The sequence below is a fragment of the Prionailurus bengalensis genome, chromosome X (assembly GCF_016509475.1).
Source record: "Prionailurus bengalensis isolate Pbe53 chromosome X, Fcat_Pben_1.1_paternal_pri, whole genome shotgun sequence".
Taxonomy (NCBI): domain Eukaryota; kingdom Metazoa; phylum Chordata; class Mammalia; order Carnivora; family Felidae; genus Prionailurus; species Prionailurus bengalensis.
Window position 1 is genome coordinate 14,464,323 of NC_057361.1, and position 72,089 is coordinate 14,536,411.

Sequence of the window (72,089 nt, forward strand, 5' to 3'; positions counted from 1 at the left end):
ACTAACTTTCTTCAGAGTACGCTGTACCATAATGTATATTTTTATAGGAGTTCTCAGATACCTGAAAAGGGTATTTGGAAAGTAACCTATGAACCTTGACCTGTGGTCCATACAAGAAACCTGCTGCCATAATCACTGCCACTTCTGAGGAACCAATGACCATATGTATTAGGCACAGGTGTACATTCCACGGCTGTATATCTCCTTGGACTTCACTCCAATAATAAGCACATTTGGAAAGAGGGTGGACAGACAGAAGCTTTTTTCACAACTGCTTGGATGTCTCTTCCACCTCTGACGTTAGACTTCCAGCTCCACAAAGCTGGAGACTGAAAGCAAGTCACTTGCTATCACCTCAGCAGTCTCCAAGGCCTACCTTCTGAGTTGCCAGGACAGCCAAAGGACCAGACCCTGCTGGCTGTGTGGAAGGGACTAGTAAAGAAAGGTTTTAGTATTTGAGAGCTAATGAAATATGCTTCTATTCATTAAAATATAGAAATGAACTAATACCATATAGTGCAAAATGATCATGAAATAGTTGCCTAATTATATTTAAAAGATACCCACTTGGGGCTCCTGGGTGGCTCAGTTGGTTAAGTGTCTCACTTTGGCTCAGGTCATGATCTTCTGATTCATGAGTTCAAGGCCCACATCGGGCTCTCTGCTGTCATCACAGAGCCTTTCAGATCTTCTGTCTCCCTCTCCCTCTCCCTCAAAAATAAATAAACATTTAAAAAAAAGATACCCACCTAAGAGCCTCTCTTCTGCTCCTGCATATGGATTCCTTCCCTAGGAACCCAAAGCCTTGGGAAGAAAGCACGGTAATATAGCTTGCCTCTGTCTTCAGGACAGCTGAAAGGGGCTTTAAAGTATCTTGTTCAGTGCCTTCATTGTACAGAGAAGTAAACTGAGTTCCAGAAAGAGGTGATTTGTTGAAGGTACTAATGGTTGACACATCAGTCAGCTATTACCAAAATAATGCATGTAACAAACTACCCCAAACCCCAGTGTCTTAAAACATTCACTCTTCTCTGGCTAGGGATTGACTGACTGAGGCTGCACTGGGCTCCAAGCTGTGAGTTGAATTCAGGTCTCCACCTGTGTGGTGATGATGATGATGACGACGACGACGATGATGATGGTGGTGATGATGATGGTGGTGGTGATGGTGGTTCTTCTTCTTCTCCTTCTTCTCCTTCTTCTCCTTCTTCTTCTTCTTCATTTACTTTGAGAAAGGGAGGGCAAGTGAGCAAGAATGGGGAAGGGGAAGAGAGAGAGGAGACTGAGAGTCCTAAGCAGGTTCCATGCTGTCAGCACAGAGCCCAACGTGGGGCTCGAACCCACAAACCATGAGATCGTAACCTGAGCTGAAATCAAGAGTCAGATGCTTAATCGACTTAGCCATGCAGGCGCTCCCAGGGTTTGTTCTTCTAATGGACAATGTAAGGCACACAGGAGAACAAATGTAATGATGTAAGCACACTTCAAGTCTCTGCTTGCAATATATCTGCTAACAGCTCACTAGCCAAGGCCAGTCACGTGGCCAAGTTCAACACTGACAGGACAGGCAGGGATATATTCTCTGCTTCCAGTGAAGAACTATAAAGACCCATGGCAAAGGGCATGGATACATGGAGGGGTGAAGAATTGGAACTATGAAGAAATCTACTACAGTTGGCAAGTGACTGAGAATTAGAACCAAGGTCCTTGACTCCCAGCTCATTTCCACTTTTGTGTTTGTAAACAGTTTATCTGTCTTAGAAGCTGTTTTTTTCAAGTTCATGAAGGGTTTGTTAAATTCTGAAAGGAAGTGAAGGCAGGCAGTGAAGAAAGGAGGCTATAGTGATGATGGCAGTGTGGTGATGCCCGGGAGGGCCAGCAACGCTGTCCAACATCTACTCCCTTGTGTGGCGTACATTCTCCAGTTCACCCTGTCGGGTGAAGCCAGCATAGCTGCTGGTCAGATCCTTCTCTATCTTCTCATAGAGTCCAAGGCAGGTGGCCAACTGTGTATCCATTTCTGGAGGTAGTTCAGTACTGTGCACAATGAACTGAGGTCCCTAACACTGAGCTTATAATATGCACAGACAATATGGGCTCCAGAACCAGACAGGGCTGAGTGTGAACCTTGGAGCCTAGCTCCATGACCAAAGGCAAGTCACTTTGCCTCTCTGAGCCTCAGGTTCCTTCCATACATCATCTTCTATGCTCTTTTCTCTTCCAGCTTGATGTAGACAACCTCAGTGACTTTGAAAGTCATTGTAAGGAGACATAAAGAAGCTTGCATTCCTGAATCCCCGCTTGGAATAGCTAATTTTTGCTTTACATATGTAAGTACCCCATTATATGTGAGCCATAATGCCCACGACTCTGCTTATTATAACAGCTAGCATTACCTTAACTAATGCACTCTTATGATTTTCCCCATCATATCGATGAGGAACCTACAGCTTAAAGAGGTTAAGCTGCTTGCACAACCTGACACAGCTATGTATCCAAAGAGTCTGGCTCCAGAGCCTCTGATCTTAAACATCACACTGCTCTGGTGCTCATTAGCAGTAGTGTCAATCTTATAGGGTGGTTGGTTGTGTGGATTAAATGAACTAATGTTTATTGTCCTTGGCACAATGCCTGCCATAGAGGACACAGTAAACACAAGCTGCAGATGTACGATGCTGTTCCCATGTAATATGTAATAGAATATGATGTCCTCTGAGGTCTGGAATAGTGGGGAAAAAGACACGCAGCCTCAGAAAGACTTCCAATGACAATTTTGTGTTGAGATCATTTTAGATCATACCAACAGCCCTAAGAAGTGTGCCAAGTGCTTCTTTCTCATACATGATTTCACTTTATCTTCACAGCCAACCTGTGGGGTGTAGAGAGTAGGTCATGTCATCCCGAACTATTAATGTGGATTCTGAGGGAAGATTCTGAGGGGAGACTGATGTGCTTAGGTTCAGAGCCTGGATTTAGACCAGTGTTTCCCATTTCTCACTTGCAGCTTCTTAGTCCTAAAAGGACTTGAAACAGGGAACCAGACCAGTGTGAGCCAACCTTCTTATGTCCTAGATCCATCTGTCTGATAGAAATATTATGCAGGCAACAAGTGTAATTGTAAATTTCTAGGCGCCTCATTTAAAAGGTGGGAAGTAACTAGGTGAAGTTAATTAAAACAATATACTTTATTTGGGGCACCTGGCTGGCTCAGTTGGTGCAGCAAGCGACCCTTGAGCCCCACGCTGGGCATAGAGATTACTTAAAAGCAAACAAACAAAAAATAATATACATTATTTGGCCAAAAATATTTTAATTTCCACATGTAATTAATATTCAAATATTAATAAGATCTTTTACCTTTTTATGAAGTCTTCAAAGTTTGGATATATATTTTACGGTTACAGTACATCTCAATCTAGACTGGCCACATTTCAAGGGCTCAGTAAGCTACTGTGGCTAGTGTCACAGGTCTAGAACTAATGCCTTCCCTGCAGCTGTCTTAGGATAAAGCCTTGGACAGCCTCCCAAGGAAAATGGCAAAACTTACTCTTTACTCATTGAAAGTCTAATTATATGCCTTTAAATAGGAAATACTGTGTGAAACAGAGCAGTATATTTTAGAAGATTACAGACATGCTTAAGTTCCAAAGCTAAGAAATATATTCAGCATTAGGGAACCTTGTGCATGGGGTGCTCTTCCCAACTAACAAGACTATTTGCAGAACTCACAATGGAGAATGACCCAAGTATCAGCTTAGGTGATTTTAATGAATAACACAGATGATAGAAGCAGAGAAATGTGCTAAAGCTGAACCATATAGGGCTTTCACTTTTTAATTAGAATTTCTTCATATTCTATCCACCCACTTTTTCTTGGCTGCTTTTGGGAATGCACAATTACACACAAGTTTCCTACATGCCAATAATGGCAGGCAGGAATCACTGTTTTTTGGATTTAGTAAGTCACCTTAGGAGGAGTGCCCATTATGGAACTCTGCTTCTCACATTTTCATTTTAAGTATTTGCAAGAACTGGTAGCTAAAACAGTCCTGGTTTACTGTGTTTATATGCATATCAAGAAAACAGAAGACCTAATTTCAAAGTCCTTTTTGGACTACATGACTTACAACTTACAGTGGTTTGTATCTGAGTCATAGCAGTAAATTCCCCCAAAGCCTGACCTTGTGATCTTAGAATATGTTTTTACCACCATGCTTCATTTATCCAGCATTGTTGAAGATGAAGTTTTCCTTATATGTGAATTATCCAGGTAACTGAAATGTGTTGATAAATTCCAATATATACAAGTATTTTTGAGGGAAGTCTTTCTAAAATGTGGCCTACAGCACCCCCTCCATACTTGCTTTTAAATTTGAGATAGAGCAAGCACATGAACGAGGGAGAGAGGGGGAGGGGGAAGGGGAGAGGGAGGGGGGAGGAGAGGGGGGAGGAGAGGGGGGAAAGAAAGAGAGAGAGAGAGAGGAAGAGAGAGAATCTTAAGCAGGCTCCACGCTCAGCATGGAGCCTGATGCAGGGCTCTATCCCACAACCCTGGAATCATGACCTGAGCCTAAATCAAGAGTCGGACACTCAACTGACTGAGCCACCTAGGCGTTCCTCCCACCCGTAAACAGACTATTCAAAGCATATTTAATTCTTATTTCATGACTTAGGGTCATTGTTTATATCTGCTGGGGCATGCACATTTAGAGATTACTGAGTCATACGGTGTTCTTAGAATGTATAATTATTTCAATATGGTAAGATTTTAGCATACGTATTTTGAAAGCATTTTAATGACTCCAGTCACCTCATGATGTAAGTGTATCCCATTTTACAGACAATTGAGCCTTAGAGAAGTGAAAACACTCACCCATCAAGTCTCTAGCTACCAGATTTCTACATAGCTCTAGATAAAGTTGTATTAACTTTGGTAGCTCTTTCTTTTTTCCTTTCCATAGCTCAGACTCCTGCTTTTTGCTAACTCATGTATATTATTGCTACAAAGCTCCTGATTTATTTTGTACCTAATTATCTGAGAGAAGGCTTGAGGATCTGTCCTCCTTTTCTAAAACCCTACGACAGCTTTTTACCACTTGAGGGACATTTTTGCACACTCCAAGGTTTGGAGTTCTCTTCTAGATAACTGAGGCTGTGAAAAGCTGAACACTAGAAGATGACCCTGAACATTCTCTCCTCCCAGAAGACTCTTTTGGCATGAATGGCATATTCCAAGTAAAAAAGCTTGACCAGAGAGAGAGGGAAATACCTGACAAAAGTGTCAAATAAATGTGTGTAGAGCTGGTGGGGTCTGCACCACACATTCAATGGCTCAGGAACCCACAGTGCAATGACAAACCCACAGAAGGCAAGTCCTGTTGGCGACTGAGTCACAGAATGAACTATGCCAGGAGTAACCACAGGCTGGATTCAGCATCAAACTCACATCTGTAAGTGCCAGATTTCCCTGGCTGGGCACTCCTCATCAGGGGAACATTGCATCGCAGCAAATCTAAGATGCCAATGATTATAAGATACACTATTATTTCATGACCATCAAGAAATAAAAACACTCCCAACTACACTAGGCCACAATACTTCTTGAGCACTTACAATTTGTAGTTTATGTTTATTGAATGACCCATTTTGACTTAATTGATATGGAATTTTTTAATGTGCTACTCTAGAACATACATTAAAAAGTCAGAGCCTGAGGATTCTGAACCAATTGTCAACTCAAAATCAAAGATACCCATGCCTTTCCACAGAGGAGGACAAAGGAGGGCAGATCCTCTGTGTCATGAAAAGAGTTGTTGACACAGTTGGTCATAACAGTGTGCTCCACTGTCATCTCTGGGGTTTTCTTCCAAGCTGCTGATGCCCATTCTACAAGTTCAGATGTTTGTGTGCTTTCTAGATTTTTACTTGGGGGAAGCACAGAAGGTTTTCAGTCCAAGTTTGCATATGGGCAGACAGTGCCCATGGCTTGGCTGACAAGAAAGATAGGCCTCATCGACTAGATGTGTCTGGATTTCAGAGATGCTAAAATGTGAAGAAAGTATCTGCTAGAATTGATGAATTCAGTAGGTCTGGAATATGTAGATCTCTATATGCTTGTTATTAAAATCTCATTAGAAGAATCAGAGGTCTTTTTTTTTGCCTTTTATAAATAGTAAATAGGTATAATTGGACATGTCCTCATAAGGTCTAAGTTGTTTTTTATTTTGTTTTGATCTCGTTGAAAACATGTGGATGCAAGCTTGAGAAACATGCTTTCTCTTGAGTGGAATGAGAAAGATGGTTAAAAGTTAGCAGTTTTCCCCTAAATCGCTAAGTAATTTCCCCAGCCTGTGACATACAATTGAGCCTTGAACAACACAGGTTTCAAATGCTCGGGTCCATGTACTATGCAGATTTTTTTTTCAATAAATACGGGCCAGTACTGTAAATGTATTTTCTTCCTTTTTTTTTAAGTTTATTTATTTTGAGAGACAGAAAGAGCATGAGTGGGGGAGGGGCAGAGAGAATCCCAAGCAGGCTCCGTGCTGCCAACTGTGGAGCCCAATATGGGGCTCAAACTCATGTACTGTGAGATCATGACCTGAGTTGAACCAAGAGTCAGTTGCTTAACCAACTGAGCGCCCAGGCACCTTGATTCCTTATGATTTTTTAAATAACGTTTTCTTTTCTTTTGCTTACTTTCTTGTGAGAATACAGTCCATAACACATATCATATACAAAATATGTGTTGATCGACTTCATGTCATTGGCAATGTTTCTGGTCAATAGTAGGTTATTAGTACTTAAGTTTTAGGGTACTCAAAAGTTTTGCGTGGATTTTCAACCCTGCAGAGGGCTCCTGTGCCCTTACCCCTGTGTTGTTCAAGCTTTACTGTATGTGACACAGTATTTCAGTCTAATTTTACCCTGCTCAATAACTATTGGTCTCTCATTTTGCCAGGATTCAGTAACACTCTCCACATTTCTGAGATACAGTGAAAGAAGAAATTGATATTTTTAAATAGCCTATTTAAAAAAATAGTCTGTGCATTTTTACAAAATGTTTTCTAAGAACTCAAACTCGGAGATCTCAATATAAGGTTACAGTAACAATGAAAGGTTCAGAGGGGAAGGCTCTGTACACAAAGATAAATTTTTTTCCGTTGAAATTTCACAAAAATGTATGTCACTTACCCTGTCACTGTGTGTCTGACCCCCAGCCTTAGGCTAAGAACCAACTATTTTTAAGTATTGGGAGCCAGGCACCCAATAAATCTCAACTTTAATTTTTATTTGCCATTAAACTTTAAAATGATCAGGTTTCTCTCATGGACATACATGCTTCATCTTCTGGAAAGAAATCAGAAGCCTGAGATGCGTAAGAGAAGGCACAAGGAAATGAAAGGATCAAATGGAAACCAAGAATGTGCTCTCTTCCTACTAAAAAAGAAGCCCATGTTAGTGGGCTGTCAAATTGAACAGCTGATTTAAAGGGATACGAAACACTCTAAGGCAAACTCAGAACAGATTTTCCCAGAGCACACATGGTTAATCTTCACCTAGGGATGGAAACCAGGGCAAGGTAGACACAAGCAGCCGCTTGGCCTTTGAAGTGCTGCGGAGGCCAGTATATTTCAGTCAGAAGCAAACACCCCTTCCTTCAGGTGCCGATTGGAGTTTATTAGCTGTGATTTTTATGAGATACTGAAAGAGGCTGAAATACTGCTGCATAGCCACAGAAATGTGTAGTGTGGGAGCCAAGAGTCATTACCAGTTGTTGAGAAGTTGACAATGGGGGCTTCCTGAAAGATTCTTGCAGTCTGTGTAAAAAGGTAACACAGAAGCCATTTTCCCTCTCGAAACTAAAAAGCTTTGCTTTTTTATAAGTCATGAATTATTTTTTGAGTGCAATTTTTTGATAATTGCACATTATCCCTCCTTACCAAGTCCACAGCTCCCAAAATACCTTCAGGACCTCTTGGGGGAGAAGGTGACATCTAAAGAGGTTAGTTTTCTAGGGGCACATTGTGCCTACCGTGGAAAGAAGGCAGAAGGAGTTTCATGATAAAGAAGTTTAATTAAAAAAAAAAAGAAGAAGGGGTGCCTGGGTGGCTCAGTCAGTTAAGTGTCTGACTTTTGGTTTTAGCTAAGGTCATGATCTCACCGTTCACGGGATTGAGCCCTGCGTCAGACTCTGTGCTGACAGCATGGAGCCTGCTTGGGATTCTCTCTCTGCCCCTCCTCGGCTTATGTTCTCTCACTCTCTCAAAATAAATAAAATAAACTTAAAAATAGTTTAATTTCATCCCATAAGCCTTGGACTGAATTCCTAACAAGGGAGATAAAGCATTTACGGTCTTGGAAGGTTTAGAGCACACAGACTGATTTCTTGTTCATTGCCTTTTCTCAATGAGGACATTTGTGTTACAGGTGACAAGACAAAGCAGGTCTTTGGCTCTCATTCTTAGGCAGGATCAGGAATGGCCAGAGTATAGTGCATAATGATTGTATTATGACCATTGTCACTAACACAAACCTTAAATTCACTCCCTCAGGAAAGGAAGGTGTGGCCTTTGGAGGAAAACAGATCCAAATTTAAATGTTGTCTCCACTTCATACTGGCCATAATATTATGATAGATTTTCATATGTTATAGAGCCATATCAGTTAGCCACTGCTGCATAACAAACCACATGAAAATTCAAGGGTTTAAAACAAAAGAGTTTATTATCACTCCAGCATCTACAGACTAAGATTTGCCATATCTAAGAGCATCTGCCTTGGGCCAGGGAGATCTGCTTCTCACTGCAGGTCTATGAGTTGCCTGAGGTGGTTTTGCTTCCTGTGTCCAGCACCCCCCCCACCCACCACTCCCCTTAACCAGCTGGCTGGCCAAGGTGCATTTTCCCCAGCTCAGCAGGAGAGGGGCAAGAGAAAAAGTGGAAACCTGTGTGGCCTGATAAGGCCTAGGCTTAGAACTGATTTGGGGCACCTGGGTGACTCAGTCCGTTAGTCATCCAACTCTTGCTTTCTGCTCAGGTCATGATCTCATGGTTTGTGGGATCAAGCCCCACATCAGGCTCTGCACTAACAGTATGGAGCCTGCTTGGGATTCCCTCTATCCCTCTCTCTCTGCCCCTCCCCTGCTCGCTCTCTCTCTCTCTCAAAATAAATAAACCTAAAAAGAAAATTAAAAAAAAAAAAGAACTGATTCATACCACTGCTGCTGACAATCCACTGGCCAAATCAAGTCCCATAGCTAAGCTCAAAGTTAAGAGACCTTTAGAAGAAGTGCAAAGTCACATGACACAAGATGTAGCTACAAAGGGAAGGTGAAAGGTGAGCCCTCTACTTATTAGTCTTCTTTTTCAGAATTACCATGGTTTTTTTACTCATTTATATTTCACATACAATTTAAAATAATTATGTTATCAATAATGTTCCATAGGAATTTTTTATTTAAAAAAAATTTTTTAATGTTTATTATTTATTTTTGAGACAGAAACAGAGAGATAGAGCATGAAGGGGGAAGGGCAGAGAAAGAGACAGAGAGGGAGACACAGATTCAGAAGCAGGCTCCAGGCTCTGAGCTGTCAGCACAGAGATCCATGCAGAACTCGAACCCACGAACCGTGAGATCGTGACCCAAGCTGAAGTCTGGACGCTTAACCGACTGACCAACCAGGTGCCCCTATAATGTCCCATAGGAATTTTGATTGGGATTGTGTTAAAGTTATCAGTTAATTTGGGGGAAAATAATATTTCTATAATATTAAGTCTTCCCATTCAAGAACATAGAATGTCTCTATAATTCAGTCAGGCCTTATTTTATGTCTCACAGTGAAAACTATGTATTATTTCACATCAGTCCTCTACACTTATGAATAAGAATAATTCCAGGTATTATTGATGAGAGTGACCTTAAGTTCCTTTCTGACCACAGAGCATTAGTTTCTGGCTGCGGATATTTTAGTATTACTAACACAAACTGCTTAAAACTCATTCTCTCTCATGACCATCCTAGATGATGAACTTCAGGTCTCTTTGAAATATACACAAACAAATAAGCATTTTTTTTCATTATTCAACTGACAATTACCCACTTAAGAACCAAATATCATCCATTTTAAAAACAAAATATGAAAACATAATTTAATTTTAATATCTTATTTGCAGAGCATTTTGGAGTTTACGAAGCACTTTTCATACAGTATCTAATTTGGTCCTCATTACAACCCTATAAAGGAAGCAGAGGTAAATACCATCTTGATTTTTCACATAACGGCAGTGAGACCCAGAAAAATTAAATGACTTGCCTCAGGTCACAAGGCCAGTGCTAAAGAATTCAACATTTGGCTTATAGTCCTACACTCCCTCTTCTCTCCCAGTCTTCATTGAGTTCTTTGTCCTTTATCCTTGGCAACCAGAACTGCCACTCTGAGGAACTCTGAATTTAGAAGAGAACTGAACTCCTAGAGCAGACCCAAGCTTTCAGTTTACATGTAGAATTTTGTAGCTCTGGAACAATTCTTGCTCCATGTTTTAAAAGGAGGCAATGAGGGGCACCTGAGTGGCTGAGTTGGTTAAGTGTCCAACTTCGGCTCAGGTCATGATCTCACGGCTTGTGGGTTCGAGCCCCACATCAGGCTCTGTGCTGACAGCTCAGAGCCTGGAGTCTGCTTCGGATTCTGTGTCTCCCTCTCTCTGCCCCTCCCCCACTCGTGCTTTGTCTCTGTCTCAAAAATAAATAAACATTAAAAAATATTTTAAAAAATAAAATAATAATAAAAGGAGGTAATGAGGTCTGGAGGAAATAACTCAGACTTTGGAGCTAGACAGACTTGTTTTCAACTCCCCACTCCATCCACTACTGAGTCGCTTTGAGGCCTTGGGTAAGTTGCATAAGCCTTTGAGCCTCAGTTTCTTCATTTTTAAAATGGGATGAAAATACCTACTTTGCAAAAATACGGCATGAAACAGAGTTTATGTAAATAACATACCTGCAGGAGGCATCTGGCATTTGCTAAAAATGTGGCACAATAAGTGGATCCAAATACACATGGGTGTCATTCAGGAATTTCAGCAGCAGGGTTGTTTTCTTTAACAAGAGATTTACACCTGATAAGCCCTAATAAAAGAAATCTGGACTCTTTCAGACAGTGTGGAAAGGAAAATGGATTTGCAATAAAGCATATCAACCAGGACTCTACCAAAAGTTTGCCACCTCTTCCAAATTCAGTTGATTCAGGTCCAAAATTTCCACATAAAAGAAAAATATCCAAATTCATATTGCAGATGTTCCCATGTAATGACAAAATGGTGTCACAATTTTCTCAAATAGTTGAATATCTTAGATAATATGACTGTTTCATAGAGACTAACAAAATACATGGGGATGATCAGGCCCCCATGAGTGGAGGTTTGGGTAGAAGCAGTCAAGGGGGTTTCATTGCAATTTGCCTCAAGCCACCTAGAAAGTATGCCACTGCAAAACTTCCTTCGCAGTGCACGTGCCGTGCCCCCACCCCATCTCCACCATACCTTCTTCTCTGCCTGTGTCTATCTAGAGAAAACCAGACCAGCACGTTAACTGGCCACCGAGCAGATAAAACATTCATAAGAATGGTGAGTTTCTGGTTGTCACAGCTGGTCAGACATTTAGGCCTCATGCTGGCATTGCTTACATCTACATCAGTCCAAAAAAATATAACGCAAGCCACATAGAGAACTTAGAATTTTCTAGTTAACTGCATTAAAAGAGGTAAAAGGGAACGGGTAAAAATAATCTTAATAACGTAACTTATTTAGGTCACTTCAACATGAAATCAATACTAATGAGTTATTAATGAGATATTTTATATTATGTTTTCACACTAAGTCTGTGAAGGGTATGTTTGGTCCTCACAGCATACCTCAGCTCGGACTGGTCACATTTCAAGTGCTCAACAGCCAGCTATGGCTGCTGCATTTGACATGATACCACCGAATTGACCACTCCTGTATGCAGCGAGGTGGCACATAGCACTCCTCCAGCCTTCTGGCACAAAAAGTCTGTATCAAGGTAAACACAAGTGTAGAGCTTCAACAAGATCTTTGGTTCGCAGGACTACCATCTTTTTTTATTTAAAAAGTGGCGGGGAGGGAACTAGCCTTTTCATATTGAAAGTGTGCCATTCCAACATGTTTTAGGGTTTTTCGTACTTGCAATGGACTTCCTCCAACTGGAAAAATTTGAAAAGAAATTTAGGGGACAGAACGAGTGTAACACATCTACCTATTTTCAACCTACTTAGGGGCCTTCATATGTCTGAAAAATCCCAACTATTTCCATGACAACAGACATTATAATGACGTCTACTTCTTGACAGGAAGTGAATTTATAAAGCCTGGATTTATTATCTGTGTATCATTTTTCGAGAAATGCATCTGAATAAGACAGGCAGACCACACTTTTATGAAATAATTCACATAGTTGACTGTCAGTAGACTCGGGAACTTTGTAAAATACCGTGCTTTATATTCATAACACTATCATCCCACTAACTGTTCCTCACACCCAGTTAGATTCTGACAAATGAATAGCAGATATCTGGCACAAATCACATGCCATTTCTCACCTTTGCGTTTTACTGGCTTTACTGAATTACTTGTGTTTGGGGGCAGGCGACATAAATTGCACAGGCCTCCCCTGCACTGTTGCAGGGCTTGTTAACCGCAGACGTGAGTGCTTGGTGGAAGAGGCACAAAGAGTCTGAAATCCAGCTCTGGTCTGCACACCAAGCCATGCACCCTGATATGGGCTGCTCTGTCTGGAGCAAGGCATGCCTTTTTCTAATTCATGGAGACAGCATACAGGCTAGGAGCAGTTTGGGCCACCCACATCTCAGTGGCCTGTTTGGGAAATATCAGGGGTAAGTCAGAGAAGTGAGCAAAAGTCCAGGTCACTTCTTGCAAAGAAAAACAAAAGAAATGCTTTTCATATATTTTGAAACATAAGTAAGGAATTGGTTCAAATGAAGGCAAAAGCAGCATTAAAATAATCCATAAGCTTTAAGATGGACCAAGTCCCCGTAAAGCAGAACTCTTCTCTATGGCATCTCTGCATCCCTGTTCACACAGACTGACGCAGACACAGCCAGTGTTGGGAACTCTATCAGGAGAGAGCCCCCATCTCACCTTTCTGACTGTTGCCCCTTCCCACAAAACACTAGCTCCCAGAACCTTGACCGTATGGTTCACTACGAAATTCACAGCTGGCATGTAGTAGGAGCTCAGTAAACATTCATCAACCAGTTAGGCAACCGACAAGGCTCTTGCTTTTTGCTGAAATAGTCTGTGCTATTCACAGACATCTCTAAGTGTTCATGTTGTATGATTGTAAGGTGTAATCATCATATTGTGGTTATTTTGTAAAAGAATCCTCATCTCTTAGAGATACATACTGAAGCATTTATTATTTGTAGATGAGGTGATGTGATCTCTTGGATGGCTTCAAAAGAATTCAGTGGGGGGCTGGCTGGGGATTGAGATGAGGCAAGATAGGCCATGAGTTGAAAACTGCTGAAGTTTGGTGATGGGGACATCAGAGTTCATTATACTATTCTCACTACTCTTGTATATCCTTGAAAAAAAAGTACCATAAAAGAACTTATTATTCACTCAGTAACACTCACATATATTGAGCACCTAATATGCACGAGGTGCTAGAGATTTAGTGGTAAACGTGAGACAAGTTTTCTGCCCACAGGGAACTTAGGTGTGGATGAAGGAGCCAGATGGCTGATAAAGTAATTACACCATATGATTAATGCTAAGATGAAAATATGTGGGTGCCATGAGAGAAAATAAGTGGCAAGCAGTGGTTATTCATTTAGAGTGAATGGTCAAGGAAGGCCTCCAGATGAAGGCAACTATGAAGCTGAGTCCAGAAGGATGGGAAGGAACTAACTGCCCAACAGGTAAAGAAAGGGCCTTGCAGGCAAAGGGAAGAGGAAGAGCAAAGGCCCTAAGGCAGAAAGAGCCTGGCGGGTTTAGGCACTCTTAGAACCAAGCGAGGTAGGAAAGAATGGCATGAGGTTTGATTAGAGTAGCAAATAGGGACCAGATCTTAGAGAGTCTTGGGGCCCATTGTTAGGAGGGGGGCTTTATTCAAATTTTCAGAAAATTACTCTTCCTGTCCAGTGTAAAACTGCATCTCTGTACTGTGTGGCCATGTGACTTCCTTTGATTGACAGAACATGAACAGAAGGGAAGTGTACCATTTTGGGGGTAGAAGCTTAGGAGCAAGCACATGCTTTGCCATATTCTCTTTTCCCTCTACTGCCATCACTTGCATGGTGACTGCCTCTTCAGCCTCAAGCCAGTAATGACAAGAAACAGAGCCTCAACTGACCCCTGATGGCATAAATAAGAAATAAACTTTTGCTATTTTATGCCAATAACATTTGAGGGATTTTTGTTCTTATAGCATAACCTATCCTATCCTGATTGAGACACGGGATCAACTAAAGTTAATCAAGACTTTTTATCACATATCTCTCCTGAGCCTTTAACCATCTTAAACCCACTGCAAATCTCCAAGAGAATACGTAGTATTTTCCAAACTAATTTGACCACAAAAACCTTTTTGAAAGAACTTTTGTAAGATACTCTGGAAATGCTAAGATTGAGTTTGAGGGCAGCTTTTTAGCCCTGATGACTAATTTTGAACTGATCAACAAAAGTTCCTCAGAATTTTTATATAGACCACTATTAAGTCAAGTCTCCCCATTCTTTATTTCCACAAATGATTGTTTTAAACCTAAAAGCAGAATTTTACATTGATTTCTATTAAACATTTTAATGTTACAACATATTGGAATCTAAATGCTGTCATTTACCTTGGACATCCTTTCACTCGAGGGCTCTGATCTGGGGAGGGCTGGTTGCCCCACAAAGGAACTTCCAAAGGGGCTTTCATATAATCAAGCCCCTTGACCCTTTGTTTCAGGCAGCAATCATGATTTGATCTCACCTTGGGATTTCTGATCTACATCAGGCATGCCCTTGACACTCTCCTTCAACTAATCACCAAATGTCTTCCCTAGCCATATCTACTCTATTAGCCCTGGTTGGTGCCCCCAGTCCCAGCTCTACCACGCTTCCTGCTTTGATTGAGATCTTCTCCTGGATTCCACAGCAATCCCCCTGCCTAAACCCACTCCATCTGAAGAACATTTTCAGCAAAGCCCTTGTTATGCACGGTTTTGACAGACAATTCACTAGTGGAAGCCCCTGCCTACCTCCAACCATCATCTTGCAGCTGTAACCACAGACTCCCAGCTGATGCCTGTTGGTTGAACCTACATCCCTTGGGTACCTGGGATCTTTCCCAGTCTCAAGTCAGGTGCAGGAGAGGCCCCAGTGACCAGTCCTTTGGCTACACATTAGTGACTTCTCTGGGGGGTTGATATTTCTTGATGAAGCAACAGTCTTGGGCTATCTAATAGGGAAACAAGGATTTATGCTATCTAGTATGGAATTTCTATTCAAAAATATTTATATTGTACACATTTAAATAGGTTAAATTCAAGATACATTCAATTGCAAATAGTAAGAATTTTGAATTGATTTTTATAGATTTTGACTGGAAGATTCACTCAGAAATTTCAAAAATATACACAAAACATGAAATCCTAATGTTTCAGTCTTTCCAAAACTTACGCTAAAATTTATTGTCTAGGGGCACCTGGCTGGCTTAGTCAGTAGAGCATACGACTCTTGATCTCGGGGTTCTAAGTACCACATTGGGTATAGAGAATTACTTAAAAATTAAATCTCTTAAAAAATGTATTGTCTATCCCCATTGAATATATAAGTACCAGGTGGCTAAAATATTAGAATCACTTTATTTCCCTTTATATTTTATAAGTATAGCTTTCCCTCTCAAGGGAAAAAAAATCAAGGAAATTGATATATTAAGGATGATTCAACAAGTCATTTAAAACATGATGATTGGAAAACATGAGTAAAGCAACAAGATCTTCAAGAAAATATTTAAAGTGAGCTTTGAATGAACTCTCAGCCTAAAGTACTAATGGCTTAAAGGAAACAGGACAAAACACCATTTTGAGAGTTGATAATGAGGAGATTACAGTTAGGAAGGAACACAATGGCAGATATATGATCTTGGAATTCAGAAGGGAATAAATAAGATGATTATCATATAGAAGTGCTGAAAAGCAAGAGTGAAAAGAACAGGCAAACAGTGCATCCTAAATATTTGTTTCCTGAGGAAATGTGCTAGGAAGATAGAGACAGGCTGACAGACTATTCACCTGTTCAGTAAATGTGGGAAAGGTAGCTGTTGATTGTTTTATATGGCCAATCGTGTTTAATAGGGCTTTATAATGTGATCTCAGGGAGGTCATTTTCGACTGAGTTGGAAAATGCTAATGCCTATCAGAAGACTAAAAGATGAGTGAGGATTTGCTGGCCTGTTGGGAGAGATTATGACTGAATTTGATGCTGAAAAGCATACTTAAATCCATTGGGAAAGCCAGACACGACAGAGAGAATTTTGCAAGAGAAAGACATCAAGGGATTGTCCATATTTTAACTCCTCCACAGTATTCAAGTGTCAATAATGTAGCGCTGTCACTTGTCTCATTTGCTGCGGTGACTTTAGGTGGATTGGGAGACAAGCTAGGGATTACAGAAATGCCAAATTCTTGACTAAGAAGCTATATTTCTATTAGATTACATTAGATGCCAACTAGAAATTTCCTGACCTTTCGTTTTTGATCAGAATTCAGCAAACTTTCTGTAAAGGTCTAGTGTGCTAAGCAGAATAATGACCTACAAAAATGTCCACATCCTAATTCTTAGACCCTATGAATATGATACCCTACATGGTAGAAGAGACTTTGAAGATGTGATTAAGGTAAGGATCTTTGCTGGCGGTGTGTGTGTGTGTGTGTGTGTGTGTGTGTGTGTAGTTACCCTATACTATCAGAATAGGCCCAATATAATCACATGGGTCCTTAAAATCAGAAATGTTTCCCCAGCAGTGATCAGAGGGAGATATGACTATGGAAGAAAGGCACACAGAGATGCAACACTGCTGATTTGGAAGATGGAGGAAGGGGCCAGGAGCCAAGGAATGCAGGCAGCTCTAGAAGCTGGAAGAGCTGGAAGAGGCAAGGAAACAGATTTTTCCCTAGAGCTGTCAGAAGAGAGTGTCATCCCTATCAATACCTTGATTTTAGCCCAAGTGACACCCTGCCAGACCTCTGACCTACAGAACTATAAAACAATAAATCTGTGTTGTTTTAAGCCACTATTTTAGTGGTAATTTGTCATGGCACCAGTAGCCAGCTAGTAAATGTTTTGGGCTTTGTAGGCCATACAGTCTCTGTCACAGTAACTCAACTTTGCTGTTGTAGTACAAAAGCAGCCCATAGACAATATGTAAATGAATGGGTATGGCTGTGCCAATGAAACTTTATTTACAAAAACAGAATGTGAGGCTTTAGTTTGCAGGCTCCTGTTCTAGATGTCTAGGAGACATTAGCAGTCATCTTTCTGTGTTCTACACAGAAACCTTATTTACAAATGTGGGGTCTACATGTACCCCAAAACAGAAGTTTGATATAAGACCTAAAAAAAAGTTATCTTTTAAAAGGAGTTTTAAAATAAAATTCAAAAACTGTACCTGTTTAACTTAATAGGTTTTCTCATTATTTTGACAGTAACACAATCCAAGTTAATTAAGGCTGAAGGTACATATCCCTGAGTCAGCAATTCCAATCCTAGATGTATGCCAAATAGAAAGTGTGCAGCAGAGGCGTGTGCCAAAATGTTCATAATGGAACTGTTGGTAGTAGTAGCCCCAAATTGTAAACAACTCATAGATCCATCAAAATAGAACGGATATGTGCTCACGGTCGGCAGCACATATACAAAATAGATTGGATAAATTGTAGCATATTCCTACAATGGAAGAGACCTCAAAAATGAATGAACTACAGCTATATGCATCAACGTGGATATACTGCACCAACAAAATTTAGCTAAAACAAGTCAGACACAAAAGACTACAAACTATATTATTCTATTTATATGAAGCACATCATGCAGCAATTCTACCTCCGGGTATACACACCAAAAGAATTAAAAGCAGGACTCAACAGATACTTTTCTACTTATCTTTATAGCAGTCACAATCACCAAGAAGTGGAAACAGTCCAAGTGTCCATCAACAGATGAATGGATAAACAAGATGTGGCTCATCCATATAGGAGAATACTATTCAGCCTTTAAAAGGAAGGCAATACACTGCAACATGGATGAACCTCGAGGACATTAAGTGAAATGAGCCAATCACAAAAATGGATACTATATGATTCCACTTATATGAAGTACTTAGAGTAGTCAAAATCCTAAAGACAGAAGGTAGAATGGTGGTCACCAGGGGCTGGGAGGAGGGGAGAATGGGGAGTTATTGTCTCATGGGTATACAGCTTCAGTTTTACAAGATGAAAAGAGATCTAGGGATGGATGTTGGTGATGGTTGCATAACAATGAGAATGTATTTAACATCACTGAACTGTACACTTAAAAATGATTACTATGGTAAATTTTATATTATGTATAAATTACCACAATAAGAAAAGAATACAGACTATATTATTCTATCTGTATAAAGTTCAAAACCAGGCAAAATTAAGATAGAATGTTTAAGCTTACAATATATAAGAAGTCAAAGCATCAAGAATGCAAAGGACTGAATACTAGGAGGATGGTGACTTCCTTCTCGGGAGGGAGGGACACACCAAGGGCTTTCTGGAGCACTATAAATGTTCTATTTCTTCACCAGAGTTGTGGTTCATATGTGTTCATTTTACAATACTTTATTAAGCTATACATTCTTGCCTTGTGCCCTTTTCTATGTGGGTGTGTTGTATTTCACAATTTAAAAAAATAAAAGGATAAAGTTGTACTGAGCAGAAAGTTCAGTCAATGCTACTTGGAGTTATACCATTAGAGAAGATGGTCGCAGCAAGCAGAAATGTTACACAGTTTGAGTGTTGAGCACTTTAAGTACCAAGTTAGGTTTCTAAGTGTATATACTTCCTACTGTGCTGCAGGGACACAGGCCCTCGAACACACTGCTAGGGGGTGGATGATAAGGTAATACACAATGGTACAACTCTAACTGGAAGCAAATAGTATCTATCAAACTTTCAATGTATTTATCCATTGGCCAAATAATTTCACTTCTGGAATTTAGTCTATGGATACACTTTCACAGACATAAAATATATACAAGTCCTTCATTACAGTGTTGCTTATAACAGCAAAAAGTTGGAAGAACCCCATGTCAATCAGTAGGGAACTGGTTAAATAAACTCTGAGATAGCCATGCGAGGAATACTATGCAGATGTAAAAAAAAAAAAAAAAAAAAAAAAAGAAAGAAAGAAAGAAAGAAAGAAAAAAGAAAAGAATGAGTAAGACCTCCCAGGGCAGATCTGGTACTAACTCCTGATTGTATGCCTAACTGAAAAAATTGAGGTAGAGAGCCAAATATTTGCTATCTTTTGTGTAAGAAAGAAGAATATAAGAATACATTTTTATATTTTCTTGTATTATATAAAAGGATATATAAGAAATTAATAAAAATGATTACCTCTAAAGGATAAGAGAACAGGGAACAGGAGCATAGGGAAGGCATGGGAGTGAGACTTCTCAACATAGAGATTTTTACGTTCTTCTGATGTGAGGTTCATGTGGATGTATTACCTACTCAAAGAATTAAAGAATAACAAAAAAGAAAAACACATTTTCCACCAAGAAGGGCTCAAGATTAGTTTGCAATGTCATTCAAAAGACAACCCAAAGGGATGACAAAAAATTGGTGTGATGAACAAATAAATGTTGTCGTGTTGTGTTGGAGTTTCGTCTAGAGTTGAACAACTTTGAATCAGGTTGCCTAGGACAAAAGAGAAGACAAATGATATATAACATAGAGGTGAGAATAGAAGACTAGCTGGAAAAAGTCTTCTGTTTTGTGTATCCATATTTGGTACGAGTCTATTGAGGAAACCCTATCTAATTTGATGTTATTGAAAAATGCCCAGCAACTTCAAGAAAAGTTTTTCCTGCTGGGAGATATGCTTAGAGTGTTAACATAAGCGGCTGAGAACTCAACATCTACAATGATAAGAGTCATCAAATAGGGAAATAGAAATAAACACATACATACATAAAGGATAAATAAATGAATAATAAACAATAAATGAATGAATGAATGAATGAATGAATGAATAAGTAGAAGCCACCCTGCCATGCATGGTAATTGCTGGTTTGCAACATACCTCTAGGCTGTACACATTATTTCAGTTCAGTTTCTAATTCAATCTGGATCCATTTCATTGAAAATCTGTACAATTTGCTTTAAAATCAGAAGAGTGTTGCTACATCTTTCCCCCCTTTCTCTAATCGCATGTCTCCCAAAGAATAGGAACGAAATAAAAGCTGTTCAGCACCCACCTGAATTCTGATACTTGACATTCTTGAATTACATAAAAAAGAAGTAGATGGGGGCGCCTGGGTGGCGCAGTCGGTTAAGCGTCCGACTTCAGCCAGGTCACGATCTCGCGGTCCGTGAGTTCCAGCCCCGCGTCGGGCTCTGGGCTGATGGCTCAGAGCCTGGAGCCTGTTTCTGATTCTGTGTCTCCCTCTCTCTCTGCCCCTCCCCCGTTCATGCTCTGTCTCTCTCTGTCCCCAAAATAAATAACGTTGGGAAAAAAAATTTTTTTTAAAAAAAAGTAGATGTCTTTTGCAAATAGGGATCTTGCCATTATGTCTACACTCCCCCTTCATTAACTCACAGGTTTCAAGAGTAGAAAGCACAGTGAGCTTAAAAACAAGAGAAGAAACTTGGCCAAAAAAAGGTTTAGAGGTCTGTGATAGTACAGTTCTGCTTCCTTTGCTTTTAAATGGTCACTACTGTCTTTGTATACTGGATCCATTAACACTAATTTCATTACTAGGAAATCCATTACTAGCCCCTAATCCACTCAAAGGAGAGTTTCTCTTTAAAATTAAGGAAGAAGCTATCATCTTTAAACCACACAGATTAAATCTCTTCTAAGTGAACAATAAAGCATATTACAAATTACATTAATGTGTCCATCCGTTTCTCCTCTGCTGGTTTTGGTAAAGTTTCTTTTTGGTTTTATTAATTTAAATTATAAAGGGGCTTTTTTTTGTTGCTGATGGTTTTGAATTTTGTTGTTTTACAAAGAATGAGGCCACCAAAGCTATCTGCTCAGGCTGGGGGCTTCCTAACCTTTCCACTAGGAATATTCAAGCGGTAGACTGGATTTTCCCCTCTCAAAATGACAAACCCTACCACCAGCAGTTAATTTTTGTAAGAGTGACCAAGACAAAAGTGACCAGAACACTAGGCCTGAATTGTATTGATTTTGAGGTCAGCAGGATTAAAATATGCAGACCCCTATTATGAAATGTAGATTGATTTCTCTATTATATTTCCTTTGACTTGTTTCAGTGATAAGTACCTCAGGCGGGCTCAGGCAGTGAGAAATCCCAGGCATCTGTCCCAAGAGAACTTTATTCCAATCTTTCTTCTATAGCTGCTTTCTCAGGTTGGTCTAATTCACCTAAGAGTTGTGTTTGGACTCCTCCCACTTCCCTTGTCCCTGAATTCTTCATCCTGTAATGACCAATTCAGTAAATTCCCCTATAAAGTGCTTTGAGCTACTTAAAGGATAATTTCTGTTACAAGCTGAATTAAGTCGACCCAAAATTTACATGCTGAAATCCTAACCCCCAACAGTTCAGAATGTGACACAGGGCATTTAAAGAGGTGATTAAGTTAAAATAAGGCCATTAGGGTGGGTTCTAATCTAACATGACTTTTGTCCTTATAAGAAGAGACTAGGACACAAAGAGTAACACCACGGATGTGTGTGCACTGGGAAGAGACCATATGAGGATATGACAAGAAGGTGGCCATCTGCAAACCTCAGAAGAAACCCATACCTTGATCTTGTTCTTCCAACCTCCAGAACTGTGAGACAATAAACTTCTGTTGTTTAAGCCACGCAGGTGGTGGTATTTTGTTATGGCAGCCCAAGAAGACTAATACAATTCCTTTGAGTCATTCTCTACCCACGGGCTATCTCTCTTCCAGTTAAAGCAGATTGTGTTAATGCTTTGAATCCTCCACCCCTCCATGTACCCATAACCTTTGCCATCAATGTGGTTTTGTGGTTCTACAAGAGATGAAGTGCATGTTCCTACCCACTGATGTTGGTCTTGGCAATATGATTTGCTTTGCCAGTAGAATATAGGCAAAAGAGATGGTGTGACAATTTTGAGCCTAGTTCCTAAGGGATGTCACATGTTTCTGCTTGCCTGTTTTGTAAATCTGTCATAAAAAATGGAAAAACATGCTTCAGGTAGCCTACTGGTCCAAAGAGGAAAAGAGACACATGGACCAGTACTGGAGCCAATCTATATCAAGGACCCAAGCTAGTCTAGATATGCACTCCAAAGCAGAATTGTCCAACTGAGCCCAAGCTAGATAAGCTGGTCCTCACTCCACTTACACATCTGTGAGAATGAGAATAAACACTTATTGTAAGCAACTGAGAGTTGGAGAACATACATGAGGATATTATTGTGGTAATAGGTAATTAATACAAACTCCAAGGTCTTAACATAATATCATCCTGCTTTAAGAAGTCCTGAGTATACAAAATCCAGATGAAAAAATCACACATGCAGGGGCATGTGGCTGGCTCAAGTCAGTAAAGCATGTGACTCTTGATCTTGGGGTCATGAGCTCAAACTCCATGTTAGGAGTGGAGTCTACCTAAAATTTTTTTAATTAAAAAAAATTACACATGCACATACATAATAAGGGAGGTTATTCATATGATATAAAGGGTCCTTCAAGTAGCAAACATTACTTGTTCATTTGCAATATTGTTTGATTTTCACATTGTATAGGGATCTTTGGCGGAGGGGGAGGGAGCAGGTATTGAGATAGCTACAGGTGCAGTAACACAATTAGTTTTGTTTTATTTTGTTTAGTCCCAGATGGGATAAGGGCCATTCTGGAATCAAGAGATCTAACAAAAACAAGTGGAGGGGGGAAGTAGGTCAGGAATTGATATTGCAGTCTGACTTCAAAGACAAGTGTAAATAAGAACACAGCTGAGGCACACAGTTCTGCCGAATTTGGAAGGCCAGCCACGTACATGGCCATGGTGGTTTCCATTCTAGCCTCACAGGCACACTCCTGCCTCAACAAAGGGCTCAGGGTCCTGCGCTCAGGGTCCTGGGGTCAGGGGAGTTTATTCTATCTCTTGCTCTCTCACCGCTCTGAGTGGTTGTGAACCAGCTCTGCTCTCTCTCTAGCTGTCTTCCCCAGGACATCCCATCTTCCTGACTTGACTGTCATCATCAAGGGGGACCCTTGGCTTACATCTCCCATAGAATCTACCTTAGTTCTCTTTAGGGAAGAGGCCTTCAGTAAGTGATGGCTAGCCACGATGATCTCCCCTCACGTTTGTGCTTTGGTCTCTTATTCCCAAGGAGCTTCAACACCCCTTACCTAGAGAGAGGAGGTGGACAGAGTGGGTTTGGGGTTGGAGCCATGCAACTGTCACCTGAGGCAAGCAGGGTTTGTCCTCATTAATAGAGAGCCCTGTACAAGGCAAGGGAGAAGCCAGATTGCATGAGACAGAGTTGAGAGCATGCTTATCAGCAAGAAAGGACCAGAAACCAAAATTAAAGCCGGGAGGGAGATTTGGAGCCATGGGGCACGAAATAATAGGCAGTGGATTTTGATTAAGTGGAAAATAGACGCAGATTCGGTTTTGGAGAGGTAAACTATTTTGCTGGATGGGAAAACGATGCCGACTATAACACGAGTGTGGTTGAAATACTGGCACACAAAGGACCAAGAATAGACTAGCTCAGAGATGACCCCGCACAACCCAGTCTCCTGACGGGGAAAATCATGCTCAGTAGAGAAACACACACACACACCTTTACACAAGCCAAGTTCTCTTCTCTTTCCAGGTGTCAGACTTACCTTTTCCTTTCTTAGAAATTTATTCACAAATGAGCCAGACTGATCTCTCAATGAGAAAGGGAAAATCATCAAAGTTGCCCTGGGGTGACAATTAGAATATTATCCAAAACAATCATTAAAAATAGCTGCTGAGACACTCCAAGGCGGGAGTGTTAATGTTACAGGACACAACGGGCAGCGACCCCTAAATATCCCCGATCGCCGAAAACCACAGTCCCCTGTGCCTGGTGCTGTGGTGACAGTGAGGTTCTATCCCTGCCACTGTCTCTTGGAAGCAGAACTACTGAGGGCTTTCTCGGCCATCAGACCCACGGGCTGTCGAAGTGATTACCTCCCTCCCAGATGCAACCTGTCTGACCTAGCTAGCACGCGGCTTATAAACAAACGAGAATGTGCCCGTCAATTTCACAAACGGTCCATGCCTCCAAATGATCGTATGCTCCTGCAACCTCCAGTGTGTGGATGGCCTGTCAGGTCTGTCCCGATTCATGCATGGCGAGTCTCTCCAACATAACTGACAAGGTTTCTGTTGCTGTAAGTTCAAGAGGTGAAAGCAGCTGACAAGGTCATTCATTTTGGAACAGGGCATCAATGTATAATACAGAATGGACTGCAGTCATGTTGTCTGTCTTCAGCTGGGAGAGTTTCTCAAATTATAGAATTTTATGAACAGAACAATTTCATGGAAGGGGGAAAAGAGAACAAGAGTAAAATCTCTCTTGCTAGGGATGGCTAGCAGTTTTGATTGCTGTTCTTTGCATTTGTGGCCTCTCTGTGCCAGGTCAACATCCAAGCACTCTCTCGAGATTGCTCAACGTCAGCCCCGGCCTACCTCAGCCCCTTGCAGGTGAATTTTCTGATGCTTTTCATCTCTGCGATTATGCCTGCCCAGTTTCTGAACCAGACCACCAGTGTGTTGGGTCTGACATGAAGCTGGCTTCTCCCGTCTGAGCTCCTTGTGGTCCCGAAGCATCGCCTGGCCACCGAGTCACGGAATTCTCCAGTCAGCCTCTCCAGGACCCTCTCCCGCATTGGCCTCAGCCCTAGGATTAGGCTCCTGGGTCCATTTCTCTGTAAAGCTCTCATGTCTTCCATTGGGGATGTAGCTCCACCACCTAATCCCACTCACTAAAGTATTTCCCATCAATCTGCGATGGCCACGTTGCTGTCTGTGTGGGACAGAGTTAGTTTCTCATTCACTGACCTCTTTCCTTAAAGAGAGTGCTCCAAAACTTGACAAGAGTATTTATATAAATTGCAGACTACCACCATCTTGGATTATCTCTTTTACTCTATCAGTCAGTTCCTTGTTAGAGATTTAAAGTGAAAACTGGATGTCCAATTGCTCTGGTACTATGTGCTGAATAGGATATCCTTCTTTCACTGAATTGTTTTTATGCCTTTATCAAAAACAGAGAAACCAGTTTAAAACTAAACCAGTTTTAAACTAAACTAGTTTAGTTTCTAAACTAAATGTTTAGAGAAACATTTAGTTTCTCTAAATTTAACCCTCTGTTGGTTCCAAACTTTCTTGATTACCATAGCTACATAGTAAACCTTAATATTGATCATATTGATTCTTCCTGTTTCTTTCTCCTTTTTCAAAACTGTTTTAACAATTCTAGTTTCCTTTCTTTTCAACATACATTTTAGAACAGTCTTTCTAGGGCCATAAAAATTGCTGGAATTTTTATAAGAATTATATTAAACCTGTAGATCCATTGAGGAAGAACTGACATCTTTACTATGTTGAGTATTCTAATCCATGAACATAGTGTGTCTTTTGTTTTAAGGCTTCTTTGTAGACGTATAATGAAGATTTAATTTTCTTGGGAACAATTATAAAGTGTTAATTTGTTTCATCAAGTTCACTGTTAGTATATAGAAATGCAACTGATTTTATGTTGATCTTGTATCCAACAACTTTGAACTCACTTATTAGTTCTAGGAGGTTTTTATAGATTCTTTGGGATTTTCTATGCAGACAATCATACCTCTGTAAATTGGGACAGTTCATTTCCTCCTTTCCAACATGTGTGCCTTTTATTTTTCTTTTCTTATTGCAGTGGCTAGAGCTTCTGGTGTTTTGTTGAATAAGAGTGGAGACAGCAGACATCATTGCCCTGTTCTCATGTTAGGGAGAAAGTATTCAGCCTTTCCCCATCAAGTATGATGTTAGCTGTGGTTTTTTTCATACATCCTCTTCATCAGGCTGAAGAAACTCCCTGCTATTCCTTTTACCCCCTTTCAGAGATCTTCGTTGGTTGCCTCTTATTCCAGAGTTTATAGTCCTACTTATTAGGAAGGTACAGGGAGAAATAGGTCTACATCATCTTGTCTGAACAAGAAGTGCTCCTTGTGTTTTACAACTATATATGTTGCATAACTTGAGACTCCCCACTGTTAAGGAATGGCCAGTGGAACAATTCTACTTTTCCTTGAATTGTGGGGATTTGTGGTGGTAGCCTGCAGGAGGGATAGCTAAAGAAGAGATATCACAATGGAGTCAGCAATTTTGTCAATATATTAAAGCTGCATGGTAGGCTAGTTACTGGATTTTGGTTCTAGGCACAGATGATGGAAAAATGAATGGAAAAATAAACCTCTATGTTATGGGAAAGGTGTCACGATTTCAAACCACCAGCTTATCAGTCTTGAGAATTTGGGCAATTAAATCAACGAAAGAGGAGTCAAAACCCCAGGATCACAACACTCACATTATTTTGTGCCATGATCCTGGCAGAATATAGCAAGAGTCATTTTTCCTTAAGTAGCTCAAGGAATATTCTCTAGAAAGTGGACTTAAATGGAATATGAGAAGCATTTGATTTTCTTTCAAGAAGCTCTCTTCATTTCTCAGCAAGCTTTGAAAACACTCTATTTAGATACAACTATATTTGTGTGGTCGTTGACACATTTTGTTTTTCCTTCTTTTCTTACTATTAAGCAGTAGAGAAATAAGCACATTCATCTTGAGGTCTATAGCATGCTAGATAACTTTTCTTCATGGAGCAAGCTGTAGCCAACTCCCATCTCATGAGTGTCATCACTGCATACCTAGGTGTGGTGGGCATGGACATGCACTGGCCCATATTTCCCTTCAAGAGGGTCTGCTTGCTGGGAGTGTGTTTGCCTAACAGCCTCAAATTGCTGCCCTTCCAAACTCATCATAGCACTTAAGCCAAGGCCACACATCCTCTGGGCTGCACCCAGGCAAGACTGAACATGGCAAGAATACTAGGAAAGCACTGTTTCTGCCCAGTGCAGTATTCCTTTACTGAGCAGTAGAGTACATCCCATCAAACTGGCCAAGATTTTCTTAGGACCATGCTATGGTCTCAAGTTCTTCTTCCTCAATCTTCTATCCTCCCCTCTCTCCTCACAAAGGTATCAAATCTATATTTTGGCCTAAAAACTCTTTCTATGTTTCTTTTCCCTTTATCTTCCAAATGAATTTCTTCAGATCAATCTCCCTTGTACACTTTAGCTTAGGTTTCTCAGAAAACCCAAACTGATGGGGTCCCTGGGTGGCTCAGTCGGTTGAGCGTCCAACTTCAGTTTAGGTTATGATCTCTCAGTCTGTGAGTTCAAGCCCCACATCAGGCTCTGTGCTGACAGCTCAGAGCCTGGAGCCTGCTTCGGATTCTGTGTCTCCCTCTCTGTCTCTGCTCCTCCCCAGCTCATGCTTTGTCTCTGTCAAAAATAAATAAACATTCAAAAAAAGAAAACCCAAATTAACATATTAGGATTATTCTGACCAGCATATAAAGTTGAAGAATTTGCAGTTCAGGAAAAGATAAAATTTTCAGGGGTGAAGCAATTAGAAATAAACTCTGAGGTTGGATATTTGAGGTTTCTCTTAAAAAAATAAAAGGGTCTCTGTTCATAGATAAAACCTTTATTTTATTAACTTTTTCTTGAAATATAACATATATACAGAAAAGTACTCAAATCATGAGTATACAATTTGATGGATATTCATAAACTGAACACACCCACATAACTAGCACCCAAATCAAGAAACTGAACATGACCACCACCCCTGAAATCTCCCTGTGTCCCCTCCCAATTACTACACTCCAAAGTAACTATAATACTGGACTTTTAGCACATAGATTAATTTTACCTCTTCTGGACTTTTAAATGAATGAAATCATACTGTATGCATCTTTGTGTCTAGCTTTTTCACTTAACATTTTACTTAATGAGATTTCCATGTTTTCCATGAGTGAGATTTATCCATGTCTTCCAAGCAATAGTTTGTTCATTCTCATGGCTATAGTTCAAAATCTTTTTTAAATCTAAGTCTTGTCAAATGCATCTTCAAGAACTAGATTGGAGATGCCCAGCTGGAGTGTTTTATCGTGTTCAATTTTCACTTGACTTTCCATGATTCAGTGAAGACAGTTTCTGCCTCTTCTCTTGGAACACTATTTCACAAGTCCTGACATGTAGAAAATGTTCCTGAGAGCCTGAATTTTCCTTCTCAAGAATCCTTTTTATGTTATCTAATTACTCTCCTTGGGACCATTATATTCTTCCTATGATGGAGGACTATTATTTTTCCTTCTTAGTCATCATTTGGCTGTAGTGCCTTTCTTCTTGCTTTTGTAGAAAAACTTCTAAATTTCTATCTTCCACTATCATTTTGAAATTCAGGGTCCAAACCCATCAGCAAAATTCCAAAGACCATGTCCAGTCAATGGACACAGTGGGTTATAAGCAACTTTCATCTCAGGGAAGAATTTGTTCTTCCCTGAGGTCTCTTTCCTTGGGTCCCTATATTAGAAGCAGCATCCTCTCATCTGAAAACCAAGGCTGCCTTTGAGAATAGGATGCTAAGAGGGGAGAAAATCAACTAATCCATTATGATCATCTTGGTACATGAAAGCACTTAAATCTTACTCTTCAGGACTTCATCAACCCCTAGTTTTCCTATAACTCTTCATATGGGTCAAAAAGCAATTGTGCTTTATATTACTTTATTTTTTATCTAAAGATGCAATGTCTCCCAGGCAGTTTCTTTCTTTCCTTCCTTCCTTCCTTCCTTCCTCCCTCCCTCCCTCCCTCCCTTTTGAGAGACAGCATGAGCAGGGGAGAGGCCGAGAGAGGGAGAGAGAGAATCTTAAGCAGGTTCCACACCCAGCATAAATCCCTATGCAGAACTCAATCCCACAACCCTGAAATCATGACCTGAATGGAAATCAAGAGTCAGATGCTTAACCAACTGAGCCACCCAGGCATCCCTCTCAGGTAGTTTTCTAAAAGAATTTTGTCCTGAGCCTTTTCTAGACACTTTGAGTTATGTCTTCAGTCATTATTTCTGATAATAAGTTTTTATTTGGGTTTAGGACATCAGTCCTTTGATGATTCTTGACCTTTTTCTTTGCAATATACTAACATCTAATAACGACTACCATAACTGAGGCTCTGTTCTGCACAGAGCAGTTTATAAACCTTATGTATAATCTACAAACCTGTGATTTGGGCAGGTTCCCTTATTGGTAGGGAAACCAAAGCCCTAGGAGGTTAAGTGCCCTGCCTAAAGCCATCGAGTTAACAAATGGCAGAGCTGGGATTCACGCTTTAGTCTTTGGTTCCAAAATTCATTCTTGTTTTGGTATCCCATAACACTCTTCTTCCCTCAGTCTCACCCATCTACCAGTTTCTTCAGTTCTCCATCTGCTCCCCACATTGCCAACACTCATTTGTGCAAGTACGCACAGGCATACACATATACACTGTGCTTCATTCTTTTCTGATACGTCCCTCCTCCACTCTCCACATCCTGGGGCCAAAATGATCTAAGAGAATACTCAGCATCCCAAAGTATTATTGCCTAGTAAGTAAGAACCTAGACTCAGAAGTCAGACCATTTGTATGTATGAATCCTGGCTCCTTCACTTACAGGCTGTAAAATCTTAGGCAAGTTACTTAATTTCTCTGAACTTAAGCTTCCTCATCTTTCAACTGAGAATAATAATAGTACCTTTTTCATAGGGCTATTGTGAAGGCTAAATTATGCATGTAACATTCTTAGCACCATGCATATAGTGTGTAAAGACTTTAAGTTATTATTCTTATTACTTATCCTTGGTATCCCATAAAGTCAAGGGATAGTGATTGATTAGTAGTGGTCAAAAGCAGTGGTTCCCAAACCTGAATCTTCATCTAAGCTTCCTGCTGGGCTTTGAGGGGTGAGTTTTTCCTTGGCTCTTTTCCTAAAAGTTCTGTTTCAGTAAGATTCAGATGGAACCATGGAATCTGTATTTTTCAAAGCTTTTTCAGATGATTCACATGTTTAGCCAGACTTGGAAATCTATGACCTAGAGCATAAGTCTTCAACGTTTATTTATTTTTGGGACAGAGAGAAACAGAGCATGAACGGGGGAGGGGCAGAGAGAGAGGGAGACACAGAATCAGAAACAGGCTCCAGGCTCTGAGCCATCAGCCCAGAGCCCGACGCGGGGCTCGAACTCACGGACCGCGAGATCGTGACCTGGCTGAAGTCGGACGCTTAACCGACTGCGCCACCCAGGCGCCCCCATAAGTCTTCAAAGCCAATGGTTTCAGAAGTTACAATTGGATCAGCTCAAGAGGATGCCTGACGTCCCTCAATCTCTCTTCTAAGATTCTGTCCTCTCTCATGCCAAATAATACCCTACCCCCACTCACAGACAAACACAGGATACCCACACATCTACTTACACACAACAGCCTGCGTGAGCCATGGTCAGGATTCAACTTCAGAAAGGGAAGATTACTCTCTTATTGATGTGCATTATAGAGTGGCCCCAAGGGAGCCCCATGTGGTTATTTTGGGGGTGGAGGTTGCTGGCCAGAAGGCTGATCTTGACTTCTGGCTATCATGTTATTGCTAATCCTCCTTTATGACCAAAGATTTACTTCTCCACCTCTAAGACAGGTCTCAAAATTGGCACCATTTCTATAGTCCACAGGCCATTGGTCAACAGGGTGAAAACTGGACAAAGCATTGAAATCATGGGATTCCAGAGAATTATCATTTTCACAAATGCTCAAATGCTTTGTTTTCTCCCCACCAAGAAGAACTTGCTGTCCTGGCCTCTTGGTGACAGCTCCAGTTTTCAATGTGTACACTGCCATTTTCCATCTTAGCACATGTGGGATTCCAAGCCCATGAATTGCAGCTTTAGAAACCTGAGCAAAGTCTGTAAGTTCTGAGGTGGTATAATGAAAAAAGGGCTCTGGGCCCTGCATATTTTCTTAGGAGTGACCTTGAATGCTCACTCATTTGAGACCAAAGACAGTACTTGGATATGCAGGGGTTAACTTTCATTCAAAAGTGGTACAGTTCATTTCAATCAATCTGAGGAGCAACCAAAGCTGGAAAAAGAGCTGTTCGATCCCAGCTGATCCACAGCCCCAGGTGCTTTGATTCAGATTGCAGCTGGGATTTGTTTGCCTGTGAAGAGGCTGTAGCAACTGCTTTTATCATCTACTGTAAGTACAATAACAGCAGGAAATCAGGCAGTGCAGGCAAAATTAAGCTCTGTGACAAATGATTTGGTTTCTTTCCATTAACAATCATGATTTGACCTGAACTGCCTCAATTAAGGGATTGGGGGGGGGGTGCTCTTGGTTCATTTGTTATACATGCAAGAGAGAGAGAGAGATGAAGTGAGACAGAGAAATAGAGACGAGAGAGAGATGAAACAGAAAAGATGACAGGATGTTAATTTGGTGTGGCATATGTAAGTATGTTTTAGACTAAATAGATGGGGGACTGTGTGATTTTACTCTTCCTACCCACATCCCTCACTCTAATAATCCAAAAAAGATCACAAACACTGTATTTATGAGAGCTCATTATGCCAATGTGTCCATTTGATGAATGGTGTCACTGATTAATAAAGACTTGAAACAATTGGATTCTGACTCCAAAGAAGTACACAGCTTTTAAGCAAAAAAATCAAGTAATTGGCAGTTCTCATGCCTTAAAATCTCTCTTCCATGTTTCAGCCTTTAAAAACTATATCTTTTTACATCATTGGCATTTCCCTGTTCACAGACACATTTCTCACAAGTAATAAAGCTTGTGAAACCAAATTGGAGAGGCTTTCTCGATTTTATCCTTTTAGTCTTGAAACATGAAATATCATTTTCCTAGGCTACCCACGGGACTAAGATGAGCTGCACAAGTTACAACTTGTAGAAATTAAACACAGAATGTGGAGGAAGATAATTATGCACCCCCATCTGGTTCACTGAGGCACTGAGGTACTTGGAAGGGCAATATTATGCTACTAGGTGGTTGTTGGGGTTTTTTCCCAGGCAATTTCTCTTTTAACTTTTTACTTTGAAACAAGTTTAGGCTTATAGAAAAGTTGCAAAAATTGTACACAGAACCCAGTTTTCCCTAATGTTAGCATCTTCTATAACCACAGTACAGTCACCAAAACCAGAAAATTAATATTAGCACAATACTATTAACTAAACTACAGACCTTATTCAGATTTTACCAGGCTTTCTTCTAATGTCCTTTTCCTGTTCTAGAATCTACTCCTCCTTGGGCTCTTTCAATCTGTGATAGCTCTTCAGTCTTTGTCTTTTCTGACCTTGACACTTTTTTTTTAATGTTTATTTACTTTTTGGGGGGGAGAGGGAGAATGTGAGTGGGGGAAGGGCAGAGAGAGAAGGAAACACAAAATCTGAAGCAGACTCCAGGCTCTGAGCTGTCAGCACAGAGCCCGACGTGGGGCTCAAACTCACAGAGCGCGAGATCATGACCTGAGCTGAAGTCAGACGCTTACCGACTGAGCCACCCAGATGCCCCTGACCTTGACACTTTTTAAAAGTACTAGTCAGTTATCTTGTAGAATGTCCCTCAATTTGGGTTTCTCTGACATTTTCTCATAACTAGATTGAAGTTACGCACTTTAGGCAAGAATACTATAGAAGCAATAGTGTACCCTCCTTCTCAAGGCATATCAGAGGGTACCTTGACTGATTAGTTAAGGTGTTTCTGTTATGATGTTCCACATTAAGTTACTGTTTTTCCCTTTGTAATTAATAAATTCCTTCAGAAAGAGACTTGGTTTATCCTGAAATGTTCACCCACTAATTTTAGCACCCATTGATGGATCTTGCTTTTCAGGCAGTTTCTCAAGAACCATACCAGTAGTTGTCCAAAAAGGCTGCACAAAGAAGTCTCTGGAAGAGCCAAACATGCTGCAGGAACATCAATTCACACAGTTGTGTGTAGGAGGCAATTATCTTGCTGGACAAATCCAAGGGCCTGGTCTTTAGATACCAGGAATGTGTGTTGTCCTATTTCCTGGCTTGGGATTGTTTGAAGAAGATACTTCTAAGCTTTTAGAGAATGTGGAGAGGCTTAGCTTTTACTGGAGAAAATCTTCTTGTCCATTTCTCCCCGAAAAAGAAATAAAATATCCCATACTGAGTTTCCCCATATGATTTTGACCTCAGCCACACCCCAAATGACTTCTCAATTGGCTTATGTCCTTTGGTTTGCAGGGGACAACCTAGTCATCTCTATTACCACCACCATCCCCATATGGGAAAACTTGAATATTCTTTTATTCTTCTAGGACTTTGAGCAATTCCAAGGTGCATTTCTTCATTTTTACACAAATTGCCAATCTCAATTATCAACTCGCTATCACCCATCCCATGAAAAATTCACAGTCAGCTTCTTCGAAAGGCTCTTGGCTTTTTCTAGGCATACTAAAGCTACCTGCAACCCAGAGATGTTCTGAAAACTGTCACTTAATTGGGAAATAAAGTCCTCCATTAAAATACCCCTACAGAATTAAATTGGCACCGGAATGAAAAGGAAGTTCTGATAAGCCCCTAACATTGAATGAAAAACTCCCTCCAAAAAATTTTCCTCCAAGTGGAGAGAACACAATTTTGATTGTGTTCCAAAGGGCAGAAATAAAGAAGAATTTGGAATACAGAATAATTAGACTGAAGTCTTGGGCTTTCTTTTCTGATCTTCTGTTAAACGTGTCTGGGACCTAGGAGTATCTTCTACTGGGCAATGGCTGTATCTTTACAATGCATAATCCACTTACAAGCTGCCCCTTCAGTAACTCCTTCCTAAATGACCCAAGTCACAATTGGCCTCTTACAACCCCAGACGCAAAGGTAGCTCAGTCAAAGCAGACTGTTCTAGAACAGCTGAGACATTCTAATGTTCTCACTCACCCTCAGACTTAGGTCTACCCGTGAATATCAGCAAAATATTCAGAACAGATTCTCACCAATGGGTACTTCCTACCACACGGACTGTTCTTGCCAAGCAAAGATAAAGTTGTTGTCCATTAATATGTGCTTCAAGTTGTGGTTTTAGGAATAGTGATAGAAAAAGACCCTCACCCAGCCTCTCACTTAGGCCCACTTGTAACCACACTCATTTGTGATGTGATTGGCTGAACTGGACTCAGCAGCACTACCTAGTATCAAAGAACATTGCTTCTACTGGCCCATTTAGAAATCAAGGCTTTGACTGCCTAACTCCAACCGAGTTCATCGGCCCAAGTCACCTGTCACATTCCAACATCAGCATTTTATAAAGGATACTTTGTTGATCTGATCAGGGGATACCTGAAAGGGAGATTATTATGAATTACTATTTCCCTGGTGAGTTGTGTTTTGAAAACACCCAAGCCTCCAGAAGATATTAACCACCTTGGTCTATTTGTTTTGAGTGCCAGTCATTAAAGACCATGTGCATTCTGGAAAGTGAAGAGTGAAGACTTTATATAAGAAAAAAGAGAAGAGGTGGGGAGGGTAAATAACATACACTGGGCACCCTGATCTGTGCTAGCTAATTTCACTTATTTAGCTGTTTAATCTTCATGGCAACTCTACAAGTTAAATAGTACTGGTCCATTTTATAAATGAGAACTGAGACTCAAAGAGGTTGAGAAATCTGAAAGTTAAGTGAAATTCAAATGCAGTTTGGTTTGACTCCAAAACCTATCCCTTTTAGATTACCACATCCCACTTTTATGGAGCCCCTCTGTATCTTCCCTATGACTTCAACAGTGGTGGACCAATAGTGAGTTTAGGAAACACTCTTTCCATACATGTTGACCTAGTTGGTCATCCTTGTGAACCATGATTCTGGTTGGAGAGCTCATTGTTGGAAATTGTTTCTGGTCCCTATGGGCTTCTTTGTCCCTATTCCAGGCAGGAGTATAAATGCAACTCCTGGTTGTATCCACACATTCTCTGAATAGTAAAATGACTTGTCCAGCAGCCATTCTGGCCTTGTGTGTGTCCCCTGACAGCTCTAGTTGGAGCTGAACACTCCATGAATTTTTCTGAGAGCCAATACATAAAATCAACACCCAGAGAATTTTCTTGAAATGGTTGAGAACTCAGCACACCCAAACTACTTAAAACCCCATTGAAAAGCTGAGAATTTGTGTTTTTCCTTCTCTCCTTTTACTGCTAATTTTCTTCCTCTCAAGTGGATAAACAAAATCTTTTATTTTCTCATCAAAACACACATCATTAACTGCTAATCAACTCAAGGCTTAGAAATCCCTGAGCAACCTCTCAGTTTTCAGAAACGCCAAGCAAGAAATAAAGTACCGTTGATCCAGCCTTGGCTAATGGGACCAGGTCAGTCTCGGGGGGCTCCAGGTGCCAGGGACAGTGTCATAAAGTTAGGTCAACAAGTAGGCCCTCTATCTGTGGGTCATGAAAGACAGACAGAACTCCCTGGATCTTGGGTGTTAATGCCTCCCACTTGCCAGGGTCACGAGGGTTGGGGCTGCTAAGAAAACAGGTTGGGGAGACCAGAGCCCCATAGCCAAGGTCAGATGGAGGCCAGTGAGTCTGGAAAAGTAGACACAGGTGGTCTGGGAAGAACAAATGAGGTCCCTGGAAGGAGTTGGAGGAGGATGACTGACAGCCTTCTGCAGGTATAACATAACTTCAGGTCTAGTTCTACCCTAAATAGAACTGGCTCCCCCAAACAGAGAACTGTGCTTTCCCTAAGACTGGAGAAGGCAGCAGGCTTGAGGGCTATTATGTAGGCCTCTCTGGGCTGAGTCAATCATGTACAAACTGATCATGCTATATACAAGTGTAGGGGACACAGGGGACTTGGCAGTCCTAGATTTATCATTCGTGGCTCTGATCCTAATGAGGACGCAGACAAACCCTGACACGTGGAAAGGTGTAATCTTGCTAAGGGCTGAAATTAAATTATGGCCACATGAGGCTGGTGTCGAGAGTGAGACATCTGACTAGTGACTAAGTCTAGCTGTCCTTCAGATGTGGCAGCATCTCTGCTGTCTCCTAGTGACTGCCAAGAGGCAGTGTGGCACAGTGGCTAAGAGTAGGAACAGTGGGATTACACCACCCGAGTTTATAATCCCAGTTTTGCCACTTAACTAGCTATGTAACATTAGGCAAACTAACTTCCCAGGGCCTTTGTCTTCCCATCCATGACATGGAGTGAGCATCTACATGAGCTACCTTACCTTACCTTACCTACCTTAAGGTTGTTAAAATTAGAGTTAACACAGGATGATCCAGAAGTGTTAGTGCCATTTTAAGCTTTAATAACTTCAGAAGTAGAAATGCTACAAACTCACAAAAACCATCCTTTAAAAGTGAAATTATTTAAATTTACTTTACACTTCTTTAGTTTTATGGATTCATTTTGTGTCTGTGGCAAGCACATGGAACAGTGCTGGAAATACAGCAAATGTCTGTTACTAGCCTCATGTGTGCTAACGCCTCGGAGGCTCTGCTTTACGTCCTTCTGTGTAGAAAATGAAAAACGTGGGGACACCTCCTTGGCAAATGTTAAAAATCTGTTACATTTCTGCTGAAGCTGGGATTCCATTCTATGAGAGTAAATCGGCACGAGAAACATTTCTGCATCTCTACTAGGTGGCAATCTATGGTTGGAGTCCATACAGTAGTTCAAAGAAGGGGCAGATAGATGGATGTGGCCCTGAACAAAACTTTCTTGAGACTAGGAGAGCACCAAGACCTCTTCCTAATCATTTGAAGCCTGGGAAGAAAGGCCTTAGACAACATATCATTTTATGATATCCTTTTATACCAGCTCCTTTAACATCTACAAGTGGTATGATTTGAGTGGTGTCAAAACACACCAAAAATTATATCCCCACCAGCCTGTTGCACCACCTGAAATTCCACCATTACAAGCTCCCAGTCAGAGCTGCAGACACCCCAGGGAGCATTAAGTGCTTTCAGTCATCAACACTGGAGTGTGACTTTGTTTAATCAGCTGCTTTCCCCTAACAGCAAGCTGAGTGGCTTGGAGGAAGAAAAATCGCAATTCTGATGGTAGCAGAGGAAAGGTGAATTTGCCATCCTGGGGCACTGCTCTGGAGAGGGCAAGGGGGCCAGTCAGAGCAGGCACTCCAAGGAAGGCTCAGGAAGGATTGGGTCTCTGTGAGAGGGGAGAGAAACTTTAAGAGAAGTTCCCTAGGAACCCAGAAAGGGAAGGGAAGCAGCCTTGAACAAGTATAAGCTTTCTGCCTTTTTATCTCCCACGATTTGCAGCAAAAATGCTTCATGAATGATTAAATTATTGATTACAATATTCTAGTATAAAGGCTTTTTAAAAGAGTTACAACCAGACAGAAATTTTAAACTTTATTATTGAATGTTGCTGCATTCTAATTTGCTTGTTTGTTTGCTTCCCAAAGGATTACTAGTCCCTCACCATAAAATTGCAAAGTAATTTATATTCTTCACAATTAGGTTCCCTTAAGAAGAATCACTCAGTAATGTAATTAAAAATGAAAACCTTAACTCCTCATCTTTAAAATGCAATAGTAACAACATTTCCTGGATAGAATATAACATTTCAAGCTTGTTTTTAATTTTGTCTTATGCGTAAGATGGTGCTTTAGTGGTAGACGTTAATTGCACTAAAATGGTAATGCAAAACCACCAGCAACTTGCAGCCATATATCTTATACTTGCTGAGATCAATGCTGTGATTATAATTAAGAATGCATGCTTGTGTCTGAGATAAATCTTCATATTGTGACATGTAAAATAAGATTTAAGATAATTATTTTCTTTCTAGTCTACCCCTAAATCAAAGGAGAATTGTGGAGAGAGATTTTGTGGAAATTAAGTATATAGTGACCTGCCCTTTACAAGAAGTCACTTATCTGGCTCATGTAAACTTGGGGGGGGGGGGACTGCCAAGAAGGTAGATCTTATGTGTGTAAGGAGGAGGCTAGAAAAGTGCTTTGATATCTAGCTCTAGGAATTGGGGGTGTTCGTGAGCACCCTCAAATGTGTGTGCAGTTAGATGGAGAGCATTGGGAAAGTGACAGAAGTGCTAGTGGTGGGGGGTGAGGATGGAAGGCTCTGGCAGCACCTACATATGTCCCCCCTGGAGCTGGGATTAGGGTGGAGTTGACAGAGAAAATTAGAAGGTGGAAAGCCTACCCCTCACCTGAGGAATCCCCATGAGAGCAGGAGTACATCTTTTCCTCACTGCGTCTCTGGGACCTAGAATGCAATAGGCACTCCGCAAATATTCGTTGATGGATTGAATGACCCTCCCTTTACTCAGGTCCCAAGGCTCTAAGATTTGGGAGATGGGGAAGATGCTATCCTACCAAAGAAGCCCCCTAGGATCTGGAAAAATGAGTAGGAAACAGACTGGGGAATGCGTGACTCCCACATAAATATCCTCTGAGATGTTCAAGTCACCCAAGCAAAAGAAGAAAATGGAGCATTTTCTACCCTCAGAAACTGAGAGGAAAAGGGAAAAACTGGAGGGTCCCACAGGACTGGGATGAGAGGGACAGAGCGAGCAGTTTTTATTTATTTATTTATTTATTTATTTTAATTTTTTTAACATTTTATTTTTATTTTTGAGACAGTGAGATACAGAGCATGAACAGGGGAGGGTCAGAGAGAGGGAGACACAGAATCTGAAACAGTCTCCAGGCTCTGAGCTGTCAGCACAGAGCCCGACGCGGGGCTCGAACTCATGGACCAAGAGATCATGACCTGAGCCGACGTCGGCCGCTTAACCGACTGAGCCACCCAGGCGCCCCAACAAGCAGTTTTTAAAGAAGGTATCACTTTAGGGGAACCTGGCTGTCTCAGTCAGTAGAGCATGCAAGTCTTGATCTCAGGGTTGTGAATCTGAGCCCCATGTTGGGTGTAGAGATGACTTAGAAATAAAATCTTTACTCCTGAAATCAATATTGCACCGTATGTTAACTAAAATTTAAATTAAAAAAAAAAAGGAAAATAAAATAAAATAAAATAAAATAAAATAAAATAAAATAAAATAAAATAAAAATAAAAAAGGGTTTCATTTTCTGGTCTGTTCCCTGACCCTTGAAGCAGAAAGGAGATACTGTTAGAGGGTGGCCTGTACGAGGCAATGGTGTGGGCTGCAAAAGGCCAAGGCCAATGTGTTTCGCTGTAGGACTAAGATGGTGAAGGAAAAAACAGGAAACTCCCAAAACTCATTTGGAACCTGGAGCCTGTGAGGTGGTATCTGACCACCATATTGAACGTCTGAATCCTTAGTGAAGGCTTTGCTTTGCCTCTTCCCTGTGTGGTTCAAGATTATGAAAGGTTGGGTCTTTCTTTCCTGCTTTCCTTTTAGAAGGAATTAATGAGCAAAGGAAGATGTGCACATGTGTAAAACCTCCCCAGGCTGGTCAGTGAACCAAGAATGGGGCATCTCATTCTAGTTTTTACAAGAAGGCATCCTTGCCAGTCCTCTATCCTCCACCCAGGCCAGGACTAAGTTGTATGCCATTTCAAACACGGCGGGCACAGTTTTTAAAATCTTCTACCCACCCTTCAGACTTAGAATTTTAAAACCAACCTTTGTTGCTCTGCTTTTAACCCTTTGTTCCATGGAAGTTTCCAGAAAAGCTCAGCAACAGAACCAAAAACTGGGAACGTCCGCAAGACTTCCAAACAACAGCAACAATAAATCGAATATATTAAAAATAAAACCTCACCCAAACATTTTAAAGTTAAAAATGCCAGTGTTTTCCTTAGCTTGAGGCAAAAATGACTTTTTTATTAAACGGGGAAAAGGAGCATGAAATCTCACAGGCCTTTGCCAAAGCTGAAATTCTCTGGGTACGTTTTAAGAAGGAGCAGGACGATGAGTGGGCCACAGAAGGCATGCTGTTTAATTGGAAGTGCATGGGTCTCTTTGGCTCCATCCTCCTAATATTCACCAAGATCTCCCCTGCTTGGCCCTCTTTTTTCATTCCCTGGTGGAGAGGCCTCTGGCGTCAGCAGAGGTTCTTTTGTGGGGAATGCACACTGAAGAGGGCAGGCTCACTGCAGCTGACCAGAAAGGCTCTGACAAAGTATGCCTCCTGTTTCTTGTTTCCCAGTCTTCATGACAACTTCCTACGGATGTTCAGATTACAGGAAGTCCTTATTCGGGAAACAGATGTGTTCCAGAGAGGTCACTGGGTATGGGCCGTGAAGTCACGATTGTCGGGTTTCGAAACTAGATCTACCACTTGTTGGTCGTGCGTCTTGGGCCAGTTAATTAGGTCTGCTTGGCTTAGCTTCACCAGTAAGACAAAGGCCTACTCTGCAAAGCAGTTGGGAAATTAGAGGAGATATTTGTGAAGTACTGGCCAATCAAATACTGCTTTCCTTTTGACTTCAATGATGAATTCAGTGATACAGCCCCATGGGAATGGCCCCCTTGCTCATGAATCGAAACTTTTGATGATAGCAAAGACGTCGAGATTCAGCCTCCAAATTTCAGAGGGACTGAAATATTATGAAATTTCAAGGGTTTAACTAAGAGCTAGCTTACTCCTGACTTTATACATTTTATAAGAGCAAATTGTCACATACTGCCTTTCCTTAACATAGTACATGTTTGCTTAGCAACCAGATTTTTCTGCTTCTGTGGGAGATGGGGCAAAAGCTGGAATCAGTATACAAAGATTCCATGGGATGCTGATTCAGTACAGAAAGACATACAATCTGGAATGTTAAGTCCCTGTCAGAATAACCCAATGACTTCACCTTTTATTTGTCCAGTCAGTCAACTAGCAGAGTAGGAAATGTCCTGGGCATCCCCTTCATGTACTGTGCTGACAAGCATTTGGAGATAAATTTAACTTCATGGACCAATACAGAACGCATTGAAGGCAGCCAGCCCTACGCAAGTACCAAGACCACCCGCCCCTGCAATTTCTCTCAGATGCTGAACATTGATGCTATGATGCTGCTGTGCATTTTCCCCCCGAGAATTCTTTTTTTAACATTTAAAAACTCACATTAATAAAGTCTGCAGGCAAATTAAGGTATAAGATAAATGAATAATAAATTTGGAAGAAAGTGTACGGGAATGTGAATGTCCATTTGAACCATCCAAAGGGATAATTATTGCTGGATTCCTTGAAAAAGTAACATACTTTTCTCCTACAAGGAGAAACTCATCCAACTTCGGCTCAGGTCATGATCTCACATTTCCTGAGTTCAAGCCCTGCGTTGGGCTCTGTGCTGACAGCTCAGAGCCTAGAGCCTACATTGGATTCTGTGTCTCCTTCTCTCTCTGCCCCACCCCCACTTATGTGCACTCTTTCTCAAAAATAAACATTAAGAAAAATTATAAATAAATAAATAAATAAATAATCAGTGTCATGAAATTTCACAAAGACAGCGAAACTGTTCTAGATTAAAGGGGATTAAAGACATGACTACTGAATGCAACACTTGATCCTGGATTGGAACATGGACTGTTTAAAAAAAAAAAAAACAAACCAACAACAACAGGACAGCATTGAAACAATCAGCAAAATCTGAATGTGAACTCTATACCAACTAATGGTAGTATATCAATGTTCAATTTCCTGAATTGGATAATTGCACTGTGGTTTTGCAAGAGAATGCCATTACATACTGAAATATTTAGAGGCAAAGGGTCATGATGTCTGCAAGTTAGTCTCAAGTGGTTCAGTAAAGGGGCGCCTGGGTGGCTCAGTCGGTTAAGTGTCCGACTTCGTCTCAGGTCATGATCTCGTGGTTCATGAGTTCGAGCCCCGCGTCGGGCTCTGTGCTGACAGCTTGGAGCCTGGAGCCTGTTTCCAATTCTGTGTCTCCCTCTCTCTCTGACCCTCCCGCCATTTATGCTCTGTCTCTGTCTTAAAAATAAATAAACATTAAAAAAAAAAAATCAAATGGTTCAGTAAATAATGACATACACACATATATGTATATATACACACATATACACACATATGCATGTACATACATACGTGTATACGTGTGTATATATATATATGTATATGTGCATATATAAATGAAGAGAGACAGAGAGATTTGGACGTCTGTTAGAGTAGCTAGTGTTACTAATAGTGCCTCACCAATTACTTGGCTTTGGAGAAATGTTAAGTAAATCTAGGCGAAAGTTTATGGAAGTTCATTATACTATTTTACCATTTTTATGTAGGTTTAAACTTTTTTTCAAAAATCAAGGTTAAAAAAGACATATGCCCACACACACTTAAGGACCACATCCCCACTCAGTATCAACAAGTGTTAAGGAGAATAGGTCTTTAACATTCCCAAGATATGAACCATAAGACCTTCTTGAATTCTCAAACTGGTTAATATTCATAGAGCATAGCATCCCTCATCAAGTACAGCAAAATGTAACTTCCTGAGCAAGAATGTGTATGTGACAAGCAGAGAAAACAAAGCCACCTTCATACGTGGATGCTAGCAGTTGGCTGGACTTCCTTTAATACGAGGCTTGCTGCAGCGCTCAAAACTCACACCCCACCAAAAATAGAAATGACTGTCAGGGTCACTCACAAAAAGTTGGAATGGCAGTTGTTGAATCTTCAGATGCCAAGAATCCACCTTATTTGGAAATCAGCAGGGGTTCCTTTTTTGAGCTCCATATATTTGGGGTTAGAATGTTTTGTTTGGGAAGTTGGGTGGGTGGTTTGGGAGTCTCAATGAGCTTTCTAGATGAAGGGACTGGAATGTTTGTGGGGGAGATGGTAAAGGGAGTCAAGGAATAGTTGGGGATTGATAGTTGAAGGGAAAAACTAGACAGAGTTCAGCTACAGTTCAACTCAGCCTCCTCTTCCTGCCTGTGGTCCAGCAGCAGTTGCTTTCTCTGTAAAAAGGGACTGCTATGTGCACAGGGAACAAAGACGGAATTTATTGCACTGGGTTAGCCATTGTATATAAGTTATTGTGACTAGATAAAAAGAATATGATGTTTCTAAGCCATCTGCCTAGAGAGAGAAATAGCTGTGTATCAGGCAGTCTTTATAATGGTTTTCATTGTAATGGGATTTTTTTCTTATCAATGGTCAGATATCAGGTGATATACCAGCTTTCCTACTGAATTTTGGATTTCTCCTTCCATAAGTCATTTTTTCTAAAGAGATTGGACCAATTGGGTTATGTTTACTAGTTGACATGTGCCCAGCAAGGTGGAAAAAAAAATTATTAATTTGGGAAAATAGTCACTCCATCATGCCAGAACCCATTCTGTTTTCTTTTTGCCTGCAATGTTTAGCTTGAAGTACTTAAAATGCTATTTACAGCCTTTTGAAACCTCACCCTGGAGTATATTTCCAGTCCATATCCTCTCAACCCTGCTACCACCCAATTCCATGCCCACACTGTAGTCACTAGGATACTTAAGGTTCTCCAAACACATCAAAACTTTGTGACTAGGTCCTTGCTGTTTCCAATTTTGTCTTCTGGAAATGCACCCCTGCCATCTCTACCGTATGAGCTTTTATTTCATCCTTCAAAGCTCAGCTCAAATATCACCTCTTATGGAATGAATACCTTCCATGACTCTTCCTCCTTCCCTAATCCCAGGCACAACGAATCACTTCTTTTTCTGTCCTCCAATGGTACCTTATTCAATCCTCTATTGACATAGTCTTCTGGAATTAACTTCCCAAATAGATTTTTAACAACTTAGGGATAGAGACCCTGTTTTATACATCTACATTTTCTGTACCCAGAACAATTGAGGCTACATAGGTTTTCAAAACTGTGTGTCGAAGGAATGACTCAATCGATGAAGCAATCAATGGCTAGAGAAATTGCTACTATATGAACGGTCTTGGCCACAGGTTAAACATTCAACACACATGAACACAACATAACGACAGCCTCTGTTTACTGAGTACCTACTTTCTGCTGGCACATTTTATCTTACATCAATTCTCCTACATGATTATTATGTTCATTTTACAAATGAATAAACCAAGTTATGTAGGAATCCCCTGTGGCTGGGGTCCTCTCCTTTGTCTCCCTTTGGATGATATCCCTCAACACCTTTGGGGCACGATGACTAGGATAAGGAAGAAATCTTCCAGTCCCTCAGAGCCTATTCCTATGGCTCTCCCTAGCATCCTCCTGCTGACCAGGGGCCACCATTAGCTACTAAAGGTAGCTTTGATACAAATAATACTCTGCATTCTCCTGGTATTAATAGTTCTTGGAATCATAGTTTCTCCTCCTCATCACATTCTGAATCCCTGAGCTAGACAGATTTGGGAGCAACATTTCTAGAACATGCTACAGGTCATTCTGGAAGGCCTTGGAGTCCAACTCAGGTATAAACTCTGTAGTGATTCTCTACAAGCACTGAGGAATGGTTTGGACTATTCAGTAATATAGCCTTTCCTGCTGAGTGCACTAGGGCCATTCTTCAAAGTTCTAGGAAATATGTTGGCTCCCATCCATCACACCTTCTCCATTATCCCTAAGGCCATTTGCTCTACACACCATCCCACTAATGATCTAATGATACTTGGTAGTCAGAAATGTATTCTTACTCAATATGTGCCATCTTTATTCCTCGTCCAAGGAAGTGGCAGGGCCCTCCCTAGTGTCAGCATTTGTTAATCAGATTCACCCAAATGAAAAGTGCTTGGAATTTGCCAATTCACTTGGCAATGTGGATATTCAGAATGTAAAGGACAACAAGGCATAAATAGAAAACAACTGAAAACTCCTTCTTCAAAAAAATGCACATGCCTTAATAACAGCTAAATAAATCCAACCTTCTTGGTCATTTTTTTCCCCCATGGATTACTTGCTTTAAAACAAAAATAAGGGAGTGCCTGGGTGGCTCAGTCAGTTAAGCGTCCAACTTGTGATTTCAGTTCAGATCATGATCTCATGGTTCAGTTCATGAGATTGAGCCCCACCCAGGATCTGCACTAACAGTAAGGAGCCTGCCTGGGATTCTCCCTCTCTCTCTCTCTCTCTCTCTCTCTCTCTCTCTCTCGTGCATGCATTTGTGCTCACTCGCTCTCTCTCTCTGTCAAAATAAATAAACTTAACAAATAATGAAAAAATGAAAAAATTTTAAATAAGAATAAGAAAAGGAAAAATATAATTCACAGAAAACAAATCAAGCATTTATTTTAACCAGCACACTATTCCTCTAGTTAGGCAGTTTGTATAAGTGCTCCCTAATCTTCAGGTGAAAAGGTTTCAGGTGACTGATATAAGAAATGGTCTCCTGGAGACCCCAGCCTACCACCAGTCTGAGAGATACAGACTCACTGTGGAAAGGTCCTCCTGTTTGGGTGCCCAAGGGCAGGGTGAGACATTAGCCACCTCATATCTACCTTTAAACACAAATATTCTAGAGATATGAATAGACATTTTCACAAAGAAGATATCTGAATGGCCAATATGCACATGAAAAGATGCTCAACGTGATTAGTCATCAGGGAAATACAAATCGACCCCATAATATATACCATTTCACACCTACTAAAATGGCTCTAATCAAAAAAACAGACAATATCAAACACTGATCAAGATGTGGAGAAACTGAAACCTTCATTACATTGCTGGTGAGAATGTGAAATGGTACAGCCAATTTATAAAACAGTTCAGCAATTTAAACTTGAAGCCTAAATTTACCCCACAACCCAACAAATCCACGCCTAGAGAAATTCACTCAAGAGAAATGAAAACGTATGTCCACACAAAATTGTGCATATAAATGTTCATAGTAGCATCACTTACAATAGCCAAAATGTGGAAACAATGCAGATGTCCATCAACTGGTGAATGGATAGATAAAATGTGGCACAGCCCAACAACAGAACGGTACTCAGCAATGAAAAGGAATGAAATAATGATACCTGCTACAAATGAAAGAACCTCAAAAGCATGACAGTAAGTGAAAGAAGTCAGATGCAAAAGGCCACTTCATTTATACAAAATGTCCAGAAAAGGCAACTCTATAGAGACAGAAAGTAGATTACTGGTTGCCTGGGGCTGGGAGTGAGAAGACAGATTAACTGTAAATGGGCACAAAGGATCTTGAGGGGGTGCTAGAAATGTTCTAAAACTGGATTATGGTGATGGTGGTACAACTCGGTAAATTTACTAAAACATCGTTAAGTTGTACACTGAAAATGCGTGAATTTTATGGCATGTCAAGTATACCTAAATACAGTTATTTAAAAAAATAAATAACAATTGGGGCACCTGGGTGGTTCAGTTGGTTAAGTGTCTGACTTCAGCTCAGGTCATGATCTCACGGCTCGTGACTTCAATCCCCGCTTCAGGCGTTGTGATAGCTCGGAGCCTGGAGCCTGCTTTGGATTCTGTGTATCTCTCTCTCTGTACCTCTCTCACTCGCACTCTGTTTCTCTCTCTCTCTCTCTGAAAAAATAAATAAAACATTTAAAAAACCTTAAAAAATAATAAGATAAAATAAAAATTCAAAAATAATAAGAAACTAAAACATTTTAAAGAGTTACATTTTATACAACACCAGCAGCTCCTTGGGGTCCTAAGCTGTGTGAGGCCCCTGGAATCCACTGTTCCCAGAGGGCTGGTAGGGGTACCTTCCACTGCACTGGCCAGGTTTCCACCACTCTTAAACCTGTATGGACATTTTGCAGAGATGCTGGACCATCCAGAGGACTATTCCCACCAAATGCATGCTAATTCCCAGCATGGCAGACAGACAGTTCTTACACATCCCTGGGTTGCACTGGGACAGGCCCCCTGGGGTTGGGGATGGCATTCACGTGGGAAGTCGTGGTGGGGGTCTGTTGGTGTCAAGCAGTTGCCATCCTGCTCTTATTTCAGGAATACTGATTCCCTGGGGTCCTTCTATTGTCTTTCCCCATAATCCCAGTTGGTTCCATTTTCTTTCTTAAACAAAGGATACTTTCTGAGCAGTCACTGAGTATACCAAGTACTGCATATATTGCTGTTCTTAAACACTTCTATGACACTTAAGGCTGGATACTCTTCTATGTGCTTTACAAGAGTTAACTCATTTAATCTTCAATAGCATGAGGTATGTATACTATTATCAGCCCCATGTTAACAGAAAACTTGTCCCGGTCAATATTGCAGAGCTTGGATTTGAATGCAGACCATGCTGGGGCACCTGGGTGGTGCAGTCGGTTAAGCTTCCGACTTCAGCCAGGTCACGATCTCACGGTCCGTGAGTTCGAGCCCCGCGTCAGGCTCTGGGCTGATGGCTCAGAGCCTGGAGCCTGTTTCCGATTCTGTGTCTCCCTCTCTCTCTGCCCCTCCCCCGTTCATGCTCTGTCTCTCTCTGTCCCAAAAATAAATAAACGTTGAAAAAAAAATTTTGAATGCAGACCATGCTCTAGACTCTGTGCTCTTAACTAGTATATACCAAAAATACCATTTTTTAAAAATTTTTTAACATTTACTTTTGAAAGAAAGACAGAGCATGAGTGGGGGAGGGGCAGGAAGTGAGGGAGACACAGTATCCAAAGCAGGCTCCAGGCTCTGAGCTGTCAACACAGAGCCTGATGCAGGGTTCGAACCCACAAACCATGAGATCATGACCTGAGCTGAAGTTGGACGCTTAACTGACTGAGCCATCCAGGCACCCCTACCAAAAATACCACTTGTGTCTAATTCTGCAAATTATTTAGTGAAGCTCATGCTTCCAATCTCTATTTAAGAACAAAAAGACAGCTAGTATTTGCAGATTTTTCAATTTCCAGCTGAGAGCTTTTACTCCATTATACAATGACTGCCTCTTCCCAGGCTTTTTCTTCTACGTCAATGTTTCTCAAACTTGAGCATGCATCAGAATCCCCTGGAGGAGCCCTCAGGATTCCTGGGCCCCACTCTTAGGGTCTCTGGTTCAGCAGGGGTGGGCCTGAGAATCTGCAGTTCTAACGAGTTCCCAGGTGATGCTGACGTTTCTAGTCCAGCTGCCACACTTGGAGAACCCGTGCCCTACACCAATCCAATCCACCCCATCCCAGGAAATTCTGTACAGTGATAGTAATACCACAAAACAAGGTTTTGTTATTAAATTAGATGTGGGCTGTCCAGGCCAATGCCAGGGGCTAAAAAGATGGGCTCACACATTTTCCATTTGGCTTCTACTCACTATTACAGTTGACCCTTGAACGTGAGGGTTAGGGTGCTACTCCTCTTCCCCGCAGAGTAAAAAATCCATGTATAACTTTTGACTCCCCCAAGACTTAATCACTAATAGTCTACCATTGCCCAGAAGCCTTACCAATAATACAGTCGATTAACACATATTTTGCATGCTCCATGTATTAAATATTGTATTCTTACAATAAAGTAAGCTAAGGAAAAGAAAATGTTAAGAAAATCATAAGGCAGAGAAAATACATTTACAGTACTGTGCTGTAAAAAATCCACGTATAGGTGGACCCAGGCTATTCAAACCCATGTTGTTCAAGGGTCAACTGTATATACCTAATAAAACTCAAAATGTCTACATTTGTATCAACTACTACAAGGCTTAACACAGAAAGGCCAGAGATCTGGGATCACACAGACCTGGGCAAAATCTCAGATCCTTTCATTGACATTGAGACTAAGTCATCATATGTAAACATGGTGGTGACAGGTGACTTCAGGGCTTTACTGTATCGTGATCCTAAACATGTAAAAGTGTCCAGCACATACAGGCACTCAGAAAGGGTTATGGCATGACTGAAACTCTGTTAGGGAAGAAGTGAGTTCAACAGCAGGGGAAAGAGACCCTAAATGACGGTGACCTAAATAAGACAGAAGTTTATTTCTGACTCACATAGAAGTCATCAGGAGCCAGACTTCATCTCTCTTTTTGATCCATCTCTAAGATGGCTCCTCACTAGATCCACATTCTAGCAAGTGGAAAGAGGTACATGTCACTTCTGTTCATATCCCATTTGTAGAACTTATGCATATGGCCACACTTAGGTACCTTTCCCAGCCTACCACAGAACTAACTAACAATCAAGAATTTTCTAATTACAGAAAAAAGGAAGGGCAGATACTGGGGACAATTTGCAGTTTCTATACATACGTTTCTTTATTTGATGTAGAAAGGCTGGGATGTTAGAGAAGGAGGTAAAGAAACCAAGAGAAGGACAAGTACAAACAAGGCACAGTTCTCATCCTCAGAGGCAACACAAGTCCTGAGCAAGATTCAGCATGTTGGAAGCTGGAAGCAAGACAGAAAGACAGATGAAAGACATCAGGTCAAGGCTGGGTAACAAGCCACAAGGCTGACCTGCCACTTAACCACACAGTACTGATGAATAATCACTCAAGTTGTCTTCTGGCCTTCATGGGCTGAACCAGCCAATGGGGTCCAGCCAAACTATGGGGAGGAAGGAGGCAAGGTAGGGTCTAGACTGGACAAGGCCCTGACCTTCCCATGATCCAGATCTCCTGGGCCACCACCTTAGCCCAGTCACCATCATATCTGGCCTGAAACTCGGCAGTAAGTCTCCCAACCCATCCCCTGCCTTCCCTCTCGACCATCCCCCAATTTTTTGTGACAGTGGGAATAGTAGGCTTCCAACTACCTCTGATCAGGTCCCCTTGCTTCAGAGAAAAGGCTTTCCCTTCATGCCCCATGCCCACCCAATGTAGCCAAAATCTACAACCTGTCATCTGGAGGATAACAAGGGCCCAGGACTCTTGGTCGGTAGGTTCATGGGGGTGTTAGCACTTGAGGACTGTTTGGCACTGAGCCCTCTTCATAGAAATCCTAATCCCTGAGCTGCAGGATCCTTTTACTTACTGCCAGCCACTTTGAGATCTCGAGAACTTTCATCCCTCCCTTTCATATAGAGATATCCCTCTGCTGCCTTCTCTTCCCTCTTACCCTGGTTCCCAGGTTTCCAGCAGGCTATACACTAGGATGACCTGAGAAGCTTTTAAAACTCTTGATGCCTGGGCCCTACCACAAACCAACTGAATCAGAATTTCATCCCAGCTTCTCAGATTCAAATAACCTGAGATGGAGCCTGGGCATCCATATTTTAAGAAGCTCCTCAAGTTACTCTAATGGGCAGCCAGGGTTAAGAACCACTGCTTTATAAGTCACTCCCGAGAGCAGGGAAACAGACTTAGAGTTCCACAAATAGACAGTTGTTGAAAGACAGTATTTCTAATTCAGATCTCTAGGATGCCCTTGTGCTAAGCAACAAGCTAGCACTTCTCTAACTTTGAAGTGCAAAGGAGTAACTATAGCTGGGGGCTTCTGTTAAAACACAGATCCTGATGCACTAGGTCTGGGTAGAAGCTGAGATCCTGCATTTCTGACAAGCTACCAGGTGATACTAATGCTGCTACTCCCCCACCATACTTTGAGTAGCATGGCAATAAGCTATATGGCTTTCAGAATCAGAAGAGAGGCACAGAGTGACCGTGACACTGTCGTCATCCCCAGTGCATAATTAGCTCTCTAGCACACTTGTGCTCCTTATTCCCTCCCACGAATCTGGCAAACCGTGGCACTTTGAGGATGTAGGCCTTCTGATGCAAGGTGGGACAGGAATTTTGCCCATGTCCATTTGCTTCTGGGCCCTCGTGTAACTTACCTTCCTCCAGTCATCTCTGCCTCTTGGTGTCCTGGAACCAGACACAAGCAGCATTTCATTCTGCCTTTGGCCCTCCTCACACTGGACTGGAGTTCAGGTTTTTGGCCCAACCTCCCTTGCCCTGTCCTCAGTGTTGTGTGGCCTCCTGTTTTCATGCCTCTGTTTCTACCTGACTCTGTTGAGCTCACTCCTCTCCTGGTTTTTCAAGCTGCCATCAACCATGGCCCATCAAGACCAGATTCTCTCTTCCCAAACTCACCTTGTTTTAATTGAATAACTAAGTCAGGTTCAGAGTTCTATGCCTGTAAGGCCAATAGAGACCTTTTAAAACCTTCAAAGGAGAATCCATGTAAACCCAAAATCTGTACACCCAAATTTACCGGGATGGCCTTGTCAATGCCTTCTCCTCATCTCTATCCACATCAATGTTGATTCCAGATTTGTCCCAAAGACCTTGCTTCTCTCACATTCAAATATAACGTTCATTTGTGCTTATTTAGGGCCCAATGACTTGGCTTGGCCTTCCTGTCACTCCAGCTCTGGTGTCTAGCCTCAGCCCATTCCCTATGCCCAGCCCCACTACTCCCTTCTTGGCATTGACCATTTGAAGCCCCACTATAGAACCCACAAAGGGATGACTGCACAGCACCAACACCCATCACTTTGTTAGCCATGCTGTCTCTCCTTGCACCCAGAAGCACCATCTCCTTCACCTACAGAATCCTGCCAGGTAGAACAAGGCACTACAGTGGCCTGCAACCCAAGTAAGCAATTACTGAAAGCTGGTGTACAAGCTTTCAACAAGTAAGCGTAATCGTTTTGTAGTCTTGTAGAGAAGTGATACTATACTATAATTATGTAAGATGTAACCATTGGGGGAAATTGAGTGAAGAGTATAATGGGACCTTTCAAAACCCATCCTTACAACTTCCTATAAATCTATAATTATTTTCAAATAAAAGTTTTTCAAAAGAAAAAGAGAGAGAGAGAGAGAGAGAGAGAGGGGAGGGGGGAGTGCAAGGGGGTGATATAGGGGGAGAGATACAGGGAGAGGAAGAGGTAACATCCAAACTTTAATGTGTATGTAAATCAGTTGGGGTATTTATTACGATGCAGATGCAGATTAAGTAGGGCTAGGGCAGGGTCTGAGACTGCATTTTCTAACAAGCTCCCAAGGGAGGCCTATACTTCTCATGAATCTTCCTTTGAATAACAAGGTCATACAGAACATGCTTTTTGAGTGAAATGTTTTGAGGGCACCTGGGTGGCTCAGATGATTAAGATCTGACTTTGGCTCAGGTCATGATGTCACAGTTCGTGAGTTCAAGCCCCACACTGGGCTCTGTGCTAACAGTGTGGAACCTGCTTCAGATCCTCTGTCTCTGTCTTCTTCTCTCTCTCTCAAAAATAAACAAACAATAAAAAAAAGAAATGTTTTCAGTCAGCTAAAAATTAACATGCTTTTAAAATACATATCTCTAGGTCAATTCAATACCCTTTTCAAAATTCCTAGCTGGGTGCAGTTACTGCCCTAGTTTATGTCCATCATCAAGTATAATAATTCATTCACACTTGCCCTGAACGCTTACAATGAAATCAGATACCTCCCTCCAGGCTCTGAATCCCTCCCCCTCAAGCAGGCATAGCCCAGGCTTCCTCCCTGACTGTTTTGGCCCAACAAATGGGTTCTCTTGATAGTCCCTTGAGCCTTGGCCTAGCAATAAGGGTCTGCCTTCCAGTAGCCTAGGCCCTTGTGACTCAAAATTTCCCTGGCAGCTTATTCCTTTGGGAAAAGGGCTATGCCTCTATCCTGCATTGACTGAGGCACTAGCCAAGAGACTGGTGCCAGCCTAACACGAGGAACCAGACCTAGGCTCAGTTTCCTACTATGGCAGATGATATGGGAATTAGGAATCTTGGGGTGGGGGGTGGGGGGGAAGACTCCAAGAAGGTCAAGACCTGTGTCAAGTGTCATGTTTGGCAAACTCAGAAATAGGTGAAATGGACCCAGAAAAGGGATTGTAAACAGCCTTTGATTGGTCTTGATCTACAAGTGAGTAATGAGTGTGTTGGGTGGGAATAATAAGCCAGAGGCAGAATAGACACTCACTGACCTCAACTTTTCCATCTCTTCCTAGATTTTGTATGAACTATAATGTGCATTCAGTGCCCTCATAGGAAACTATCCCTGTGACAGTTTGCTACTGACATAAAGTTTAGAATCAAAAATAATCTCAGCCCCCTCAGAGTCTGTCAATGGACAAACAGGTAAAAAAGATGGAGAGTCCAAGCTATACAATAAGTAAGTCCTGGGGAGGAAACATAGAGCATGGAAACTATAATTAATAATACTACATTGTATATTTGAAAGTTGCCGAGGGAGTAGATCTTGAAGGTTTTCATCACAAGGGAAAAAGAAGAAATTTTTGTAACCACGCATGGTGATAGATATCAACCAGACCTATTGTGGTAATCGTTTCACAAAATGTACAAATGTCAAATCATTATGTTGTACATGTGAATCTAACATAATGTTGCATGTTAATTATATCTACATTTTTCAAAGATATGAATAGCTAGATAAATAAATGAGAAATATCTGTGAAATGCCTGGCACATATTTTTAAGGGTGCAATTCAGTGATTTTTAGCATATTGGCATTCTTAATGTTCAGAAATATTAGATGCTGTCATTTTTAGTTTTTACTGGAGTCACATAATCACTATATTGTGAGCTCCCTAAGCTTGCGTTTATTCATTTCTGAAACTTTGTAACACCTGGTACTGTCCTTTGTACATTGTAGGTGCCAAATAAATGATGAGCACAAGGAAAACAAAGATGTGGTATGTGTATTATACACACGTGTATATATATTATATATATAATGTATATGTAATACACATACAACTGGAATATGAGCCATGAGAAAGAAGGAAATCCTACCCTTTGTAACAACATGAGAACGTTATGCTGAGTGAAATAAGTCACAGACAGACAAATGGTATCAGTTATATGTAGGGAAAAAAAAAGTCAAACTCACAAAACAGTACACAAGTGGCTGCCAGGAGGTAGGGGTGGGGGGAAATACAGAGAGGTTGGTAAAAGGGTCCAAACTTTCAGCTATAAACATAAATAAGGTGTGAGGATCTAATGTACCGCATGGTGATTATAGTTGATAACACTGTATTGTATGAATGAAATCAGAGAGAACTCAACGTTCTCACAAAAAACATTTACAACGATAAATATGTGAGATGATGGATGTGTTAATGAAGTAAATGGGGAAGGATCCTTTCACAACGTATGCAATGTGATCAAATCATCACAATGTACACTTTAAATAAGTTACAATTTTATTTGGAATTATACCTCAATAAAGCTGAAAATAATTGAGGCTCAAACTTGAATTTTTTAAAGGTGCCAAATCTATAGCAACCATTTATAAACTGCATTTAACTAGAGACCAAAAGAGAAAGTTTAAAGGTAATCTCACAGCAATCATAAACACAGAATTTATATGCATATATATTAAAAATCATGCATGCTTATTCAATAACGTCTCATTTTACCTCCATGTCTGGAGGAAAGAGCCTGAAATTAAAACACAGGCAACTCATTATAACCTTTTGAGACACAAATCCCCTCCAGTTCCAAGACACCAGTGGACACTAGCTGGTGACAAAGAAATGAACCTACAAATGAACCAAATCGTTGGCAGGTCTGGTAGTCAAAACCCACAGCAGGAAAACCAATTCTCCAAGTTTTAGAATGCAAATGAGAAAATAAAAACAAAACACAGAGGCGTGGAGATGATCTGGCATCAGGCTTCTTTTAGGAGTTTAGATGAAGTTAATGGGTAACAATTGTACAGGGTCCCAAATATGCTGCATTAGCTACGATTTGAAATGGGGAAAATAGAGCTCTCGGAAAATTACCACATAAAACACCACATCTCCCCAAATACCCAAAGTAAAATTAAAAACCTCAGAAAATAGCTTGATACCGAAACACTGGCTGAATGAGAAGATTTAGGCAGCAATTAGCTTGAGTTTGAGAGGCCTAGGCTGGCCACATAGCCGTGTTTACATTTTCCCACATTGCACCATGCTGTGAATTACGGTTAAACTCCAGGTCCCCAGGAGGAAAGAGGGGCACAACTTTCCCCTTCCCCTGCTTCAATACAAGTGAAGGCCTCCAGCACAGAGTCAAGTATGGAGGGGCTCTTGCTGCATTGCCCCACACCTCCTCCCCAATATCCACCTTCCAGATCCCCTGAGGGCAAAACCTGGAGTCTGTGTTACTGAAAAACTCACTGCACTACGAATCAGAAGAAACAGACTGTGATGGAAAACAGCTTCTTTCTCCTTGCCGGTTCTCAGCTTTTACAAGAGTTTGTTCATAGTGGAGTATAAATTAACCCAAGAAATTGAAATCGGATATAGCTCAGGCCTCTAAAGGTGACCGGAGCGGGTGAGGATCTGGGAAAGGCTGCCCTGTCTTGTCAGAATTCTGGGAGGGCTAGTGCACAGGGGCAGATGAAACCAAATGCCGCCAGCCTGCGGCCTCTTCCAGGTCCTCAGGCATCCCCCATACGAGAGCCACGGCCACCAGTCTAAATGAAAGGGTGCTCTTGCCCTGGGCTGCCATCCTCCAGGCCCCCGGGGCAGCCTTCAGCTGCTAAAATCAGAATGACTCTTTGGAATTGCTAATGCCAAACTTCTTCCTTCAAAGGGAAAAAGAATTCAGAGGCTGCCACAGGCAAAACTGCCAAGTACACAGAATTGTCTCTTTCAACCCCTCACCCCCTTTTCCAGATAACATTTGCTTTTTAATGGCTGCTTCTAAAGCCTCAACTCCACCTACCCCAGGCTTCCCCTCATGCTTGGAGAAGGCTACCTCCTCATCCTCTGCATGGGGCCAGCCCTGGAGAAGTGATCGCTGATTGCTGTGAACCCCGTGCTTTCTGTTCTGCAGGGAAGTCCCGCCGAGAAGAAATCTAGTCTTTGCTCTTTCTCAAATGGACAGCAGCTCTCTGAAATGAAATCCTCCAGCAGGATCAAACGAATACAAAAATGCAAAGGCAAAATCAATTTTGCCTGATAGGAGAATGGATATACTTTCTGGGATGCAAACTATTTCATCAAGCCCAAGAGACACCAGGAAAAGGGAAAAGGGAAAAGCTACTTGGCAGACAACAGCATGGACTTTTACTGCTGTATCTTCTCCTCACTTTAACAGGATCATGAAAGAACAAAGAACCCAAATCAAAGCTATTTAGGAACAAGGAAATCATCAAACCCTTCACTGAAGCCTATTGATTCTAACTCAGCCCTCTTTGCTGAAGACTGCCAACTGTTCCTTTTTCCTTCCCCCAAATTGGCTGGGGGACTTTTATTTGTCACATACTATGCTATGTCTGGGATGGGGCTGCCAACAAATTAGAACCAGCGCCTGCCCTCATGGAGGTTATGGCCAAACAGAAAAGACAGGCAAGAGAGATAAACCTCAGGAGATGTTCAGAGTGCCAGGAGGCCCACCCCCAAATAAAGGCCCTCTTGCATCTCTGTGTTTTAACAAGCCTTTCAGGATTCTGGTGCATGCTCAAAGTTGAGAACCACTGTTCTAGGCAGAAAAGTCCATGACTTTGCAATCTCTGAGTGCCTTAACCCCTCAACATGGGCTTTACACACATTATTTCACTTTACAGTCCCAGGGGCTAATAAAAGCCTGCAAGGCAGATGTATTACTGAAGATAATGCTAGCTGCTGTAATGAATAAACCTAAAATTTCACTAGCTTAACACAGTTTATTCCTGGCTCGTATTATAGTCCCAGACAGTTGTCCATTTTGACAGTGACAGAAGGAGACTCTGCTCCACGCAGTTATTGAGGGACCCAGGCCAATGGAAGCTTTGCCACTTTCATCACTAGGCTTCCAAGGTCACCAGGGAGTCAACACAGAGCCAGCAGGTGAGAGAGGAGAGCAAGGAAAATACATCCCTTCTTCATAGGTACCTCAGCCAGGAAAGGACACACATCACTTCCACTCACATTCCATCGGCAGTCACACGGGCCTCACCTAGATGCAAATGGTTCTGAGAAATACAGTCCCTGCCTGGAAAGTTGCTTCCTACTCACTACTGTATACTCTGGAAGGGTTGTGTAAATTTTTGATGGGCAGCTGTCATCTCTACCATAGCAGAGGTTACAGTTTTTGCAGATGAACAAAGGTTTGGCCAGATTAAGAAATTCACTGGACGTCACATAGCTTATAACACCGGAGGGAGAGGAGCACTTGGGTGGCTCAGTCTGTTAAGCGACCAACTCTTGATTTTGGCTCAGGTCATGATCTCGTGGTTTGTGAGTTTGAGTCCTGCATCAGGCTCTGCACTGACAGCACAGAGCCTGCTTGAGATTCTCTCTCTCCCTCTCATCTCTCTCCATAAATAAATAAATAAATAAATAAATAAATAAATACATACATACATACATACATACATACATACATAAATAAATAAAAATTTTAAAAAATAAAGCTGGAAGGGGAATTCAAACCACAGTCTAATCCCATACCCCTGCTCTTTAGAATCCCGCATCATCATGTCCATAGTCACCCTCTGTGCTAGGCTGAATAATACCTCCTCCCTCAAAAGCTATCCACATCCTAATCCCTTGACCTGTGACCATGTCACTTTACATGGCAAAAAAGACTTTGCAGGTGTGATTAAATTAAGGATCTTAAAGAGATTATCCAGGTGAGCCCAGTGTAATCACAAGGGTCCTTATAAGGAAGGAGAAGGTAGTAGAGTTAAGGTCAAAGAAAAAAAAAAGAGATATACTAATGGAGCCAGAGAGGAGTGATGTGCTTCAAAGATGGAGGAAGAGACCACAAGCCAAGGAATGTAGGCAGCTTCTAGAAGCTGGAAAAGGCAAGGAAATAGATTCTCCCCTGAACCCTCCAGAAGGAATACAGCCCTGCTAATACCTTGATTATGGACTTCTGAATCCAGAGCTGTGAGAGAATAAATTTTTGTTTTAAGCCAGAAAGTTTGTGGTAATTTGCTACAGCAGCAATAACCCTCTCAGCACCATGGTTTTTGGTTGGATAACTTGGTAATAGCCACCCCTTGGCAGGACCCCAAGATCTCTTCGTTCCACTTTTCATCAGTCCCACCCAACAAAAAGTCCTACCCTCACCTGGGTCCTCCTACCCACCCAGAAGCAATAGAGCTTACCAGGAGAATCATGTGTCCTCACATTATCAGAACTTCACACACAGCCCAGATGTCAATTAAGTAGCATTGAAAAATACTGAAAGAATATAACTAACATTTTAAAAGTTCTTGAAAACTCCCATTCATGATTATTTTAAAGGCTCAAAACACTAGGAATAGAGGAAAAGGTCTTCAACTTGATAAAGGACATCTACAAAAAGTCTCCAACATCATACATAACAGTGAAAGACTGAATGCTTTCCCTCTAAGATCAAGAATAAGAAAAGAATGTCCATTCTCACCATTCTTACTCAACATAGTACTGGGAGTCCTAGTAAGCATAATAAGGCAAGAAAAGGAAATAAGACGCATATAGCTTTGAAAGAAAGAAAGAAAAAAAACAGCCCCAGTTTGCAGATGACATGATTGTATAAACAGAAAATTCCAAGGAGTCTACAAAAATAATCCTAGAATAAGTGAATTGAACAAGGTTGCACACACAAATGATCATACCACTTATATAAACTAACATTAAACATATGGAAACCAAAATTTAAGACACAATATCATTTACACTTACTACAATGAAATACTTACATACAATCTTAGAAAAACATGTTTAGGATCTGTATCCTGACAATTACAAGATGCTAATAAAAAATCAAAGAAGACCTAAATAAATGGAGATACACCATGCTCATAGATTTGAATACAAAGCATAATAAAGATATAAATTCCCTTCAAACTGAAATTTATAGGCTTAGTACAATTACTATCAAAATCCCAGCAAGGTTTTTTGCAGACATAGATAAGACTATTATAAAATCTATACGAAAAGGCAAAGGACCTAGAATGGCTAAAACATTTTTTACAAAGAATAAAGTGGGAGGAATCACTGTACCTGATATTAAGACTTCCTACATGGCTAAAATAATCAAGACAGCATGATATTGGCAGAGGGATAGACATCCAGATCAATGAAACAGAAAACAGAACCTAGAAATAGAGCCACACAAACATGCCAACTGATTTCTGACAAAGGTGCAAAAGCAAGTCAATGGAGAAAAGACAGACTTTTCAACACATGGTGCTGGAGAAATTAGACATCCACAGGCAGAAAAAAAAAATGAACTTCAACCTAAGCTTCACACCATAGGCAAAAATTAACTCAAAATGGACCATGGACTTAAATGTAAAACATAAAGCTATAAAACTTTTAGGAAAAAATTAGGAGAAACTCTTTGGGATCCAGGCCTAGGCAAAGAGCTTGTGCACTTGGCAACAAAAGCACAGTCCATAAACAAAAAATGTATAAATTGGACCTCATAAGATTAAAAACTTCTACTCTGGGAAGGACTATTAAAAGGGTAAAAAGACTAACTACATACTGGAGGGAAATATTTGCAAACCACAGATCCAACAAAATATTTGTATCTAGAATATGTAAAGAACTTCCACAATTCAACATTAAAAAAACAACAACCCAATTAGAAAAGGGGCGAAAGACATGACCAGACATTTCACCAAAGAGAATTTACATGTGACATGTATGCATTTGTAGGGATGTTCAACATCATTAGGTGCTACAGAAATGTGAATTAAAACCACAATGAGATATCATTGCACATCTATCAGAATGCTGAAAATAAACAGCAGTGAAAACACTAATTGCTGGTGAGGATACAGAGAAAATTAAGCACTCATACGTTACTGGTGGAAATGTCAAATGGAAAATGGTTTGGCAGTTTCACATAAATATAGAGAGGCATTTACCATACAACCCAGAATTTCCCATATCCCAAAGAAGTGGAAACTTATGTTTATTCAAAAACCTGTACATAAATGTTCACAGCAGCTCATATTCATATTGTATTCATGGAATACTACTCAGCAATAAAGAGGAATGAACTGTTGATATAGGCAACAACTTAGATAGAACTCAAGGGAATTATGTTAAGTAAAAAGCCAACCTCAAAAGACTACATTCCCTGATTTGATGTATATAACACTCTCCAAATAACAAAACTATAGAGATGATGAATAGAGTGGTTGCCAGGGGTTAGGGATTGTGAGGGAGGGGTCTGTGGCTATAGAGAGGTAGCATGAGGGAGCCTAGTGGTGATAGAAGAGTTCTGTATCATTAGTGCGATGGTAATTACACGAAGCTACACATGCAATAAAATTTCATGAAGCTACACACACACACACACACACACACACACACACACACACACACACGTATAATCTGCAATATCTGAATAAGGTCTGGTTTTGATATTGTGCTGTAGTTGAGCATGGATGACAGAGGTAGAGTGTAAGATGCATAGTACCTTCCTGTACATGTGTTTGTAACTTTCTGTGGATTCAGAATTATTTCCAAATAAAAAGTTTACACATAAAAATAAGAAAATATTTTTCACAGTTTACAAAATGATGTCACAAGCATCATTTGATCTCATATGAGCCTCACGATAACACAGGAAGATGCCTAGGGCAGATTTCAACCCCATTGTACACATGGACAATGAGACACAGATGATCAGTTGCCCCAGGTCACCCAGTTGCTAAGTGATAGTGAAAACAGGTAGCTGACCTCACCCATGATGATCTCCCAATCCAATGCTCTCACTGCCCTCTTCCCACATAGCAGGAATGAATTTTAATGTCAGGAATTCAACTGTACCAGAAATGTCCCACTTTCTTGTATTCTTTGAATCAGAGTAAATCAGGTTCTAAGTACCCATTCCATCATGGTTGTAGGAAGTCTGATTTTTGGCATTATTAGGTTCCCTCCCCTGCCCTGGAGTCACACACAGACCTGGGGCTTCTGGATACCCAGGAAATAGGCAAAGGCATCTTGAATTTACCATGATATCAGCTCCATCATCATCATGTTGGTACACATGGTACATAGAAATCTGGGTACCCAAGGTTCCAAACCTTACCAAGGCACATTGCCCTAGGATGTAAAAGCTTCTAAGATGCTAAGAGAAGGAACAATTCAAGATACCACTGTTGGCCAAGTTTCCTTTAATGAAGGTATCATAACCTATCTTCCCTACTCCATCCATCTCATTAAGAGATGCTCTTCTAATAAAATGTTACTTCTTATATTTAATAATTATTTATTATTTATGGTTACAGAGAGCACATTTTGAATTTGCATACATGTTTTGTTGCTGAGATATTTGATACAGTGATCAATAAAACACTGTCAAGCATAAAAATACATTATATCAGGATAAAATTCTGTGGGGGAAGCAGAATGGAAATATAATTTCAAGGAGTAAAAGAAATGATGTAAAATATCTGACAGTTAAAGAGTTTGTCTTGGGGGTGCCTGGGTGGCTCAGTCAGTTAAGTGTCTGACTGTGGCTCAGGTCATGATCTCACTGTGAGTTCAAGCTCCACGTCGGGCTCTGTGCTGACAGCTCAGAGCCTGGAGTCTGTTTCAGATTCTATGTCTCCCTCTCTCTCTGCCCTTTCCCTGCTCATGCTCTGTCTCTGTATCAAAAATAAATAAAAACATTACAAAAAATAAAAAAATAGTTTGTCTTGTACTTTTAAAAGGGATAATGGTGGCTGCCACGTCAAAATGATATTTCAATTCTAGTAGGTACCATATAAGAGTTTTATTTTTAAATACCGATATTTACAATATACTGGCCATTACATCCTTTGGAATGACAATATTTAAACTTAAGAAGGGTTTTAAACACCAACTTTAAAAGTCTGAAGGAGTGTGTAGTTTTTCAAAATTCTTTTAGGGGATATGCAAGCAAAAAAGATTTGGAAGACCACTGATTTAGACCAAAGCTTCCTGCAGTGTGGTACAAAGACATCTCTTCTCATGGAAAGCAAGACAGGTTTACACGACACAATTATGGTCTATTGACTTCACTTGCCCAACATTTACCCGACCTGCTTGGACTCCACCATCTGACCTTCACCCTGTCCTGAAAGTGAAACTCCTCAGCATTCACTCTGCCCCCTCCCCAACAGCCGCCCATCTCTATCCCATTCCAGGGCCCACTCCTGCTCCCTAGCACTGCCCTCCACTGGCTTCCTTCTCATACCTTCTTTAACCACTACTGCACTTTAATTCCAGCCCAGCCCTCTGCCTTCTCCCCAACACAGCTCCTTCCAAGACTCTTCTCTTCTCTCAGCATTCTTTAGTCCTTTATGAATCACAGCCAGTCGGCAGCAGCAGCCCGCCTATAGTCTCTCATCGCCTCAACCCTCTTACTTGTATATGGAAACGCACAAACCTCATGAAGATGGTCCAGAAGTGACTGAATCTCAAAACCCCAGAGCCTTAAACATGATACATTTGGATTCAACAAGATACTTGCTCAAACCCTTTATTATAACCACATGGACAAAATATAGGCATCTGGTTAGATAAAAATGCAGTGAGGTGGATCCATTTATCTAGAAAGATGTGGAACTAGGCCACTCTAAATGTGATGCCATATGATCAGAGCAAAAGCAGAAATACAGGCAATAAATAGAGTAGAGAATACAAAGATCTCTGTGGGTGTGGCCATTTCGGGGAGGCTACCTGGAAAAGATGAGCTATGAGTTGGTATCAGCCACTACCCTATTGTGGCTCTGCCTCAGCCATCTCCAAACGTCATCAAGACACACCGGACTATTCCTCCATCCTGAGAACTTGCAGGCACCAGTCTGGAATTTGTAGATGTTCCCTTGATACTCTTCATTGAAACACCTGGAAATAATATCCCCTTGGGTATTCAGTGACCGTCCCTCTATATCAGTCAGCTATTGCTATATAACAACAATCACAAAAATTTCAGGGTTCACAATAAACATTTCTTTCTCACACATCGTTAGGTTGCTTGGAGCTCAGATAAATGAGCTTGAGGACAGCTAGGAGGCCCTCTTTCAAGCTATATAGGATCCAGCTGGGACTGGTTCCTTACAATGAGCTGGGCTCCAGTCCCTTTAACATAGGTTAATTCCTGGGCCGGGTCAGAATAAGCAACGCTATCCAGGGGAAGCTCTTCTCATGAAAATGGCAAAAGCATGAGAGAGGGAAAATAGAAACAGGTGAGGCCTTTAAGGCTTTGGCCCAAAATTGGACTTGTGATACTTCTTCTCCCATTCCAATGTTCAAAGTAAGTGTCAAGGCCAAACCAAAATCAAAGGGTAGGGAAGTCTACTTTGCCTTTTTATAAGAGAAAAAACAAAGTTACAAGGCCAAGGACATTGATACAGGGTGGGATACAGAATTAAGGCTTAAAAGCCAATCTCCCACAGTCCCCCAACTGCTTCCTTGGGCCCAAAAAGTCCATCCGATTTGGACTCATTCTGTTTGGGTCTTTTCAGATCTTGGGGACTCTTGCTGTGCCTTTCACTAAACCACATTCCACAGTTCTTTTCATGCCAGGGAAGTTAGTCATGCCAGAGACCTGACCCCCTTGGCAGCTCTTTCCAAGGACCATATCTTTGTTTCTAATTCACTCCACCTCTTGTTTAATTGAAATCCTACATAATTATGCTGTCTGCACTCACCAATGCAGAATATCAGCAATCCCCATATTCCAAAAGCCAAGCCACTTCCCCAAAAGGGGTATAGTCACCTTATCTCCTGCATGTTGCTAAAAATCAGAGCAGGGGTAATTCTGTGACAAAGTCTCTTTTCACTGAAGAGGCTCTACCATATCTTGTGTTTTACCCAAGACAAGGGTATCTTGTGTTTTCTTTGGCCTTGGACCCTGTTGAAACTCAGCCAAACCCAACTGGGCCCTGAGCATGCTCTAAGGCCAGTGCCATTTTATAAGGTGTGTGTGTTGTATATGGTCTATTGGTTATCAGCATTCATTCCTACTTCTTCCATCGTGTCTTACTGTATTAATAAATCTAAATACCGAATACTATATTTCTCAGACTCCCTTGCAGCCAGGCTTCTGTACATGAACAGCATTCACCAGTGTGGAGGCATACATAAGATAAAAACCATCTTCTTGTTGCGTTTCTGCCTTGAGCAGAGATGTGAAGTATTTGTGAATTTTCCAATGTTTAATTTGCCCCTCTGGGGTGTTAAAAGGTGCACTGATGGTGACTCTCTGGTCCACAGATGGTGTACTCCAGTGGCAGCTTCTGGTTCTCCACCTTCCAAATTGTGACAGAGATAGGATTTCTTTGGGTTAGTTCTGTGATGTTGACAATCATTCCTGTTCAGCCCTTCCAACAATATGGTAAGCACCTGATTCTATGAATTCATGACCTTGCTGTTTAAACACCTAAGAGGCTTCTGTCCCCAGCACTGAACTCCAACAGATACAACACTGTATCCCTCCTGGGCTTGAACTATAGTAGCACCAAGATAAGTAGTAAGGATCTTTGAAAAAGAACGATACTTGATGGGGCACCTGGGTGGCTCAGTCGGTTAAGGGTCTGACTTGATTTCGGCTCAGGTCATGGTCTCATGGTTGGTGAGATTGAGCCCTGCATCAGGGTCTCCGCTGACAGCGTGAGAGCCTGCTGAAGTTTGTCTCTCTCTGTCTCTCTCTGCCCCTCCTCCACCTGCACTTTCTCTCTCTCAAAATAAAATAAACTTAAAAAAAAAAAAGGAATGATACTTGATGTATCCCTGTGAGCAGAGGTTTTCTAACAAATGTTGCCTAGAGAGCATTCTTTACTCAGCTGAGCCAGGGACACAACAAGCAATTCCTTTCAGAGTTTCATGAAGCAAAGAAGCAAGAACATATCACCGTCAGCCCTAAGGGGGCCAGCATCAGGCTGCTCCCATCCCAACATCTTCGCTTCCTTCTGCTTGGCTGCACCTTGCCATGGGGCCTCCTCTGATGCCCTTGAACTCTCCAGGCAGATGCTAGGAGTCTAGACCATCCCCATCATACCACATGGACAATGCCAAAGGTTAGCCACCACCCACAGATACTTCTCAGAAATCACAAGAACAGTTTCTGTGTAATAAAGACAGCAGAGGATGGAGAATGATTAATGGCCCCTTCAGAGCTGATGGAAAGCAAGTGCTATCTGCATTTTTGGTGCTGATATTTTCTCACACCACAACATTCTCACATGGTAGCAACCTGGGAGATAAAAACAGCAGCCTTGTTTGGGAGAATGCAGGGGGTTTGTGTTCTTCAGTTGCTTTGGAAGAAGGCATGCATTTCAGGAAGTGTTGCCATGGGGGGGGTCACGGGCTCCCGTGGTGTTTGGCAAAGTTGGGGTCTCTGGAAAGTCCAAAGGTGATATACTTAATAGGCGGTTTATTTTCTTTCATCTTCATGGTAAGCATCTAATCCCAAAGACAGTTCTTGAAGCAAGCAAGACACAGCAGGTAAGATGAGATGAAGTCCCATATCAGACGTTGCTGCTGAAACTCAGTGAGGAGAAAGGCTGAAAAACAGCAGCATGACGGGATTCTGCTTCTACAAGAACTGAAAGAAGCACAATGAAGGAGGAGCTGATGGAGAGGAAGGAAACAAAGGAATTAAAGCCACAAAGCAGGAATATGTGAGCAGGATGCAGAAAAGGGACCCATGTCCATGGGATGCCCGTGGGGACAAGGGACGTGCTCCAGTGGATGGAGATAAAGACGCAGAGTGGGGAGCAGGACCACGAGGGAAGGCATTTCAAAATGTACCCTCTCCACAGTCACAATGTCGGCAAAGCTTCTGAACGTCTGCAGCCTGTTTGAAACAGTGTGATTTTTTTCAAGACTAAAGCACACATAAATATCTCAATACTTTCCCAGCACCCATCAAAACACCCAGAAGTAAAAAATTAGACAAAAGAATTGTTAGACTACTTCCTCAGATTATAAAAGTAACACATGATCCCTGTAGAAGATATAAGTAGATAAGAAAGGATATTCCATGCAGTCCCACCACCCAGATATAACTGGTGCTTTGTTGTATTTTCTTCTGTGTGGATCTTTCAGGAAAATGAGACCTTCCGGTATAGGAACTTGTATATCCTCATTTCTTCACTAAATATTGTATTTTCCCAATCATCCACTATTCTTTAAAAACATGTCTTTGACTGACTAAATTAGTATGCCTTGCATATAAAGCTTTTGCAACTTTCCAATTTTTTTCTTAGAATAAATCCCTAAAAGCAGAATTACTACGTCAATGTGAATGTTTACTTCCAAAGCTCTTAATGCTTATTGCCAATTGTTCTACAAAAACTTTGCACCAATTTACAATCCATACCACTTTGTATAAGGGTACACTCAAAAAACTTTTTGGCTTTTGCTTTAAAAAAAAACAGCCAGTCTTGGGGTACCTGGCTGGCTCAGTTAGTGCAGCATGTGACTCTTGGTCTCAAGGTTGTGGGTTCCATTGGCTGTGGAGACTGCTTAAAATTAAAATCTCTAAAAAACAAAAAACAAAAACAAAAAAAAAAACAACCAAACAAAAAACCCCAGCCAGTCTCAGTCAATGTGGTGCCACAGTGGAAATATATGAGGAAGCCTGAGGTCTGACTCCTGCTTTGTGTCTTTGGGAAAGTTAGTTCACTTTTGCATGCCTTAGTCATCTTTGGGAACATTTCAAGCTCTAACATTCTTTGAAACTATGTTTTGTAAACTAAGAAAGATAACAAAAAGAGTGCCACATTTTATCCAATTAGTACAATGTCAAAGATATAATAGTATTAAATGAATGCATATATTATTGAAAATCTAATAAGCATTTGTGATTGGTAGAATTTAATACTCCTGAGAATAGTCACTGGAATTGGCTGTTAAGGGAAGGCTTTGCATCTGTTTATTCACTGTTATATCACCATGCCAAAATGCATGCTGGGAACATACTGGGTGCAAGAATGAATTCATGGGGAAAATTTTATTAACTGAATGTAGCCAACCAATGTAGCTGTTGGTGCCCTGCCAATATTCCTTTGGCCAACCTTAAGGTCACCCACAGCTTTGGTGGACAGTTTCTACACACTAGCAGATTCTAGCCTCAAGCACTTGAGTCTCTCTGCCTGAAGACTTTATCTGGCCACAGTAGCATTCTCTGTCCATACAGGGCAAACCAGAAGTGCTGGGAACTAACAGCCCCAGGAGTAACTTTCTAATAATGAGGGTTGGGAATTGGTAGATAAATACTCCAGCTTCCTCACCCCTCTGCATTATATTCTACACAATCTTTCAGAGAATCCTCAACAGGGCTGAGCACAGCAGTAACCTGTTCATCAATGCACCATCTTTTCCTTGCTCCCTCCCTTCAGCTTCCTGGGATCACCTTCCAAATCAACCATATGCACCTAAATCCTCATCTCAGTCTACTTTTGGGGAACCCAAACACTAGAGTTGATGTCTGCAACATTGTAGGCATATGATTTGAAAATATGCCCTCCTTTTTAAAAGGAACACACTCTCCATCATTTTAATTCCTGAAGGCAGGAAGTAGACTGGTAAATTTACTTACAGGCAATGATGTAAGTGGGATTTTGTGAGCATGCGTGCATGTGTGTGTGTGTCTCCCCAGAATAGCCTTGGTATCAAGATTGATTTGAGATCGGATGCCAGGAAAGAGAGAAGGCAGCTAATCATGTAACAGGATTGAAGAGTTAAATGTAGATCTAAGTAGGAGACAAATGAGAACCTGTTCTCTGCCTTCAGGAAGACCATGGCACCTGGATGCTAATCACCATACATCATCTGTGTGAGTTAATGGAATAAGGCAACCAAGGCTCTTATTTTTCTGAATCCCTCCAGCTGCTATCACAGTACTGAACAAAAAGTGAGTCTTGGGGCACCGGGGTGGCTCAGTTGGTTAAGCATCCAACTTTGGCTCAGGTCATGATCTCATGGTCCGTGAGTTCAAGCCCTGCATTGGGCTCTGTCCTGACAGCTCAGAGACTACAGCCTGGTTCGGATTCTGTGTCTCCCTCTCTCTGCCCTTCCCCTGCTTGCTCTCTGTCTCTTTCAAAAATAAACACTTTTTTTAAAAAGTCAGTCTTCAAGCAAGAGTTATTGGCTGCTTGCAACACTGGGTTTTGGGGAACTACTATATAGCAAGGGTAAAAACCCCCATATATCAGTCAGGATTTTAGTTGCAGATGACAGAATCCATTCTAGCTAGAAAAAAATCTGAAGAATATAGAAAATCTCTGAGAGTCCAGAAAACCAATTTAAGATTATGCAGTGAAGAATAATGCCACAAATTTCACCAAGAACTGGTCTGATATAGGCAGACCCCTGCCACCTCATGGGCATCACCACAATAGCTGGCACCAACCACCCATTAATGCTGAACCTCTGTTTCTCACTGCTGCTGGAAGCTGCTGCTGCCACCTTCACCCTCATGGATTCCATACAGTAACAAGGGCTGCTTTTCATGTCAGAGGTTAATGTGTGTGTTTGATTGGCTGAGCTCTGATCTCTACCCGCAATGGAGGTTGGGAAAGTGAGAGTCTTTCTCCCATTGTGGGGCATTCTCCAAACATAAGAACGGTGTTCAGAGGTGCCAGGTCAAAAAGGATCTCCACTGCACGTCTCCACCTGTCACTCTCCGGCATGCTCCCCCACTGCCACTGTGCCAGGTCCCATCCCTCCCTACCTGTGAGTTCGGACATATATCTGCCTAGCTGCAACCTCTTGATACAGGTTACATGCTAACCACTCAGCACAGGATGGAGGAAGAGCCTCAGTGGGTGATGAAATTCCCCAGGGCCTCTGTGATCGGGGCCCCTGCATGAGTTCAGGTATACATCCCTGCTACCACATATGCCAGGGCTATCCCATAAAAATACACTCTGAACCACAAACACAAGCCACACAAGTAATTTTAAATTTCCTTGTCACTACATTTAAAAAAAGGACAAAAGAAACCAGTGAAATTCATTTTAATAATATATTTTAGTCACCCTAATACATCCAAAATATTATCATTTCAACAGATAACCAATTATAAACAAATTTTGAATAAAACTTATGACCTGCTTTTATTTCCTACTACCTCTTTAAAATCCATTATGAACTTTACACTTACAGTGCATTGCAATTTTGCAATTTTGACTGGCCATGTTTTAAGTGCTCAAAAGCCACATGTGGCTGGTGGCTCCCATACTGGACAGCGCAGACACCCCTTTTGGGATGGTAATGCTCATGCTGTGTCCTCCGCCTCTTCAGCTACAAGCCACCTGTGACATGTGGTTGCAGCAGCCCTTCAGAGAATGTGTTTCTACACCGCATTGTAATTAAGAAGCACTGTGCAATTCTGTTTAGGAGTTGAGCTAAGTTGTGAAGTCTCTCACTCATGGACCTCAGTCATCCTAGCTCCTGAGCAGTCTATGCTCCTCTTCTTTCTCTACTCTCACCTGCTGCTAATCCCCTCTTGGGCTAGGGACAAGGGGGGAGGCAAGTGAGGCACTCACTTCAGGTGGAAAATTTAAAGGGATGTCAAAACACTCAGTAATCAAAATAAATATTTTAATGCAGTATTTTTCAAATTAAAATTAATGTGAAAATGTCTATTCACATCCTCTGCCCATTTTTAATTATATTACATTTTTTGGTGTTGAGTTGTATGAGTTCTTTCATATTTTAGATGGCAATCCATTACCAGATATATCGTTTGCAAATATTTCCCCCCATTCAGTAGGTTGTCTTTTTGTTTTGTTGATGGTTTCCTTCACTGCAGAAACTTTTTGGCTTGATGGAGTCCCAACTGTTTATTTTTGCTTATGTTTCCCTTGAGGAGACATGCAGAAAAATATTGCTAAAATTACTATCTATGTTTTCTTTTAGGAGTTTTATGGTTTTAGGTCTCAAATTTAGATCTTCGATCCATTTTGACTTTATTTTTGTGTATCATATTTTAAAACAGTCCAGTTTTATTCTTTTGCATGTAGCTGTCCAGTTTCCCCCACACCATTTTTCAAAGAGAGTGTTTTTCCCCCATTGCATATTCTTGCCTCCTCTGTCATAGATTAATTAACAATGTAAGTGTGGCTTTATTTCTGGGCTCTCAATTCTGCTCCATTAATCTCTGTGTCTATTTTTGTGTCATACCATACTGTTTTGATTACTACAGCTTTGTAGTATATCTTGAAATCCGGGATTGCGATACCTCCAGCTTTGTTCTTTCTCAAGATTGCTTTGGCTATTTGGGGTCTTTTGTGGTTCTATACAAATTTTAGGATTTTTTTGTTCTAGTTCTGTAAAAAATACTATTGGTATTTTGATAGAGATTGCAGTGAGTCTGTAGATTGCTCTACACAGTATGGACATTTTAACAATATTAATTCTTCCAATCCATGAGCATGGTATATCTTTTCATTTTTGTGTCATCTTCAATTTCTTTCATCAGTATCTTAGAGTTTTCAGAGTACATGTCTTTCACCTCTTTAGTTAAATTTATTCCTAGGTATTTTATTCTTTTTGATACAACTATAAATGGGTTTGTTTTCTTAATATTCCTTTCTGCTATTTCCTATTTCCTTTCTGCTATTTTTCTGCTATAGAAATGCAAAAAAATTCTATATCTTGATTTTGTATCCTTCCACTTTACTGAATTTATTAATTCTAGGGGTACCTGGGTGGCTCAGTCACCCAGGTTGAGCATCCAACTTCGGCTAAGGTCGTGATCTCATAGTTCGTGGGTTCAAGCACCACATCGGGCTTGCTGCTGTCAGCCTGTCAGCACAGAGCCCACTTTAGATCCTCTGTCTCCCTCTCTCTCTGCCCCTCTCCCACTTGTGCTCTCCCCAAAATAAATAAATATTCTTAAAAAATTATTAGTTCTAATAGTTTTTTGGCAGTCTTTAATATTTTTTATATACAGTACCATGTCACCTACAAATACCCAACAGACACAAAAGATGCTCATCACTAATCATCAGGGAAATGCAAACTGAAATTGAACCTCACATCAGTCAGAATGTCTAGTATCAAAAAGACAAGAAATAACAAGTGCTAGCAAGGATGTGGATAAAAGGAACCCTTGTGCACCTTTGGAAAGAATGTAAATTGATGCAACCACTGTGGAAAACAGTATGGAAGTTCCTAAAAAAAACTAAAAAGAGGAGTACCATATAATCCAGTAATTCCACTTCTGGGTATTTATCCCACAAAATGAAAACACTAATTTAAAAAGATATATGCACCCTACATTTATCACAATATTATTTACAAATGCCAAGATATGGAAGCAAATTGGTGTCTACTGATAGATGAATGGAAAAAGAAGATGTATATACTCTCCCCATTCTTCCCCTATTCATTTTCTCCTAGGACCAGATTCTGAGACAGAGCCTTGAGGAAGGAATCTGGTTATCTTCCTGCATCACACATAGCCAAGGCAACATTTATAAAAGGAAAGTTGATCCAAGAACAATTGCTAGTTAACATATTACTGTGATTACTGAAGTAGTACTGCACTCTCTGGGAAGAAAATATCAACTAGCCTGTTAAATAGGTCTTTTTGGTCTGACAGGATCCATATTCCATCATCTTCCTTTCTTCCAAAGACAAATGGAACTTTCCAGAACCAAGAATTTTCTGACCCCTCTGCTAGTCCTCCCCTGTTCCATCAAAGCTTCCCCATCATATGTTCACATCATCAGGATTTTCACAGTGCCTTATCAGCTAATAAAGCACTGATTTTCCAGCTGATTGGTATGAGGACTTAATATGAGTTTCTTGCTTATATATAAACTGTTCACATTATTTTAAAAATCAAGTATGTTTCAATAGTTGTAAAAAAAAATGGTGCCACAATATACAGGTAAATGTTGCCAAACTTTGGAATAAAGTGTCTCGTGTTGTCTTAAAGCTTCCTGTTTTTGAGCTTCCTATGAATGAGCCCTTGATCAGAAAAGGAATGCCTAACGAAAATCTTTAAAAAATATATATCCAGGCCTGTACATATGCTCATATACTGCTCACATGCC